The sequence below is a fragment of the Leptopilina heterotoma genome, unplaced genomic scaffold, assembly GCF_015476425.1.
Source record: "Leptopilina heterotoma isolate Lh14 unplaced genomic scaffold, ASM1547642v1 Lhet_396, whole genome shotgun sequence".
Lineage (NCBI taxonomy): Eukaryota > Metazoa > Arthropoda > Insecta > Hymenoptera > Figitidae > Leptopilina > Leptopilina heterotoma.
This window is the reverse complement of record NW_025111061.1, coordinates 227,294-299,382: the sequence shown is the minus strand read 5'-3', so window position 1 is coordinate 299,382 and position 72,089 is coordinate 227,294. Positions and strand designations below refer to the sequence as shown.

The following is a 72,089-nucleotide window of genomic DNA, read 5'->3' as shown; positions in this document are numbered from 1 at the left end:
AACTGGTATTGTGAAATAAATTTTTTCAAAAAAATTTGAAACCGTAAAAGTAGGATTAAAAAAATTCAAAAATTTATCATGAATATTAAAGTGTCAAAAAGGTCAATGTAAAATATGTTCATTTAATAGATATACTAAAATTCAAAAAAGCTTTTTAATTACTTAATTATTTAATTTAAAAAAAAGTTTCTTTTGTTGAAAAAGTGTCAATCTGTTTTTCAAAATTTTTTTATCCGACTTTCACAGTTTCAAATTTTTTTGGAAAAATTTATATCACAATACCATTAATTAATTTAGATTCTACATTGGATAGAGATTGAAACAAGACCAAGAGCGCTAAAAAAAGTTAATTAGTTTTCGAGAAATTAAAAAATTACGAAAAGCATGCAAAATCCAGTATTTTTTCTGTATCTGACAGAATAGTCAACGAAAATTCTTCGATCAGGTGACAGTCTTTTCATAATTTCATTAGTTTTCAGGAAAAAAATACAAAAAATTTTTGTCATTCTTATTTTTTACGTTTTAAGCATTTTTCCACTCATGAAAAAAGGGGCGTCCTGATACTTACGGACGGTAGTGTATTATAATAAATATATTATAAAAAATAACGAAATTTTTTTTAAAAAATAAATTGTATTTGAAATGTAACAAATTGTTTTTAAATGTAATGTTTCTTTTCAGATTTCAAGAATGGACGATGACAGTAACAAAGCGCAGAGTCAGGATCAGAAAAAGAATACTTCAGACGAAAGCAACATAACCTTTAAAGTGCTATGCCGGTCTGGCAGACCGCTATTAAAATTTTCTTTGCTTGTAACTTTTTTTCAAAGTATAATAAGAACTTAAACTTTTTAGTAGCTTCATATTTTATGAAAATCTGTTAGGAGACAACTTTTTCAAAAATTTTTATTATTTAAATTTTGTAATATAAATAAATATTTAAAGTATAGCGGTCTGTGAGACCGGGTTAGCTTTAAGTGAAAGTATATTCCAGTATATTCCCATGAGTTACGTCTGCGCAACTTGACGCGCAGCTAGTTCTACTGACAGTTCTCATAGACTGCATTTATAAAATAAATAAAATAAATAAATGCATAATACAGAAATGACTTTTTTTGTTAAAAAGTAAAAAATATTTATAATAGTTGTCTTTTAAAAATTATAAATGACTAAAAAACTGTCAAAAGGGAATAGCGGTCTGACAGACCGGGGTTAGCACTGAGCGTGATTTTTCAACACTTAGCACTTTAAAGGATAAATTTCGACATATTTTTGTAAGAAAAAAATTAGTCTATTCTGTTTATGATTCGTTTTAATATTTTCATTCTTTTTGATTTCACTTAAGTGAGTGATTTTTTTTATCAATTTTTTTTTAGAAAAAAAATTGTTTGCTTTTTATTATATATATATTATTAATAATATTAAAAAATAATTAAAGCGCAGAGTCAGGATCAGGAAAAGAATACTTCAGACGAAGTAAGAAAAAATCAGTTTATTCTGTTTATTCGTTTTGATATTTTGATTCGTTTTGATTTCACTTAAGTGAGTGATTTTTTTTATCAATTTTTTTTTAGTAAAAAAATTTTTTGCTTTTTATTATTATTAATATTAAAAAATAATTAAAGCGCAGAGTCAGGATCAGGAAAAGAATACTTCAAACGAAGTAAGAAAAAATTAGTTTATTCTGTTTATTCGTTTTGATATTTTGATTTTGATTCGTTTTCATTTCACTTAAGTGAGTGATTTTTTTGTAACAATTTTTTTTAGTAAAAAAACATTCTAATTTTCTTACAAAAATTGTTTGCTTTCTATTATTATTAATAATATTAAAAAATAATTAAAGCGTAGAGTCAGGATCTGGAAAAGAATACTTCAGACGAACTAAGATAAAATTAGTTTATTCTGTTTATTCGTTTTGATATTTTGATTTTGATTCGTTTTGATTTCACTTAAGTGAGTGATTTTTTTAACAATTTTTTTTTAGTAAAAAAACATTCTGATTTTCTTACAAAAATTGTTTGCTTTTTATTATTATTAATAATATTAACAAATAATTAAAGCGCAAAGTCAAGATCAGAAAAAGAATACTTCGGACGAAAGCAATATAAATTTCGACATATTTTTGTAAGATCGACATATTTTTGTAAGAAAATCAGTTTATTCTGTTTATTCGTTTTAATATCTTCATTCGTTTTGATTTTTTCACTTAAGTGAGTGATTTTTTTATCAATTTTTTTTTAGTAACCAAATTGTTTGCTTTTTATTATTATTAATAATATTAAAAAATAATTAAAGCGCAGAGTCAGGATCAGGAAAAGAATACTTCAGACGAAAGCAATATAAATTTCGACATATATTTTTTTGTAAGAAAATCAGTTTATTCTGTTTATTATTCGTTTTAATATTTTCATTCGTTTTGATTTCACTTAAGTGAGTGATTTTTTTTATCAATTTAAAAAAAAAAAAAAATTGTTTGCTTTTTATTATTAATTAATAATATTAAAAAATAATTAAAGCGCAGAGTCAGGATCAGGAAAAGAATACCAAGTATTTTTTTATAATATAAGTTAAAAAGAGAAAAATAATATTATATCCTTTATATTTTTATAATTATTATTAATGTATATTGTAGTATGATTGTAATGTAATAAATATTGTCAACAGTATTATTATTTTTATATAAAACAAAATGTGTATGTAAAAAGAATAAATCTCTTTGTTGAATAAAAAATGATTAATGATCGTACAAAATATACTTATTTTTTTTTTAAATCTTCTTATAAAAATATTAGTAAAATAATATTATATTATTGTAAAAAAAATATATAATTATCTTTATTTACTCTCCCTGCTCACGCAGGGTTCGAGACTCCCTAATACACATCCTCTACTTAAAACTAAAATACATTTTCACTTACAACTAAACTTAATACGCTCTACTTATATCTACTAATCGCAATCCGCCAGTGCACCGGGTTTCCGTTTCCCGTTCCAATTTGCCCTTTTTGGCTTCGTCAAAATTTAAAAACTTTACAAACTACCTTTTATATTTAAGCATTACTGCCTTACCCCAATACAAAAAACCCCTCCCTTTATCGGCCCTAATACATTCTCTCTTCTCTCATTCTTTCTAATCTTTCTATCCATTTTTCCCCTTTCCCATTCTCATCCAAAATCCACTTAATTTTATCCCCCATCCCTCCCTCCACCCCTCCTACTTCAATTTCCCCCATACATTCCTCCAAAACATGCTTCCAATCTTCTACCTGAAACCCACACATCCTACACATTTTCTCTTCATCATCCATCCAATACCTACACTCTTTCACTCCTTCACCCATTCTAAACCTACACAATCTATTCCAACTTTCATACTTTTTCATTTTTCCTAAATACCCCGGCTCCTTCTCTCCCCTCACCATCCTATACCATCTATTATATTTGACTCCACTATCCTGCTCCACCTCTCATTCTCATCCTTTTTCTTCCAACCCTCCATCACCTCCCTCTCATTTCCGCCCCATCTCCTTCCCTCCTCCAACGCATCTCCTCTTTCTCTCTCCCATCTTGGAATATCTTTCCTTCTCATTGCTTTCCCTTTCTTAACCATCCTCAAACACTCTCTCGCGATGTCACTCCCTCTTCCCAGCTCCAACTTCTCCTCCAATCCCATTGCCCTCTTCCTTTGCCTCAATACAACCTTTTCCCTTCCCAATTCCTCCCTTAACATGTATCCCGGACAATTCCTATCTACCCCCATAGTCCATCTTAAAAACCTTTCATGCAAACTTTCAACCTTTCCAATCTCACCCCACCCCCATACTTCCACTCCATAACTAATCACCGCCCATACCAAAGCATCAAACAACCATACACGCTTCTTCCAATCATTCTTAAATCTCCTCTCCCCAATTCCCCATACCTGTCCCATCACCCTTCCCCCTTTTTCTATTCTTCTTTCAATATTTAACTCTTGCTCCCCGTTCCAATTAAACCAATAACCCAGATAACAAAACTCATTCACTTCTTCCACTCTTCTTCCATTTAGCTTCCATTCCACCTCCTCCACCTCCCCTATCCTTCTAAATCTCACCACTTTTGTCTTCTCCACATTCACACATAAATCTTTCTTTCTGACGTATCCTTCAAATTCTTTCATCAACAGTTTCATCCCTCTTTCATTCTCAGCCATCAACACTACATCATCCGCATACGCTAGTACATACACACGTCTTTTTCCCAGAATCACTCCCCCTTTACCTTTTCTTTCCATTTTCTCCTCTAAGTCAGCCATTAACAAATTAAACAAGATTGGACTAAGGGGGCAGCCCTGCCTTAACCCCCTACCCAACCAAAACTCCTCCCCCAACTCTTCCCCAATTTTAACCTTTTCCCTGGTGTCCTCATAAAATTCCTTAATTCTCTCTATAAACCCCTGCCCTATACCCAAATCTCTCAAAGTCTTCCACAAAATCCCCCTGTTAACCGATGGGAAGGCCGCCTTAAAATCAACAAACACCGCCACTAATTTACCTTTCTCCTTTTTAATGCTTCTGTTTACCAAAAAATTTAATGCGTATATATTATCTACCGTCCCCATCCCTTCCCTAAATCCTGTCTGATTATGCGGAATTAACCCCATTCTTTCCACCACTTCTTCCAACCTTTTCCTAACCACCTCCGCATACACCTTATACCCGACAGGCATCAGAGTTACCCCCCTATAATCTTCCACCTTCCCTCCCTCCCCCTTTTTTACAATTGGAACTATTAAGCCCGTTTTCCACTCTTCTGGCCACCCTTCCCCCTCCCACACCAAATTCGCAATTTTCCACATTTCATCCCTCACCACCTCCCCCCCATATTTTAAACATTCCCCTTCCATCCCATCCCCCCCAGCCGCTTTATTTCTTTTAAGTCTGTCTATGGCTTCGCTTATCTCCTCCTTGGTAATTTGTTTCTCATCCCTCCCTATGTCCTTTCTCCTTCCCTCCCCCCTTATTCTACTCCCTACCCCTCCACTTAGACCCTTAAAATAATTCGTCCATGTGCCCATTTCTATCTCTCTGTTCAAACCTCGTCTTCTTTTCCTTTCCCTGTTTATTATATCCCACTCCTTGCCCTCTTTAATTGCCGCTTCCACTTCCTTCATAAATCTTATCCTACCCTCCTCCCTTTTTCCTCTTATTAACTTCCCATGTTCCCTATGAATCCTATTATATTCTTCCTTTCTAATTCTACCCCCCCTCCAGTCCTTTACAGTTTTCCTCAAATTTTCCCTACTTTTGACACAATCTTCATCCCACCAACCCTTTCTGCTCCTCCTCGTTCTGTTCTCTTCTTCCTCTATGCCCCCCTTCACCTCCTCCATCACGCATCTTAATCTCTCAATTCTTTCATTTACCCCTGCTTCTGCTTTAAATCTTTCCTCCATCTCTTGCATCCTGTTTTCAAAATCCACTACGCTTTCCTTTCCCCAGTTTCCCATTCTGACTTTAACCCTTTGTAAAAAAAATATATATATATTGAAATAATTTTTTTTAACTTGCAATTATTTTTAAAAAATAAAATAAAATGTATTTTTTTTAAATATAAAAATATAATTTGCATTTGCATACAATAATTTTTTTTTAATTAAAAAAAAACATTATGAAAGAACAAAATATTTTAAATATTCAATTTTCTTTACTTATTATATAATATATTTTATTACAAAAAAAAATATGTATATGTATATTTGTAATAATAAATAATATATATTAAAAATATAAATTTAAAAAATTACTTCTTTTCAAACTTTTTATTATTATAATAATAATAAATATACATAAATATTTTATAATAAATATTACTTTTTTAATGGAAAAAAAATATAAAAGAACATAAATCAATATTATTTTATATAAATAATATATTCGACGGCCTTCAGCCGTCTCCGATGCTGCTATTCCTTGGATATTTCCTTTTCAAAACTCTACTTCTAATACTATTTGTACTAATTTTGTTGTATATATACTTTTTAAAAGTATAAAGTTAGAATATATATTATATTATTAAATTCAAAATATTTTCTTTCTAATTAAAACAATTTATAATTTAATTATTTTTTATTAGTTTATTTATTTACTCTCCCTACAATAGGTAGGGTTCGAAACTCCCAAGTACATACATAATAATCTTAACCTATATTTACAAAAATCCTTACAACTAAACATTCTCTACATACAACTTAACCTAAAACGCAACTCTCTCCACGCTCTCAACCTATCGCCAGTGCCGGGCTTCCGTTTCCAGTTCCTTCTATGCCCATGCTGGCTTCAACCCAATTCGCCCACCCTTTTTCAAAAACTGCTTTCTCACCTCTCTTACACGCTCCAGTCATCCACTTTTATCCATCCATCCATCCAAGCAAAATCTTCTCACCTCATTCTCAGCATATCCATGTCTATCACACTTTACACACTTCCATCACTCTACCCATATCCTCCCCCACAACATACTTTACCCCATCCACCCAAATACAATCCTTACCCATTCTTACCTGTTTTCCAATCACTCTCTCCGTCCCCGCTCTTTCTCTCAATAACCATATCATTCTTCTCTCTCTCCAACTTCTATCCTCATCTATTCTTATTACACTTCCTTTCAGTCTTCCTATCACCCTTATCACCTCCATTTTCTCTTCCTCACTACTTAACTCCACCAACCATAACTTTGGCAAACCATATTCACCCCTTCCTAACGCTTGTACCATTTTCACCGAGACATTAACCCCCACCCAAGCCAACACTTTTTCCACTGCCCTTTTACCCTCCAACACACCTACATTCATACCTCTGATCACTACATTCTTTTTTCTTTTCTCCTTTTCAACTACATTCACTCGCCTTGTCAAATCCGCCATTTTCCACTTCAACCTATCATGTTCACTTCCCTCAACTTTCTCTGTCCCCTCATTCACTTCCTTTATAAATTTTTTTAATCCATTCATTCTTCTCCACATGTTTTCCTTATCCTTTTTCCACATACTATCCCATTCATTCCACATTTCCTGCAATTTCTCCAACCTCTCTTCAATTTCCACTATCTCTTTGTCCCTTGATTCCCCATCCTCACATATATCCATCAAATTTTCCTTCACTCTCTTCGCTCCTTCATCCATCGCGTCCTTCATCATCCATACTAATTCTAACAAATCCATGCAATCCTCACACGTCATCTTTTTTCCATTCTTTCCTATTCCCCTTTCAAATACCCGCGCCTTTTTCTCATTCTCGCTAACACTACTTGAGTCAAACTCAGCCATTCCAGAAATCTACCTTATCACTCAAATGCTCAAAATTTTTCCACTGTCTCACTCTCCTCTCTCTCACTTCAAGCAACCTAACCTCACAAAACACACTTCTCTTTTTTACCGTTTTTATCACTTATACCTTCACTACTCTATACAAACATACCTTTCCTTTACACTACCGCAAATTACACTACACACTCAGCACTCTACACTACCCACCCTTTTTTAAAACCTTTATATTTCTCAAAAAACTCTTAACTCTTTCCAAGCGCGTGTACACCGAAACGGTACCGGAAACGGAAGCCTAATTATTTTTTATTATTTTAAATTCAAAATATTTTCTTTACAATTAAAGCAATTTATTATTTAATTATTTATTATTTATAAATTAATTATTTTTATTTATAAACTTTTACTTTCTCTTGGATTATTATAAGTAATAATTAGCCAATTATTAATTAATTAATTAATTATTGCAATTTTAATTTTTTTAATAATAAACAATAAAAAAACATACATAGATTATTTATTTTTTTCTTATATAATATATAATTTCAAATAAAGCGCGCGCTATTTTTGTCTGGGCAAATCTGGTGATCTTTTTAACTGAAACCCTACTGAAAAAGAACGACTGTAAATACGAGCGTAAATATGACTGTGAATACGACCCTAAATACGGGCCTTAGAAGGGTAGTGTAATTGAAACAGCAAATACAGCCGTTTTTATGCCCGTATTTAGGGTCGTATTTACGGTCATATGTGAATTCCATTTTTTTAAAAAATATATATATATACACCCACAGCACCGAAACTTTCCTAAAAATTTATTGACTATTTACTTGTAATATTAAGCATATTTAACTGAAATGTTTAGTGAAAATTGTATTTTACACAACTTTTAATAAACATTGCAATTACATATTCCGAACATTGCAAGTAAATATTTAATAAATTTTTGAGGAAAGTTTCGGTGCTGTGGGGGTATATATATATAATGAAACATCATAAATTATTATTAATTTAATATATTAAATATAATACTAAAAATCCCTGTATAAGATCTTGTACAAGAAAATGCACACGATCAGCAGCTGAACTTGTACAAGTTCTGGTAAGAACATGTACAATTTCTTGTACCAGGATTTGGAACAAGTTCTTGTATTAGAACTTGTACAAGAAAATGTACGAGTACTTGTACAAGAAAATAAACTTGTACAAGAAAATGTACAAGATTTTGTACAAGATCTTGTACGGGTTCATGTGCAAGTACTTGTACATTTTCTTTAAACATTATTTTTAAGTTGTAAAAATTAAAAACATTAAAGGCTGCGCAGTAGTTTTTATAAGCTTTTAGAGCTGCGCAATAGTTTTTGGCTTGCCTAAAGTGGAGAGTCTTAATGCTTATAAGTTATTAAAATGCCAATTTAAAAAAAAATTTATTTATTAATTTACTTGATCCAATTTTCTAAAAAAAAATTATTTATAAATATACTTGTGCAAGAACATGAACGTGTTCATGTACATTTTCTTGTACAAGTTTATTTTCTTGTACAAGTACTCGTACATTTTCTTGTACAAGTTCTAATACAAGAACTTGTTCCAAATCCTGGTACAAGAAATTGTACATGTTCTTACCAGAACTTGTACAAGTTTAGCTGCTGAACGTGTGCATTTTCTTGTACAAGATCTTATACAGGGATTTTTAGTAGTGTATTGCAACTAAAATAAATATTATTTGGGGTAAGTATTGAAATACGATTTATTCTTATAATAAATGCATAACAAACAAATATATAAATGTCACTTCATTTTAATCACAAACACACATATACACATGGTACAATTATTTAATACAAATTGTAATTTTTATTATTTTTATTATAAGAAAAAAAATACTTGTACGCACAATAAAAACACTTGTACATTTTTCAACAGCTAAATAAAAACCACAAATGACGCGAATCACATGTAAGTAAGCACTGTTGTAAAAAAGGTTGGGTCTATTGGGATGGGTAGTTGCACGTAACTTGAAATATTAATACTAAATTTGTTTGTTTTTAAAATAGTGATTAAACTTTTTAATTACATTTAATTCATAAATATACTATTATTATTTCTGTTAGTATTATTATTATTATTACATTTATTATTAATATTTAAAGTTACGTGCAACTACCCATCCCTATAGACCCAACCTTTTTTACAACAGTGCTTACTTACATGTGATTCGCGTCATTTGTGGTTTTCATTTAGCTGTTGAAAAATGTACAAGTGTTTTTATTGTGCGTACAAGTATTTTTTCTCTTATAATAAAAATAATAAAAATTACAATTTTTAATAAATAATTGTACCATGTGTATATGTGTGTTTGTGATTAAAATAAAGTGACATTTATATATTTGTTTGTTATGCATTTATTATAAGAATAAACAGTATTTCAATACTTACCTTAAATATTATTTATTTTAGTTGCAATATTATATTTAATATATTAAATTAATAATAATTAATGATGTTTCATAATATATATATATATATATATATATATATATATATATATATATATATATATATATATACCCCCACAGCACCGTAACATTCCTAAAAATTTATTAAATATTTACTTGAAATGTTCGGAATATGTAATTGCAATGTTTATTGAAAGTTGTGTAAAGAACAATTTTCACTAAACATTTCAGTTAAATATGCCGAATATTACAAGTAAATATTCAATAAATTTTTAGGAAAGTTTCGGTGCTGTGGGGGTATATATATATTTTTTTTTAAAAATGGTATTCATCCCAGTAAACGAAAACTAATTGAAATGAATTAAAAAGAATTCACAAAGAGCTTTCGTGAATCCCGCTTTGTGACAAATACGAATTGGAGCCATGATGCAATTTTCCTGAATTCGTGAAACTGTATTGAACTTCCGAACCTTCTATCCGTACCAATTCACTGGACAAGTTTTGAGCCTTTAATTTTTTTCAATTCGTTAGCACGAATTCAATGCATTCCTTGGCCATTTCTTTCGAATGCGAATTCGTTTGGACAAATTGGTACATATTGAATTAAATTCAATTGAATATACAAAGAGCTTGAGTGAATCCCGCTTTGTGACAAATACGAATTGGAGCCTACCAAAAATGTTAATTCGTTTCAATTCATTTGAATTAGTTTTTTTTTACTGGGATATATGACCGTAAATACGACCCTAAATACGGGCATAAATACGGCTGTATTTGCTGTTTCAATTACACTACCTTTCTAAGGCCCGTATTTAGGGTCGTAGTCATATTTACGCTCGTATTTACAGTCGTTCTTTTTCAGTAGGGAAGCCAATCACGTGATTGCTTTAACAGAAATAAGAGACACATGACATAATTATCCTTTATAAATTCGTTATTAAGTACTATTTTAACAACAAAAATTGTACAAAATGATAGTTTTGAACAAATAATAAATAAATGCGTTGTAATGAACACTGATAAATATAATTTTATATGTTTTAAAAGCTGAAAAACCTTTTAAGGATTCGACTTTTTTCGAGATCCATTCGAGATATTTCGATACTTTTTATGCCATGTCTTTTTTAAGAAAGGATAAAAGGTAAAAGGAGCGGGAGAAAAATTGCAAAAGAAACGAGAGTGTAAAAGAACTGAATGCAAAAGATCCGAGAGTCGAGTGTATATGAAATAAAATTTTTTTACAAATTTAAGAGAAAATACAAAATTTATAACTTATATAGATCTTTGAATTGATCTTGATTAGGGGTCATTCACAAACTACGTCACGCTTTTTCGGACTGATTTTTACCCCCTCTTCCTCTTTCGTCACATTTTTTACATACAAAAATTTTTTTTTTACACTTCGTCACACAAATCTTGACACCCCCCCCCCCACCCCTAAGAGTGTGACGTAGTTTGTGAACGACCCCTTACGTCCTTATTTATTAAATATTTAAAATGTTGGAATTTTAAATTTCTCTTTCAGGTTTTGTAGAGGAGACCGAGGTGAGTTGTATCAAATCCGATTTCTCAAAAGCTATGACCTTTTAAAAATTTTGAAAAGCGTGAATTTATTACATTTTTCATTCACTATTTGATGCAAATTTACTTCACCACCTGAGAAAAGTTTTTGAGATGTATTTAATATGTGAGCAAAAAAATTGCTAAAAGTAAGTTTTCGGACGAAATTTTGATACTTTATTATTGCGACACATATTAGATTCTTGTTATCCATCCGTCACACACTTGGCAAAAAATTACGACTTTACACACGTTTAGAGGGAATCCCTCACCACATTGTAAAATAAGCAACATTACAACATAAACAAAGGAATCAACAAAAATTTAGTTTTAACACAAACTTACAAATATGTAGTAAGTTATTCTAAATTATAAAATTAATAAAATTAATTTTCGGTCTCAAAAATTAAAATTAATTACACGAATGCACATATCTTTGAAGGAATTCCACTTGACATGTAAGAATAATGTAACATTAACAAATAAGCAAAAAAATCATTAAACAATTCTTTTAATTATATTTATAATATAATTTTGTCATTAACCAACAGTGGAACAAAAAATATTTTGAAAACTTGATTTTTTTATTTAACATAACCTCACTTTTTCGAGTTTTTTCTGGCTTTGAAGCTTCATAATTAAATATTAATTATGTTTAAACTAAATGTTTTTTAGAAATGTGTTGAGGAGTAAATTGTCGAAAGGTATAGAAACTGATTATATTTTGCAATGAGGAAAACAAAAGTTATTTAAAAATTACTGAAACCGTAGAGGGAATCCCTTCCTAGGTGTGTGACAAAAGGTTATTCTAATATTTACCTTACCAACTGTTGGATATCCTAGTTTTTTCCAAAAATAAATGAAGGTATCAAAACGAGTGTTTTATTCGTTTCTATTAAGAAGATGTCTTTACTAACTAATTCAATTTACTTTACTAACTAAACTAAGCATTAAAAATTAATTTTTTTCATTAAAATCACAAAATTTGCTACTGTTACAACTAACGTCGACATGTGTTACAACTCACCTTGGTACTAGGTGCGTTGTAAAAACGGGAACTGTTTCGGATTTTGCAATTTTTTCGTAGACCCTCACAACTTTTAACATTTTTCATTTTTGTTTCACATACTACCCAAAACTACCTATCCAAAAATACAAAGCTCATAAAAATAGGACAATTTTTGGCTGAGTTATACTGGATAATGTAAAAATCGTTTCAACTCACCTCGGTCTCCCCTAAGAGGATCATCGAAGGTGATTTTGTTAAACAAGAAAATCGTAATTTTTCTAAATCCTTTCTGAAGCAAGTGCTATATAAAGACTATCGCAGTCCAATGCTTGACTGATGGTACGTGTTTCTTATATTTATATTGGCGATTCAAACAGTTCAAGCAGCGCCACTGTTGGAACTAATATATGCAGGACAGCTGGTCTATGTTTCTGTTTGTTTACTTAAACTGTAATGATTTTAATAAAATAATTTATTTAATTGTATAATATACAGTTTATTTATTAAAATAATTATAAAGTTTAAGTAAACAAACAAAAACATAGACCAGCTGTCCTGCATATATTAGTTCCAACAGTGGCGCTGCTTGAACTGTTTGAATCGCCAATAGAAAACCAAATCATTTAATTTCAAATTTTGAAACCAGACAAAAATCTCTTATTTGAAATGGATTTCTAAATTAAATAAACTAAAAATAAAACAGACTTCTAAATCCATTTTTCTGTTTCAGTGTTTCATTTTTCAGTGTTTGATTCTTTTTTTCTGTTTCAGATGCAGCAAGATAGCCGTCTGCAGAAGTGTGTATTTTTAGAGAACAAAATCGTAATAACATCCGTTTTAGAAAGAGAAATTTTTGATTCAGTGAAATATTTTATGAAAGTGAAGATAGGTATAAATAATATTATGCTTTAATCTTATTTTTAGTTTCAGGTGCAGCAGGAGAACCATCAGCAGAAGGGTGTATTCTTTATAGAACAAAATCGTAAGAATTCAGTTTTTGAAAGGAACAGAAAAGATTCTAAATCGGTGTAATATTTTATGAAAGCCAAAATACAAGTAAATAAGTTTTAACCTTTATGGGACTGAGGAAAAAAACACACGGACGAAGGCACCCGGGTACCTATGTTTAATTTGTTGACGATTTCTTATTTATATTATTATTTAACTATAGTGACTAAATTACATAATTATTTTTGTGAGGATGGTTTTAAATAAAAGATAAAATTTAGAATATAACATTATTTGCACAGTTTATTTTCATTTGCTTTAAATACAGGCTTCAATTCCGAATGTTCTCCACAGACTGACTTTACACGGAAAAAATAAGTTCAGCAGATTTTACGAAACTAATTTCGCACTAGCGGATATTTAAGATTCCTTGACGAAGTTTTTCAAAAACCCAGAAACTTTCACTACTTTAAGCAGAACAATTTTCGAGAAACTGCAACCAGTTTTGTAATTTCTAAAACAAGCTTGAATGTAGAAATGTTTCGTATTTTCTGATGAACATTTTATTAGAAAATGGTAAAAATGTTTCCTGCAATCTAAAAACGCGTGGTTTGAGTTTTCACTTCGCTGTCTATCGTGAATTCTCGAACAGAGTTTCGTAAAATTCTATACGGGGTGTACCAAAAGTCGCGTTATAAATAGATATGTTAAAGCTTCTCTCGTCGCGTCGGTATTAACTTGTCTGCTGTATATAGAGATCAATATGTGGAAAGAAAAAGAGAACTGCTTTACCTGCCGGTAACATTTGGATAATTGTTTTTTTTTACGTATTTCACATTTCATTGTTCCAAATTCGTAACATTTTTTATGTGATTTTGTAATCCAAACTTTTAATTATTATTAATTTCTTTTAATTTACATTCCAATAAATTTTATAGTTTATCATAATATTTAATTTAATATTTAATTTTAAAAATTTTTTGGCAATTTATTTATCATTTAAAATTAAGAATAAAATTATTTTTTAAAAATTGAAAACTTTTATAGAGATTTTATAACTAATTATAATTAAAAAATGTTATTTTAAAAACTATAAAATATTTTGTATAACTTTTAAAAAAATGATTTTGTTAAAAATTAATATTCAGTATATTGACATTTCTCACAAGCGCAGTTTTAATCTGCTCAGTTAGTATAATTATAAAGAAACTCAATTCTTTCATCTACAAGTGCGAGTTATATTGTATATGCGTTGCGTCAGAATTCGTTTATATGTATGCGTATTTCCGTTATGTTAGTGTTAGAATAAAATAAGCCAATCAAAGCGAACCATTGCGTTGTAGCCCAATGGGAAATGCCAGTGTAGTGCCGATGTTCACCACTGGTTTAGTACTCAGACGATTGTTCGGCGTATTATAGCCGAGCCTCGACAATTAGTGCTGGCGCAGTACAGAATTTTTGTTTCGCCAAAGCTTGGACAAGCCACGGCGGCAAGTGCTGGCTGAGTATAGAAAAATTGTTCACAACGCTCTTTGCCAACATTGCTTTTTTGACATAAACTTGAAAAAAATTATAAAAAAAGTTTATGAATGTTTATAAATATAAATTTATTCAAAAAATTAATATTTTACTTTTTGGTTGTTCATTTTTTATTCTTATTAAATTTAATAATAACAATTTAACACAATTGTCTAATTTTGTAAATAATAAATTATTTAAACAAATTAAAATTATAAACAAAATTTAAACTTTAATCTCAATAATAATTTGGTTCCTATTAAAATACTATTATACTTCTTACTATGAATAAAAAATTATTAAAAAATTACCACGTAATTTAAGAATTACGTAAAATGTTAAATGCAATAAGTAAAGTAATTTAATTATTAAAAATTTAGTTTAATTTATTTTATTTCAATTTATTATTTCTAACGTATCCCTATTTTTTTCTCATCTTTGACTCAATAATTGTATGTCTGAATGATACTGAGATATTAATACTTTACTGTACACGTGTGTCGTTAGCATAGTGGTTAGAGCGTTAGTCTGTTAGTCCGTAGGTCGTAGGTTCGATTCCCCTCGTCAGCAATTTTGTTTATTTTCATAGGTTTGCGATATTTCTAGATTCCAATCGTTAGGTACTAAAATATGAAAATCTAATGCACACTGACTGTAATTGTTTATTATTTAATTTTTAAATGTTATAAACAATTTTTTTCTACTTCATTTACTATATCTATTGTTAGTCTCCATCTTTAATACAATTTCTTTAAGAAGAGAAATATTTTATGAATAATAACTATTTATTAATATTATTTACCATTTTGTTGTTAAATTATTTATAATTATGAATTTACGACTAATTAATATCAATACGGCATTTATTGCGGCAATATTCTCAGCCAGCACTGGTCCAGTGCTGTGCCAGCGCTGTCTGGCAGCACTGACAGACAGTACTTCGGCAGCGCCAGACGGCGTTATCATCCCAGTGCCATGCCAGTGCTGGCTCTCAGCCTTGCCGCCAGTGCTGCCAGTGCTGGCGCAGTACTACGCCAGTTGTAAATTTCCCATTGGGAGAGTGCAGTCACATATGTCAAACCAATCATCTATCTCCTATAGAAGACGAGAAAAAATGGTCTTGAGAGCTCATTGGTACTTTAAGAAATTCTTTTTTCTGCTTCATTCGTTTTTTTCTCCGTGAATATTTTTTTCCGTGGCGCATGCGCTTCAGGCTAAACATTTTACAAAACTCTTGAATTAGAACGTCCAACCGATCATTTGTGAATTCCACAGAAGTTTTTTTGAAGGAGAGTCCAGAATAGAGTCGAAGTCGGTATGAACGCGCTGATACAACGCGCTCGTCCTATGTATTCCATATGGACGAGCGCGTTAATATCAGCGCGTTCATACCGACTTCGACTCTATTCTGGACTCTCCTTTTTTCGAGAAACGCAGTCATCATATATTACTATTGATTCTGTTTTAACTTATACTAAACTCCTCTCCGTATCCGCTATTCCAAAATTAGTTTCGTAAAATGTACTAAATTAATTTTTTCCGTGTATTTCAGTGTTTTGTCAATACCTTTTTTCAGTGTGAATAAATTTTTTGAACAAAATTATCCTTTTTTTCTTAAAACTTCATTTCCCTTATGAATTTAGCTTTGTTTTAGATAAGAAAATTCATTTCTATTATCTACATTTACTTTAAAAGTGTTACATTAATAAACATGCTTTAAAAGTCACCTCGTATACAAGCATCTATACACTTCTCATTACGGAAAAGGCTCGTATGAGAGATTTCTCATATTTCACATACGAGCTACCGAGCTCGTATACGAACTCCGCGGTCCGTGTATCGAATTTTTTTTACTGGGGTTTTTGAAGTTAAAAATTTTTAACGTCAAAAACTCTCCTAATTAAACTAATTTTGTTTTAAAAAATGTTTAACTTCAAAAACGATCCTTCTACCTCATACAGTATAAATGCAGGCTAATTGTTTATAACATTTTTACAACAATATGTCTTTTTTTAAAAATTAGGTAATATACGTTCTCGTAGTATTTTTTGCGTCGAATCGAATGGCGCTATCAGTTTTTTATGAAAATCAATTTTTCTTCATTTGTTTATAACAAATTGTTTAAAAAAAATTTTTTTTTTAATTTTTAACGTCAAAAATTATTATTAGATCCCATGCCAGGATCCCAATAGTTACTTTTATATCTGCGAAATACGTATCCGTTTTAAAAAAAATTTATTTTTCGCAAAATGGCATCGATTTGAAGGAAAAAGTCCATATTTTTGCCTAAATTTCATTATTTAAAGTTGTCTAGAAAATTCAAATATTAATATTTTGAAAAATCCGTACGTATTTCGCTAGATAATTATATTACAAACAAAATAAAAAAAGAACTAAGAGGATCGATTGAAATTTGTGGCATCCAGATTGTCACCGATTTTAAAAATACAGTTTTGAGAAAAACGCGTTTAAAGTTTTCATTACAATGTAAACATTGGCGCGCGACCCTGCTTGAACAGTTCAAAAATTGTCTTTCTGCTTTAGATATCGATATATAACTAATGACATATCATTTTGGTAACCATAAGGAGTATTTTAATCAAAAAAAATTTTTTTCAATTTTTTGAAAATTTCAAAGTGGTGTAACCCCTTAAGAAAATATATGTTAAAATATAAATTCATAATTTAGAACTAGAAGCATAATTTTGTCTAATAAAATATGTAAAATGGTTGAGATGTAGGGTTGATACAATTTTATTCAAAAAATATTAGTTAGGGGCCGTACACATAATACGTCACGCGATTTTGGACCATTTTTGACCCCTCCCTCCCCCTATGTCACACTTCGTCACAAATCTTGAACCCCCCCTCCCCCTACGTCACGTCACACACGTAAATTTCACTGTAAATTTTATACATTGGACAATATATATTATATCTTACACTCTAAATTATTGAATCGCAGTTAAAAATACCTGATTTAAAAGCAAAAAGTCAGTCACTAATTCAAATAGTAATATTTTTTTTCTGAAAATTAGTTGAAAATAACTGATGTTTCAATACAATTGTTTTTGATTGATTCAATTAGTCACGTTTAACTACCTACATAGCACAAATTGTGTAAAGATTTAAATATCCCACTTCAATAAATGTTTAGCGCGAAACTTTCCTGAAAATTTAATTTTAATCTTTACACAATTTTAAAATAAACTTTGCAAGTAAATTTTTCGAATTATGCAAGCAAATCTTTAATATACAATATTTAGAAAAATTTCGGTGTTTTGTGAATAATTTTTCAGTTATTTTTAACTGATTCAGAAGCAAAAAGTCAGTCACTACTGATTGTCAGTTAAAACCATGATTTTTAACTGATTCAAATTAAGAGAATATATTATTTATCATCATATTATAAATAATATGCCAATAGATGTTAAACAGGTACATAATAGATATTAAATAGTTTAAAGCATTTTTAACTTGTTTTATTTAGAAAAAGTGACATTGTCACATATAATTTCTTATAATCTTTGAATTTAAAAGATTGTGACGTAACACATGAGTTCACCCCCCCTCCCCCATGTCACACTTAGTCACAATTCTCTGACCCCCTCCCTCCCCCTAGACGCGTGACGTATTATGTGTACGGCCCCTTAGTTTGAAATAATTGTTGCCATAATCCTCTATATTATATTAAGTTAATGTACGACCGACCGACCGACCGACCGACCGACTCACACCTCTTTCTATCTGTCTAACATCTATTAGAATACTTCACTCACACACATGTCCAAAAAACATATACCCATGTATGTTACACATATACTCTAAACACATATATGTACATGTCATGTCACGCATGCGCAGTAGTATCCTATCAATGTTAGGCATGCGCAGTAGTGTTCTACGAATGTTAGGCATGCGCAGTAGTGTTCTACCAAAGTTAGGCATGCGCAGTAGTGTTCTATTAAAGTTAGGCATGCGCAGTAGTGTTCTATGAATGTTAGGCATGCGCAGTAGTGTTCTACCAATGTTAGGCATGCGTAGTAGTGTTATACGAATGTTAGACATGCGCAGTAGTGTTCTACGAATGTTAGGCATGCGTAGTAGTGTTATACGAATGTTAGACATGCGCAGTAGTGTTCTACGAATGTTAGGCATGCGCAGTAGTATCCTATCAATGTTAGGCATGCGCAGTGGTATCCTATCAATGTTAGGCATGCGCAGTAGTGTTCTACGAATGTTAGGCATGCGCAGTAGTGTTCTACCAAAGTTAGGCATGCGCAGTAGTGTTCTATTAAAGTTAGGCATGCGCAGTAGTGTTCTACGAATGTTAGGCATGCGCAGTAGTGTTCTATGAATGTTAGGCATGCGCAGTAGTGTTCTACCAATGTTAGGCATGCGTAGTAGTGTTATACGAATGTTAGACATGCGCAGTAGTGTTCTACGAATGTTAGGCATGCGCAGTAGTATCCTATCAATGTTAGGCATGCGCAGTAGTATCCTATCAATGTTATGCATGCGCAGTAGTGTTCTAGCAATATTAGGCATGCGCAGTAGTGTCCTATCAATGTTAGGCATGCGCAGTAGTGTTCTATCAATGTCAGGAATGCACAGTAGTGTTCTATCAATGTTACGCATGCGCAGTAGTGTTCTATAAATATCAAGCATGCGCGCAAATCACCCACACATATACACTAATCACATGTACATGTATGCTCACACATATACATAAATTACATACACATGTATACTGACTCATATGCAGATATAAAATCATACATATACACAAATCACATATATAGATTTAATAAACGATTGATAATATAAGTTGTTGAATTTTTTAATTTTGTGTATTTACTTATTTATTTGTTTGATATAAATTAACAATAATATTTAAATGGATAATCAGTGAAAAATGACTGAGATTTCTGTAAGTGTAATTTTCTGCTGATTTTCAGTAAAATTATTTGTTTGACAGAAATTTACAATAATAATAAAAAACATAATAAAATGACAATCAGTGAAGAATGACTGATATTTTAGTACTTTTTAACTGAATCCAGTATAGCGGACGAAAATGAAAGATTTTGTAAGAGAATACGTAAAAATAACATTTCGTATAATGTACAATGACATTTTTTTAAAATGTCACTTCTTAATTTTTGTCTTATTACACAATGATTTTAAATAAAATAATTTTTATTCTTATAAATATTAATAATTTTTTACATTTTCTAACCACTATAACCCAGTGTACACGTACTGGAACAATTCTGGAACCGTTCCAGAACTGTTCTTTATTTCCATTAACTGTTCTAGAACAGTTCTAGAACGTGCACACTGGGAGGTTTTAATTTTGTAAATGTTCAAACTCTGGTTTAGAAAGAAAAATTTATATTATTATACAACTATATTGTCTAGACTTGCAAAAACCCAAAGTCTAGACAAAGTCGTAACAATATTGTTACAATACATATTGTAACAATATTGGTGACGGTGATGTGCGTAAGAATAGTGCAGTAAAAATTTAAAAAAAACATTTCTCAAAAAAATTAATAAAACAGCATTTTTATATACTTTACGAGATAAAAATTCCTAAAAAAAGTGTTGAAATTATTTGATTGGGGAGCGTTTACAAATGATGTCACGCAATTTTTCGGGATTTTATATACCCCCCTCCCCTCTCACGCAATTTCATGCAATTTCACATGTAAAAATACATTGTGTCACGTTTAGTAGAGACCCTCCACCCTCGCCCAAAAAACGTGACATCATTTATGAACGCTCTCTTGCAAATATCTTGCAAAATATTAAAAATTTTGTAAAACTTTTTGGCACACTTATTTAGGACCCTAAACACTATCAAATTACAAAGTACCCAAGTAGCACGGAATATAACCTTAAGGTACTACTACACTTTAGAAGGCTCTTAAAAGACCAAATTAAAAAAATTTTTTTTTAGGTCTCTTATTATAAATATTTAAAATACTTTTTTGCCTATATTAGTACATATTTGGAGAATAAAAATAATGGTTTGTTTTTAATTTTTATTTAATTTCATAATCTGCAGACAGCATTCAGATTGAAACTCCAAAAAGTTAGTTACACTGTTAGAAATTTTTGTTGGAATTTTCAGAAAAAAGCAACTGAAGTTTTCTGCAGTTACGTTTTACGTAAAACTTTGAAACATTTCATAATTTTCAGAACCATGTGACTGCATAAATCTTTAATCACAAGTCACTGAAAATTTTGTTACAGTTTCGTAATTTTACGAAACACGTAACTGCATAAAACTTCAGTTGCTTATTTTGGAAATTTTGTTACAGTTTCGTAAATTTCTGGAACACGTAACTGCATAAAACTTCAGTTGCTTATTTTGGAAATTTTGTTACAGTTTCGTAAATTTCTGGAACACGTAACTGCAGAAAACTTCAGTTGCTTATTTTCGAAATTATGTTACAATTTCGTAAATTTCTGGAACACGCAATACAATAATACTTCCGTTACATACCTTATTGAAAAATATGTTACAGATTCGAAAAATGCAATTAATTCTTGGAAATTTTATTAAAATTCTTCAAAAGAATTCAATTTTAATAAATTTTGATTAAGTTCCTTATAATAATTAAATTTTATGAAAATTCAATAAATTATATTTATTTTTGTATTTAAATAATTGAGTTCTCGTAGAATTTTTTTATAAAAATTTATTTCAAAATGAATTTAAGTTAAAATTTTTGATAATAATTGAATATTAAAAGCATTACAGCATAAATTTTTAAAAATAATTAAATTTTTGTATCACGTTACAGCTTAAACTTGCTGTTGCTCCTTTCCGAAATTTTTTTTTAGTTTCATAATATTTCATAACATGTCATAGCTTGAATTTTTTTATTTTTCCTAAAAATTTTGCTACCGCTTTTTCCAGTTTTGATTATTAAACAATAATATGTAACTCAAATGTTACATATTGCTTAATAATCAGAACTGAACAAAACTGAAACAATAAATTTTAATGACACTCATCAGTGATAGCGAACATAATTTACATTAAAATACAAAGTACAATTTAATATGTATAACTTCATTATTTCTAAGTTTGTCTCACAATTTTTTCTATCCCACTAGATTTTCAGTAAAAAATTATTTAAACTTAAAAATATTTAATAATAATGTTATTGTTTAAAAATTATTTATTTATGGTTTATAAATAAATTTGATCAAAAAACAACTAGTAAATAATATAAATAATATTTATTTCTTACTTTTTATGCACAAAACTATTTATTCAATCAAATAATATTAATCATTCATTTATTAATAAAGTATCAAAAGTATCACAACTTTGATTGCTCTGAATATCAATAAGCTCATCATAGTTACGGTACTGGTTCCTAGCATGGACATTCCATTTTGCAGGACGATTTTTCTTCAAAAATATCTAATACGTGTAATGGAGCATGAATAAAAATAGATTTTGTACATACTTTTTATATGTGGAAATATGCTTCAACTTTTTAATCCCAAGAATGATCACTTATGAAACTTTAAAAATAATTTATAACACTTTTTTACTTATTTAAATAACTTTATACAATGAAACATTTTCTACGCACAACCACTTTTTCGAAGGGCATTTTCAGTTATGTATTTCCTGCAACAGACCCAAGCGGCGCGAAAGTAATTGTGCGCATCTTAATTCAGCTGTGGTAACTGAAAATTTTGTTATAGTTTCGTAATTTTCAGTTACTCTTTATACTTTTTAAAACTATTCCCAAATTTTCAGTTACATTTCATTAAATTTCCTTAACTAGTTACTGATTTTAGTTTGACTGAAGTTAGAATTCCGTTACTCATAAGGATTTTTACTAAAAATTTTGAATTTTGAGTAACATTTAGAAATCATAAGAAACGTGTAGTAAATTTCAAGTAAATGTAACATATAAATGCTTTCAGTACCATCATTTGGAAAATTTTGTTACATTTGTGTCTGAATTTTATCGGAATATTCAGAACATTTTTAACAGTGTATCCAATTGCGGACAGTTTATCTCGATGGGGGAAATTTCCTATTTAAGAAACATCCCTTACCAATGAAATAAATAAGAATATGCGTCGATTTTACTTTGTAATTAATGTAAGTATGAATGTCAACAATATTCATAATATTGAATAAATAATATTGTCAACTAGTTTAAATTTGATACGGTTATTAGAATTTAATAATAAATAAATAAAAAACATTAATTTTTTCTTAACTTTTTTCAAGTTTAAGACTCTTCATGGTAAATGTGATTATTCTTTTTTTTACGTGTACAAAATAGTGAATTGACCTTGAATGACATGTATAATTAATTATTCTCACAGCAATATTCAATAATTTAATTAACTTAACTGCACTGCATAATAGTTGAGAGTAGTAAGAGTAAGGGCCGAATTCACCAACACCAATTAAAAGTTAATCAATGATTAAATCCTCAATTAACCAATCAGAAGCCTTTAAACTGTCTTTAATCATTGATTAACTTTTAATCGGAAGTTGGTGAAACTTGCTCTAAGTGAAACGGTAAAATAAGTGAACGACCATTAGTGTGAGAGAGAGAGAATAACTTGTGGTTTTCGAGTAGGTATCTACTTTATGTGCACGCGGCGTTCATTTTTCGAAAGAACTGGACTGAGTACTAGTTGTTCAATATTCGCTTCTATTATTGACTTGTGTTTTGTACACTGCCGCGTTCTTTTAACAATTACGTGAGAAAGTAATTTCTCATTCCAATTTTGTATACTCTTATTCCCTCTTAGACTATATAAACAGTCTTGTTTAAGCTGATGAATGGAATAACTTGTGTTGAGTCCCAAAGTGTTTAGCTATGAAACTTCTAATACTATAGTGTGTACCTGTCACATATTATTCTATAAAGGAGTACTACACTGACTGCATAAATCATTTTTTCATTTTTCTCCGTGTAGAAATCTACCACCATTAATGAAAAATGGACTAAAATAAAAAAATAGCAGATGTTTGAATAATTTTTGTCAAAATACACTAGGTTTTTCAGTATTTTTCTAGTCTGCAAAAATGTCTTTTTTTAATTTTTTGACCATTTTCTGGTAAATTCTCACACAGGACATGCTAACAAACAAAACGAGTTATTATTTATTAAAATCGGTTTAGTAGATTCAGAGATAAACTATCCGCAATTTGAGAAAACGTTATTTTGAGAAAAACGCGTTTAAACTTATATGTATCGTTAGAGGCCATCCATAAATTACCTAAAATTCTTTTGCAAATTGAAACACCACCATTTTTTTTATTTCAGACACTGTTACATACATTAGTACCAATGTTTCTACTGGTCGTAACAAAAAGCTGGACCCCACCATCCCCTTAAAGCCTTACTTAATTTGTCAATGACTTTTTACATTAATTGAATATTTTTTGAAAAATTTACTTTTATTTTTTACAATTGGTTTTAAATACTTTAGGAGGTGTTTTCTAAAGCCATAAGGAGTTAAAAAATACAATAAAAAAAATAAAATTTTTTTAAATTCTAATGTGTAGTAGTACCTTAAATTGAAGGGAATAATGCATTTCATATTGGGAATATTCCAGTGGAATGTTCTAAAGATCTTAAAGTAATATTAAAATGTCTGCCGCACAGGAATATTCCAAGATAACATTTAGGGAATGTTCCATGGTAATATCGAAGTAATATTCCAGGATGATGTTGAAGGAATGTTCCACCGTAATATTAATGGAATATTCCAGGGTGATGTTGAGGGAATGTTCCCAGCTAATATTTAATATGTTGAAAATACCATTGAATTCGTTTTTACTAAAAAAAAGAAGATAAAGAGAAAAAAAGTCAAATTTTTTCAAAGTATGAAATTTTGGAATATTTTCAGGGAATATTCCCTTAATATTCATTCAACATTACCTTGGAATACTATATTAATATTACGGTGAAACATTGCCTTAACATCTCAGTATCATTTAGACTTACAATTTTTGAATCAAAGATGAGAAAAAAAAGATACGTTAGAAATACCGTCAACTGGGGCTATTTTGTGCATCCGGGGGCTATTTTGTGCACGCGAGTTTTTTAATGAAAAAAATTATTAAAATGAATTATTTTAATCTGCTATTTTGTGAAATGAAAGTTTTATTACATGACAATAGAGAGCACTAAATGTTATTATTTAATTCTTTGGCAATTAAGAGAAAAAAATTCCTAAAAACGGAAAATTTGTGTCAAAAATTTTGAAAGTTCGGAAAAATTATACCAGATCTTCTAGAGTTTTTATGTATCTCATAAACTGAGTTAGATATTTGTTTTCAATTGTGTTGTGATGATACATACGTAATGCGCTAACTTTTTATTCATTATTTTAAGAGAAAAGTGGAAAAAACTGAAAAACCAGGATTCCATGGGGCTATTTTGTGCACTTAAAAAAATAAAATATTTTTCATAAATATTTTATTTAGTAAGTAAAGAAGATTCTGTTTATCATTTTTATACATTTTTGTCTTACTTTTCTGTCAAAAAACTGTAAATACGTTAATTAAAATCATTAAAACGATTAAAAGCTCTACCGGTGCACAACGCAACCTCAAAAAATGAACATTAATTAATATTTATAAGTTTTTAAAATTAGTTTTAAAACTATTTTCTCGTTTCTCTTAAAATAACTTGAAAATCATATTAGATATTAAATTCTTATCTATTTAACCTTAAAAATATTTATTTCAAGTTATTTAAAAATATCATTCAAAACCATTAAAAAAGCTCCTATTGAAATGATGTTTTAAAGTTATTTATAAGTGTTTAAACGATCATTTTATAATTATATTAGTATATTATTATAAAATATATATTAAAAAAGAAGAAAATGTTATTTAATATCTGCGTAATATACAATTTAAAGAAAGATTGTTAACTTTTAGTAAATCCAGATTTTAGCAAAATTTTAGTGCTTTATTTTACATTTTTTGTACAATATATCTACAAAAAAAATTTTACTAGGTCATTCTTTTTTTAATTTACTCTCAAATATATACACAAAAGATTTCATAAAGCAGAAACGATTAAAAAAATTGTTTACGCAACATTATAGAAAAACAAAGTTCGATGCACAAAATAGCCCCATCCCGGGAGTTATTGTGTGCACGACTTTCAATGACTATAACTAAGACAAAAAAATTTTTTTCTTTGCAAAATTTATAGGAAACCTTCAGAAGGATGTCCACAACATACATCAAAAGTTGATTTTCTTTATTCTCTTAATTCTGAATTTAAATAAATCTTTAAATAAAAAAAAGCTATTTGGTGCACAAAATAGTCCCGGTTGACGGTAATAAAAAACTAAATTTTTAATAATAGAATTAAATAACTTTACTTATTGCATTTAACATTTTACAAGTGGTAATTTTTAATAATTTTTTATTCATAGTTAGAAGTATAATAGTATTTTAATAAGAACCAAATTATTGTTGACATTAAAGTTTAAATTTTGTTTATAATTTTAATTTGTTTAAATAATTTATTATTTATAAAATTAGACAATTATGTTAAATTATTATTAAATTAAATAAAAATAAAAAATGAATAACTGAAAAGTAAAATATTAATTTTATTCAATAAATTTATGTTTATAAACATTCATAAACATTTTTTATAATTTTTTTCAAGTTTATGTCAAAAAAGCAATGTTGGCAAAGAGCGTCGTGAACAATTTTTCTATACTCAGTCAGCATTTGCTGCCGTGAAAATCTAATAATAATATGCATTATTGAATCCAATAATTTTCATAATTGATTTAAAGCAATATTTATTAGATCAAATTATTCCATTTAATTGACTTAAGTAATTTGTATTTGGTTCAAATAACTATTTATTTGATACCATAAATTAAAATATTTATGTCCAGTAAATATTTACTTAGTTCAAAGAAATAAAAATAAATAAGTAAAAACAAATGAGTTTAAATACAACCGAACGAGCGTTAGCGAGTGAGGTACATGTCGCTAGTTTTAAATATAATTTTGTTAAATTATTAAATAGTATTTACAGTTTGTATAGATGTACATTTCAGTCGATGAAATATGCTTTTGAATCAATAGCACGTGCTTTTTTTATTACCAAAGATGTATTCGAATACGTTCAAAAACAGACGCTATAGAATTTGCCATGCTATAAAATTGACAGTACGTGCAGTAAAATTGTAGTCATACTTATTTAAATTAAAGATGTTAGGTATTGTTTTGTTGAAATGATTTGTTAATATGAAAACATATTTCTACTATTTAATAGCATTTGCATTTCATATAAAAATATTATGTCTTAAACTTAAAAAAATAATTTATTTAACAATGATAAAAATAAAGATTAAAGAAGATTTATAAAATAAGGTAATTAGGTTATTGAACATTTTTTTCACTGAATATTTGCTATGCTTACTTAAAAAATTAATTTTTTCTCTCACAAGCGGTGATAATTTCATCAGGTTTGTATATAAGGAAGTTCAAACAACATATTCATTTAAATGTATTATGATTGTATGTATGCATCCCTACTAAAAATAAAATCAGGAATGGTCAGACAAATGGTCAGGCCGCCTGACCACTTTAATCCAGTTTTCTTACGATTCTGGATGGATCTCGTCAGAAATCTATCACAACTGATCAGGAGGAAGTTTAAAGTGGTCACAAGTTTGCTACTATCCCCTCCTCTTTGTTGACCCCGCCCATAATTGGTGACTATTTGAGACCATTTGTATCTCATTTTTGACCATATTTTTAAGCCACTTCTGTTTTATTTATTTAAACAATATGCAAAAAGTTGCAACAAATTAATTTTAAAAAATATATTTTATTAATTAATATCAGTTTGTTTACATACGGAACAACTTGAAACTATTTCCCGGAATTAAATTAAAATTTGGACCCTACGGGGATCGAACCCCGACGCATGACCTAACCTAGTGCCTAAACTAACTGCCCTAACGACTGCGACTACCGAACCGACTTACATATTTCTGGATTCAACTGTCTATATAAAGAGCAACTGTAAAATAGTAAAATTCAATTACCAATATTACCAATAAATCAGAATAAACTGTTAAATAATTTTTATTAATTAATTATATTTCAATTTAGTCATAATAGGTTATGTGAATTAATAAAAATTAACATTATTAATTGAATCAATAATAAATTAAGTCTTAACTTTACAATTTGGAATGTTTCATAAACTATAATACGAATACAGATTAATAATAATTATTATTATATCTGCATTTAAAATAAATTTAGTATTTAATATTAATTTAATTTAACATTATAATTTATAATAATAATGAATTATTAATGCAATATTGAAATTTTTATAAATTTTAAATTTAAATTATTAATAATCATTATAGTAAGAAATTATTCTATTAATGATTAATAATAATTTAAATATAACTGTATTTCAATTATAATGCAAATACTTCTCATAATAAGTACTGACTGGTATAGTAAATTACTAATATTATGAAACAAAATTTATTATTAATTAACTATATTAAATAATTACAAGTAAATATACATATATTAAATTAATATATTATAAATATACATTACATAAATATATTAAATAATTTTAAAAGAATGGTCCGAATGTTTTGATTTATTTACCTACTTTTGCTGTATAATTAATTCAATAATTATACCAATTTGAAAAATGAGAACTTTTGTTAAGTTAAAAGAACAATTTTTATAATAGAATAATGTATTCTGAAATGTAAAAAATAAATTTGAAAGATTTGTATATATAAATTTTCATGAGACTTTACCAAAATTAGAAAGATGTACCAAAATTTTTATAGGTTATGTGTTCACACATTTCAGAAATAGTCAAGAATTTCAGAAATGGTCAGGAATTTCAGAAATGGTCACAGCTTCGAAAATGGTGGGAGTAAAGTGGGAGGAGCTTGGAAAGTATTTGGTTAGGAATGGTGAGAAACGTTCGAAAATGTCAGAAGTGGTGAGACTGTTCAGGAATGTTCAGAAATTCTGACCATTCATGACGATTCCTGATTTTATTTTTAGTAGGGATGTGTAATGTTAAATAGTGTGTTAAGTTTATATTGTGATAAATCATGAGTGTATCTTGAAATAAGATTCAGATGTATAAGAGAGCAAAGATATGTTTATTTCTTCAAATATTTTTTTTTATAAAAGCAACAGTTTTGATCATTAAAACTATAGCATCATGCTATAAATTCTTGTTCATGTACTTTAAAATTGATAGCAGGGTAAGAATTCCTGAAGTGGGCCCCTATTTTTCATTGGGTCGGTGGATTTTTCTCATTCTTATATGTTTCGATAGCCTATGATGGCATAATAAAAACTTGTAAATAGTTTTTCGAAATTCGAATATTTGCCAAAGTTATTCAAGGTCAAAGTTATTTGTAGCGTTTTAGTAAATAGCTAATTACTCGCGATCGGATGAACCGATTTTAATAAAAATTGGAGGAGAGTTTACCTAAAGAATTGTACTTTAGATAAATGATCAAAATTTTAATTAAAAAATATAATTTGTTTAAATAAATTAACTTTTCAATTTTTGGGGTTAAAAAAAAATTTGTTCTCCATCTTTTTTTTGGATTTTTTTTTAATAATCAAATAGAGAATACTTTTAAGATTTTATTTCAACAATAAAAAAGTGGGATTCTCTATCACTTTAGAAAATATAATATTTTTAGTTACAAAATTTTTTGAAAAGTTAAAGAAATTTGAAGCAAAACAAATGAATGAACTAAACTTGGTTGGTTAAAATTGTCGAGTTTAGTTCATTCATTTGTTTTGCTTCAAATTTCTTTAACTTTTCAAAAAAATTTGTAACTAAAATATTATATTTTCTAAAGTGATAGAGAATCCCACTTTTTTATTGTTAAAATAAAATCTTAAAAGTATTCTCTATTTGATTATTAAAAAAAAATCCAAAAAAAAGATGGAGAACAAATTTTTTTTTTAACCCCAAAAATTGAAAAGTTAATTTATTTAAACAAATTTTATTTTTTAATTAAAATTTTGATCATTTATCTAAAGTACAATTCTTTAGGTAAACTCTTCTCCAATTTTTATTAAAATCGGTTCATCCAATCGCGAGTAATTAGCTATTTACTAAAACGCTACAAATTACTTTGACCTTGAATAACTTTGGTAAATATTCGAATTTCGGAAAACTATTTACAGGTTTTTATTATACCATCATAGGCTATCGAAACATATAAGAATGAGAAAAATCCACCGACCCAATGAAAAATAGGGGCCCACTTCAGGAATTCTTACCCAGCATGCGCTATTGATTCAAAATAAGGTAGAAATCAAATCACTAGTACACTATTAAATTTATAACAGATTTAATTATATCTAAAAATGGATATCTTGATATTATAGTAGGTATTTTTAGTTAATACTATAACTTCTGTAATAATATTATATAAAATTAATTTTAATCTATAGTGCAATAATCAATAGCACATGTTATTGAATCAACAGTATTTGTATTCGAACGATATTGAATATGCCGTTTAATGCGACAAACAAATATGTCATTAATTCAATAACATTTTTTTCTCAGTGCAAGTACTACAAAATTACAAACTTTAAGAAAAAGCGGTGATCCACCATTTGCTTTTCGTATGGCCCTTTTCGTAACTGCCCAGTAAACGAAAACTAATTGAAATGAATTAAAAAGAATTCACAAAGAGCTTTCGTGAATCCCGCTTTGTGACAAATACGAATTGGAGCCTACCAAAAATGTTAATTCGTTTCAATTCATTTGAATTAGTTTTTTTTTACTGGGTGCCCTGTACCGAGACGATAGTTTCTTGACTTCTTGTTTACAAAAGCATTCAGCCACGAAAACAAATTTTTTATCTGTTTTACTAAAAAAAAACTGTTTACGACGATTGTCTTGTGATTTTTTCACTTTTTTAGGAGGTGTTTATTATGTAAATAATAACAGTTCATTAACTATATAAAATTATTTATAACTGGCAAGGGTTACAGAAGAAGGAAAGCATATGTTTTTTTCTTTGTTGAATCGTAAATTGTAGTAAATAATCGTTTTATTCAATTTCGTATAGGTGCGGGCAAAACCAACCAACCAACCTAATAATATATTTCATGAACACTTTAAATTAAAATAAATTATCAATATTATATTATAAACTTAAAACTGTTTCTGTGATTGAAGTAATTAAAATTGTAATATCGAAAAAAATTTAATTTGTTTATATTTTCAAATTTGAATACAATTTCAAAAGCTTCATATGTATATAGACAGGAATATTTGATGGTATACACTGACTGCAGCAGCGCCTCGGTAGCGAGATGACGCAACTTTGTATATCTGACAATTGCATTGCAGCTGGCCCCCCTGGTTTTTTGGTTAAAACAGAAAGTGACAGTTACGCATTACCTACCGAAATGTTGTTACCTACTGAATGTTAGCGGACAAACAGCACACTACAGAGAGCAATCGAGGAACCTACAATTTCACGTAAAGGCCAACGCAGAATGAATACGGATACAGGAACAGGACATTGCTTTGGCCCTATGTTGCTACTTTAATTTTATATATGAAGCTGCATATATGTACCTGTACCGCAACGATTTTAAAAATGAACACGAAAAAATAGAGACGATACTTAAGCACGTAATATAATATTACACTGCAATAATATAGTAATATTGTGGTAATATTTGAATGTAATATTAAAGTAATTTTAACGTAATATTTCATGGTAAACTGAGATATATTTTTTTCAAAAAATGTTCAATTGGTTTTCATTGCTATTTTCCCTTGCTTACTTAAAAAAAATTCTCAAAAGTAGTATTACAAATGTTCATTGTAATATTACTGTGATATCAAGGTATAGGCTCACCACCTTTTCCAGACGTTTCAGCCGGCCGTCTATGCATTACCGAAGGGAGGGGGGTGTCAATACATGGGAAACAAGCTTTGTTTCAGCCGGCAAAAACCGGCCAAGGTGGCAGCCATGGAGTATAGTAATATTACCTGCTGCTTGGTATGTTGCATATATGTTATTTATTGTTAACTGAGTCATTTTTTAATATTGAATAGTATTGGAATAATTTTTTATTCAATAATAGTTCGGTAAAAACTGTTGATAAAATTAACTATAACAAAATTGAAGTATAAAACAATTTTTAAATAATGTCCTTATTTTAGCTGACTAACCTCTCTTGCAGTTGCGATAGTGTTTTAATCAATTATAATTGATGTACACTCTGATTAACTATCAACATTACATTATATTTAAAAGAAAATTATTAGCATGCACTTAGGAAACCTTATAAAAACACTATTATTGAATGTTAACAAAGAGAAACATTATAGTAAACATAACATCATTGCTGCGGACTGTGGATTCTTTGAAATTTTCGTTAGTGATACAATAGAAGTTTTATCATTCTATCTCGTTTTATTTTTTGCCAAAATCTAACATTATCTCTTTCTAGTAATATGGCGCACGCGCAAATTCATGTTACGTATCAGCTGTTCTTTTCCTTCTTTATTTTTCTTTATTTAATTTCCTTAATTTTAACTAATATTATTTTAAAGCGTAAATTTTAAATATCACCTTATATTTAATATATAAAATTATATTTCCTGCATTTACTCGTTTTTGAGATAATAATTCCAAAAAGAAATTGTACTTTTAAATTAAATTTCCCGCGACAGCCATTTTAATTTCTTGGTTTATAAACGAAAGGGAAACGGAAGTACGTCAGTCACTGGACAAGAAACGGAGAATTGTATCTTTTCTTGGTTAGGTTCTGTGGCAGGCACGTTGTCGGAAAGGTAAGCTCCCTTGTTATTTTCTTATTTTTACATGTCAATTTCGTTTTTAAGCACTAAATAGTGATAAAATTTAGTGGAATTTTGTTACTTTTGGTTATTAAATTGATTACAATTTTCGGAAACAAAGGAAAGTTATAAACAATTGCAAAGCAGTTTGCAATACATTTCTCTGTCAGGCACATGCAAAACGTCTTAAAACGAAATTTACAAGTTAATTATTTCCGTAACATAATTTTTTACAATCAAGAAATATTTTTCTGGAATTTCTTAAACAGTGTTAGTTGTTTAAATTAAAATTGTATTTGATTTAAAAAAGAAAAGCGTATTTTTAGAGAAAGTTTTAATTTTTCGAAGATGGTGCGTATTAAATGTTTGTATGTCACAAAGTAATTTTCAATTTTCCTCCAAATAGATAAGCCACAATGCAGATCTTTGTTAAAACTCTTACTGGTAAGACCATAACCCTTGAGGTTGAGGCTTCAGATACTATTGAAAATGTGAAGGCCAAGATTCAAGATAAAGAGGGTATTCCTCCAGATCAGCAGCGACTTATTTTCGCTGGTAAACAACTTGAAGATGGAAGAACTCTTTCCGATTACAATATTCAAAAAGGTAAGAAATTTAATTTCAATTTATTTTAAAAATTTGTAAATTTAACGAAAATCTATTTTAAAGTTGTACTAAATTAACTAACTTGAAAAAATACCTTAACAATAGAAATTAATAAATATTAAATAATAAATCAATAAATTTAATTCATAGAATCAACTCTTCACTTGGTGCTTCGTCTTCGTGGTGGTGTAATTGAGCCAACTCTCAGGATTTTGGCACAAAAATACAACTGCGATAAAATGATTTGCAGAAAATGTTACGCACGTCTTCATCCACGTGCCACAAATTGCCGAAAAAAGAAATGTGGACACACCAATAACATTCGTCCCAAAAAGAAGCTAAAGTAAACGCGGATTCTTTTTCTTTCATCAGGTCATGAAAAATGTATATTTATTCTTTTTTTTCATACATTACAAAAAGTAACCAAGACCTGTATGTTTTTACACTTTCGATTTAAATAAATTCTAAATCGAGATTAATTATGAATTTTTTCTTAACCACATTTTAAAAGTAAATTACTCATAGAACTGTTACTTTCGTTTGATAAAAAATATCTTTCATTAAAAAAATTATATTTTCAGAAATAATTTTCTTAAAACAATTTTGTTTTCAACTTTTATTAAAACTAAAAGTATTTCACACAAAAGAATCTTTGAAAGTAACTTACAACTATTTACATATTTACAAACTCAGGATTGCCACCGACAAAAATTTTATTCTTTTTCCCTGTTCCCTGTTAAAAAAAAATTCGAGAGGTGTTCAGTTATAAAAAATAATTTTTTATTTAAAAACCTTAAAAGTTTTCTACCTATTTTAAAAATAAAATTACTGCCGCTAATTCTCCTTGATTTAAAACAATAAAATTCTTTAAAAATTATAGTAACTCTTTCGAAATTAAATTATTTTATATGCAATTTGAACCCTTTAATGTTGCTTTTTAAACTAAAAACAAATACATTTGATTGTTACTCTATGTAAAAATCAATTATTTACCAACTATTGCATTAAAATTTTTTGAAAAAACCAGTTTTTAAAAATTTTTAATAATTTGAATTATTGTTTCCTCATAGAGAAAGGATTTTCAATTCAATTTAATAAAATTCAATTATATTAATTTTATAATTCTTTAATAAAATGTTTTAAAAAATTGCAAGAATCACAGTTAGTTCTTTTTTTTACCTCTCTTTTTCTTTCAAAAATTTACAAAAATGGTAATTTTTTGTAAGTTAAACACTTTTAGATATTTTTAAAAAAATGTCTACATTTTGAAAACTTTGGGAAAATTTTTGTTTTTTAAAATTTAAAACTCTTTTTATATTATTTTTTTAAAAGTTTTTAAACAGAATTTTTTTATACAAGGCAACAAATATAAAATAACTTTTACTACTTACAAAGAAAAACCCGAACTGTTTAAAAATTTTACTAGTAAATTTTACTTTTCCCACAGTTAATTTATAGATTATTTACAGAGTAAATTTTACTACTTCTGCGGTAAAATTTTATAAAAAAATGGTTTTTTGCAAATAGTAATTTATAAATAATAAATTTTAAAACTAAATTGACTTATTTTGGAGGAAATTTTACTAATTTTGACTGAAAGTTTCTTTAGATATATATAGTAAAATGTGTAGAATTTTGAAATAAAAGAAGCGTTACAGTAATTAATTACTTATTGTTTAATAATAATTAATTAATTTGAAAAATACCTTTTTTTTAATCAGAATCTCCTTTTAAAAATGATAATCCCTTTTTTTACTTAGGATATTACATAAAAAAGTTACTGCGAGAAGAAATTGAATTAAAATTTCTATTAGTTTCAGAGTTTTAAATAAAATTATCAAGACTTGAACCAGTGAAAGTATTTAAAAATGCGGACTTTAGGGACCAAACATGAAAAATTACGCATCAATTACTGACAAAAATATAACCAGTCAGAGTCAGATAAGACTAATAAGAGAACATTTTACTTAAAACTATAAATTCAATTTTTCATAACTATAAAACATGAAGATATCGATAATCGATTTCTTTGTTTTATAATAATTAATGATGACCGAGTGATAAAATCATTGTCAATTCAATTATTATTTTCAAGAATTTTTGACTAAAATTCTTCTTTAAATCGATTATTTTTAATAGCTTTCATGTATTGTAAACAAATCGATTTGTTTACAATATTCAATTTTACGAAATTACAATTATTCGTAAATTCTTCAATTATAATTATCTGTGAACGCGTCTGAGAAAAGTGACCTTATGACCAAAAAAATTGATTTTTAGATTTAGACGGTTTCTTACACTTTAAGGTCCTTCAAATGTAATCCAATTAGTCCCGAGTAAAAAAAAATTTTTTACTTCGAAAAAATTTTTCAATGAAAATATATTTTTTTATGACGAAAATGATTATAGGTATTTTTGCTTAAAATCAGTAATTTTAATGAAAAACTATAAACACATTTTAATCAAAAAATTGAGTTTGGTCATAAGGTCCCTTTTCTTAGACGCGGTCACATATGTTAGAAAATAAAAACTTATTAATATTATAAAAAAATTCAATTAAACTTTTTCAAAAAAAATTAATTTAGGCTTCACAGTCTGTGCCCTATTTCCCTAAAAGTCCCCTTTTTTTAATTTTGGCCCCTAAACGTACCCTATTTTGAAAATTTCCCCTATTTTTCTCTTTTATCTTTTAATGATGAATTCACACTAAATTTAACAATCTGCCGTTGAAACTTTCAATTGGAAACTTTCGTTTTGGTGAAGTCAAGTCTCAATTATGTTTAGAAGTTGGTTGTATTTGTGTGTATTTTAAATTCTTATAATCTGCACAAACTTGTTATGACATACATTACAGTACCAGCTAAAATTTTGTTCGGTAAGTATAAGTTTTGAAAGATGATAAAATTTTGAAAATAATAAGACTTTACAGAAGTCATTTGGCCAGTACTTTATTCAGATATTTTTAAAAAATCGTCATTTTCAATGTTTTACAAAAATTTAAATAACTTCTAAAATAATGAACGCTTTTTAATGATCTTAAGCTTATTTTAAAGGTCATTTTATGCAGAATAAGAATTACTTATAGGCATTAACCTGTAATTTTTTTCTTAGAATAAGCAGGTCGTCAAAGTTAGACAAAGAAATTCAAAAAATTTGAAAGAATTTTTTTGTACTAAAAACTATTCTAAAGTAGTTATTTATGATACAAGTGCGTCAAATCGTTGATTATACGAGTGTGACGTTTGCAGCTCGAGCCGATGGCGAGTGCTGCAATTCACACAAGTGAATGGAATGCTGCAATTCACAAGCCATACGAAATTTTTTGCAACACTAAAACAACTAAACTTGCAGCAATATTGCCAACATTACTGTAACTTTAGGTGTAGTGGGGAACTGTTAAATGAAGTTTTCTAGAAGCTAAAATAAAAAGATGTGATTGTAAATTGTTAATTAAAAGCATTATTTCATTGTTTCTCATCAAACAGTCACAAGAATGCGTAAAGTAACCTTTTTACGCACTGAAAATCACTTTACACACTGGAAATCACTTTACACACCTCTATAAAAAGTAGAACTTTACACACAGTTCTCAGTGTGTAAACTTCAATTTTACAGGTTAGTGTTGCAAAAAATATATAAAACATGATATGGTGGAGATTTTTCAAAAAAATTTAATAAAAAAAATTTGTTTAAAAATTTTTTTTGCAACACTAACTTCTAAAGTTAAATTTTACACACCGAAAAGTATGTGTAAAGAACCTCTTTATAAAACGGTGTGTAAAGTGATTCACTTTACGCACTGATATGTATGTTTTAATGGTTGTGCATGTATACATAGTATATATACTATGTATGTATGTATATGTTTTTTTATGTTTTATGTTTCATTTTCTTATACATTCGTATATATAAAAAAATAAAATAAAATATATATACAGTGGAACCTCGATTATCCGAACCTCTGTTATCCGAACTTCTGTTATCCGAACTTTGTTTTGGCCTCCCAAATCTTTCAAAGCAAAATAACGAAATTTATGCTAAAAAAATCTTTAAAAAATTCTGAATTCTCTGTTTTATTAATATATTATTATAAATTTATATATATATTTACATATATATATACTTATGTATGTTTAAAAAAAATGTAAATATAGTTCAACTATCCAATTTTTTTACTTTAATTATGAAAAAAATGAAAATCTCTATTATCCGAACCAGGCCTTGTCTAGGTTAGTTCGGATAATCGAGGTTCCACTGTATTATATAAATACAAATGAACAACTACAATCCCCCCATAGTTACTACACTTGTATAGAAATGTTGTCCTTATATTATCAATATTTTTGCAAAATTCGGTGAGGGTGGAAGGTGAGAGTTGCAAAAAATGTTGTATGACACTCGTGCGTAAAGCTGATTATACAAGTGTGACATTTGTATAATCACTCACTTTACGCTCTTGTATCATAAATAACTATTGTCTAACTTATTCAAAGTCCTGCTTATTCAAAGAAAAAAAATTATAGGTTAATGCCTGTAAGTAATTCTTATTCTGTAGAAAATGGCCTTTAAAATAAGCTTTAGATCATAAGAAAGGGTTCATTATTTCAGAAGTTATTCAAATTTTTGTAAAATATTGAAAATTACGATTTTTTAAAAATATCTAAATAAAATACTGACCAAATGACTTCTGTAAAGTCTTATTCTTTTCAAAATTTTATCATTTTTCAAAACGTATACCGAAAAAAATTTTAGTTTTCATAAATTTTGGGTTAAAATATTTTGGCCGGGTACTGTATTTATAAAAGACTAAATTATTTTTAAAAATGTAATAATTGGTGAAATTTAATTATTATGATTGTGTAGATGTTCTTTAAGATGTAAATGGATTAAAAACTTGTTTTTTGTTTATTTAATTCATGTGTTAAAAAAGAATCTTAGTTTAATAATTAAACTGAAAACAAAATTTTATGAAAATTAAAATTAAGAAAATAAATTTTTGTAAAAATAAATATTTTGAATTTATATTTGAAACTTAAAGACTTGTTAAATGTAAATTAACTTTTACCGTTGTACTCCTTATTGTACTGTACAATTTCTTGAAGCAGAATTTAAAAATTGTACTAAAGTTTGTGTTCTTATAAATAAATTATATTTTTATCTTTATTTAAACAATTTTTGTAGTCCCCTAAAAGTCCCCTATTTTTTAATTTTTAGTCCACTATTTCCCCTAAAATACTTTTTAGGGGCACTGTGAAGCTTGTTAATTTCAAAATTCAATTATTTCTAAATATTCACGCAATATTGATTTTAATATTCAATTATTATCTAAAATTTTAACTAAAATTCATTTTTAAATTAATTTTTATACGAAATTTGAATCTTTCTTAAAATTCATTTTCCATAAGGAATTTTATCAACATTTTTAAAATAATTGAATTCTTTCGACGAATTTTAATAAAATTTTTAAGAGTTTTTCGAGAAATTTGATTAAAATTGTATTAAAAATAATTGGAATTCTGCGATGAGTTTTATTATTTGTGAAAATAATTGAATCCCCAAGAAGAATTTTATTATTTTTGAACAATATTCAATTTTAGCGAAGAATATTATTACTCTTGAAAATAATTGAATTTCTGCAATAATTTGTAACTTTTCAAAAATAAAATTTTTTTTGCGTTTTTAACTAAAATTCTTCTATAAAATGCATTATTTTTAATAATTTTTGATAAAGATCTTTAAGAATTTTCAAATTTATATGTTTACAATTCAATTTTACAAAATTTCAATTATTCGTAAATTCTTCAGTATTAAATACATTTATTTGGAAATAGAAACTTTAAATAATTTCAAAAAAACCACAATTAAACTTTCTCAACAAAATTAATTCCACACAATTGTTAATTAAAAGTATTAAAATTCAGATTATTATTATTTTAATTTGAAACCTTTACAAAATTCAATTATTTCTAAAAATTCACGCTTTAATGATTTTAATATTCAATTATAATATAGTATATAAAATTTTAACTGAAATCTATTTTTAAATTAATTTTTATTAGAAAATTCAACTAGAATTCAATTATTTAATTATACAAAAAACAACTTATTGAATAATTGCATGTTTTTTAAAATTGAATTCTCATAAAGAATTTTATGATTGACAAAAATAATTGAATCCGTGTAAAAATTTTATTATTTATGAAAATAATTGAATGATTGCGAAGAAATTAAAAAAAAGAATTTGTAAATATGTAATTGAATTCGTGTGAAATTTTTATTATTTTATGAAAGTAATTAAAGGTTTGCGTAGAATTTTATTAAATTTTTTTAAAATAATTGAATTCTTTCTTTCTTTTGAAATTTTGAAGAGAATTTAAAAAAATTTTTAAACATAATTATAATAATTGAATTTCTGCAATCATTTGTAATTTCTCTAAAATTCTCCAAATTATATCGTACAATTTACGAACTTTTCGTCTTTTCTCAATCAAATTACTGACTTTTACGGACTTCATCAAATTTACGGACCTTTTGCGGAATTTACGGACCTAGTTCGAGCCCTGAATTATTTAGAACATAAATTATTTTTCGTTTCTTGAAAATAATTAAAATTTTCGAAAACTTTAGTTTAAAACTTTTTGATATTTAATTACGAAAATTGCAACTATTTTTATTTAAAATCTTCTCTAAAATAATTATAATAATTAACTTGAAGAAAGCTATTTCCTAAAATGCAAATACTTACTGAAAAAAACTTTAAAATGTTTCTTGAAAAAACAAAAACCAGAATTTTTTACAAATTCTCGATTTGATACTTTTTTTTGTAATTTTGATAAAATTCCTAAAAATTTCTCTGATTCTCCTGACTTCTTTGACCCATGGCAACCCTTGAAATTACAATAATATTTACAAACAGTGTAAGATTTTCTCTTGATTAAAATTGATATAATATGATTTGAAAAAGATGAATCAGCAGGAAATATTTCCTAAAAGTAGTTGCTGTTGATGGGCATATTTCTCATAGAGTGTCATATCATTTGGTCTCGGCACTGAACCACCAACTTTTCCTCTTTTAACATACTGTTCATAAATACTGACACTCGTGTCGGTGACTTTTGGCAATTCAGTTTTAACAGGCAGATGATTTGGAAATGTCGCTTGCTGCACTAATTTCGAGCGTATTATTGAATGATCCATAGGTCGCGTTGCATTTCTTCCAATCACAACGTATCTTTTATAAAGAAAGATATCATTTCTCTTTGGATTCTCTGGCTGTGTACCATACACCTCTTTCATTGATGGAAATAAGCATTCAAATGAAATCATATCTGAACTGTGTTTAGAAATGCTCAAAGACGAATCGAGCATTTGATGACTTTCATCATCGTCTGAACTTGTATCGATACTTGAACTGCAAACAAAAAATTTTTCCACGAGTTTGATTTTTATTCTTTGATTTAGATTTTTATAGTAAGAGAATATTTTTACCTAGCACTGGATGCAGTACTTCCGGTGCTGCTCTGACCAGTTAACGATGGATTTTTCATATTTATATTTTTGTTTCCAGTTTCCTCTCGTCTTCTACCGGGACGTACACGAACTGCAAACGGACTGAAATTTGTCGTGAAATTCGGCATGAAATCACGAACCGAATGACTCACTTTGTAGGCATAAACTTCCGCAAGTACTGACAGTTCATGGGGACTGAAATTAAGAGTAAAGTGCAATTTCAATTAACTCCTTCGTTAGTTGTTAACTTGATTAAGGATTTAAAAAATTTTATTTTCTTCGCCCAAAACTAAATTTTGGTAAATTATTCTATTATTTTTACCGATAATAATCGTAGTAAATGTCGATCATTTCCTCTTGGGAGTGTTGAACTTGAATAATTTCGGAACATGTTTTCGTCATTTCTTCCAATGCGTAAGGTAGACACTTGAGTACATTTCTGTCACACCATTGTGTCAGTAATCTTGTTTTTCTCACATATTTGCAAGCTGGCTTATGATGAAAATAATAATCGGTCAGCAATTCCCAAATTGGTGTTTTACCTTCCTCCGGAATGAATAAACCTATAAAAATAATTGTATCCTTAATTTGCCTACTTTCAATTTAAATATTCCTCGATAATTCATATTAAAAAAGCAGTAAAAAAGTGAGTATCGAAAATTTGACGACTCAATTTATTTCTAAATTAAATTACATTCAAAAATAGAATAGTTTTTGTTAAATAAATATTTAAGTACCTATTTATCTTTCCACAGTAATTAAATTATTTTAAAGGTTTTCAATGTAAAGCCTTTTTGAAATTTTAACTATACATATATGTATTCCTAAAAATTACAACCGTAATTCCTCCAAAATTCAATCATTTTTTTGTTGAAATTTTTAAATAAAATTATTCAAAACTTTAATTATTTTATTTAAAAATAAATATTTTTAATATTATTACAGTTTTACAACAATTAAAATTTTCAAAGACTTCAATTTAAAAATCTTCTTAAAATTTAATTATTTCTAAAAATTTACACTATAACGCTTCTAATTAATATTCAATTATTATTAGGCTCACCACCTTTTCCAGACGTTTCAGCCGGCCGTCTATGCATTACCGAAGGGAGGGGGGTGTCAATACATGGGAAACAAGCTTTGTTTCAGCCGGCAAAAACCGGCCAAGGTGGCAGCCCTAAATTATTATCTAAAATTTAACTGAAATTGAATTTTAATATAATTCTTATTAAAAAGTTCTACGAGAATTCAATTATTTAAATACAAAAATAAATAATTGAATATTTTTTCTTTAAAATTCTTATAAGGAACTTAATCAAAATTTTTCAAAATAATTGAATTCTTTAAAAAAATTGTAATAAAATTTCCAAGAGAAATTGCTTTTTTCGAAGACATTATTTAAAATTCTATTAAATTAATTAAATAATTGAATTCCTGTAAAAATTTTATTATATTAATTTGTTAAAATACAAATTCAATTGTTTTTAAAAAATTTAAGTTCGTACGAGGAATTTAATTAAAATTGTACTGAAAATAATGCAATTCATCTAAAGAGTTTATCACAATTTTTAAAAATAAGTGAATTCTATCAACAAATTTTGTTAAACTTTTCAAAAATAATTAAATTTTATCAAGAAAATTTATTCAAATTCCATTGAAAATTTTTGAAATTAATTAAATTTCTATAAAGAATTTCCTTAAAATTTTCTAAAACAATTAAATTCTTTCAAGAAATTTAATTAAAAATGTAATGAAAGTAATTATTAAGGAGGTTGTTTACAGGTATGCAGACCTTCAGAAAAAAAATTAAATTGACATTAAATAATTTTTTAATATTATTGTTATTCGTATCTTCTGGAAGAACAAATATCAATTTTCAAGAAAAAAATTTGAAACTTACAAAAATTGTTTATTTAGTCATTTTGCATATGATCAAAGTTTTCTTCATATTAAAAGGTTAAACTGTTTCAAAATGATGGCTTATTTTCTTCAGAAAATGATGATTCTCTATAACTTGACCGCTCAGATTTATAAACAAATAGACCGTTTGAAAAATATGCTTATTTGTTTTAAAAAAAATTTTTTAATCACTTTTTTTAAACAAATAAGCATATTTTCAAAACGGTCTATTTGTTTATAAATCTGAGCTGTCAAGTTATAGAGAATCATTTTCTCAAGAAAATAAGCCATCATTAACTTAAATCGAATCAGTTTTGAAAAAGTTTAACCTTTTAATATGAAGAAAACTTCACGGAGAACATTTCTTTCGTAATGATTACAATAGTCTATATTACAGCTCGGATATGTGACCACTTTTTGTAATGATTACGAAAACTATGTAATTTATTAAGAATTTAGTAGGAGCGATTACTATAGTTACTTTAATGAATCCAAACACTGTATTAATCGTGTTGAAATTTATTTTTTGGAATCATTAATAGTTTAGATGTACAGGTTCAGAAAGGGTACTGTAGGCATTCACGCAGAGACTTGTTATAATTACAATAGTCTACGTTAAAAGCAAATCTTGGATTCTGTTCACATTTGCAGCGGTCTAAGGGAATCAGTGATACAGATTGTAGTAGCCTTTACAACAGGACTATTGTAAAATAAGGTGACCGCGGCTGCCTTGCCTTCTTATTTTACTATAGTTCTTCGTAAAGACTACTATTGCTATATTTCTGATTACAAATGACTGTTGTAAAGTAAAAAAGGGAATTTTCAACTAAAATAATTTTTTTTATGATTTATGACTTGCGTAAAGTACGTAAGTTACCTAATTAGTGCAATTTACAATAATTCGTCCATTACGTAACTTAAGTTATTTATGTAAGTGCAACTTACGTTATTTACGTAATTTATATTTTTACGTAGCATACATTATTTACGCAACATATATTTTACGTAACTTACGTAAGTTAACTTATTTATTTATGAGGCATTCCATTTCAAAACGACCCCCTTCGTAAACAATTGCCAATGTAAGACAATTTTCAAATGAATATTTCTTCCATTCTGTAGAACCAAATTACTTTTTATATTAGTGATTTTGAAAGTAGAATTTCTGAATTTTCTAAAAATAAAAAAATATATTTTTTTAATAATTTAATTTAAATAGAAAATTGAGTTTAAAAGTTAAACTTTGAAAAATCTCAAAACACGTTACCTCCGATTTTAATAAAATTCATATCAAACGAAAGCTCGAATATTCTACTTTTTATTTATCAAGCGATAATAATGGACATTTCAGTGGATTTTGAGAAAATAATTAAATTTTACAAACATTTCGAAGGTTATATTGAGAGAACTATTTATTAAGTATAGGGCGGCATTTGTTTTTCTCAATTTATGCATAATAACCTTCTAAATGTTTGTAAAATTTAATTAATTAATTAAAATTTACTGAAATGTCCATTATTATCGCTTGATAAATAAAAAGTAGAATATTCAAGCTTTCGTTTGATATGAATTTTATTAAAATCGGAGGTAACGTGTTTTGAGATTTTTCAAAGTTTAACTTTTAAACTCAATTTTCTATTTAAATTAAATTATTAAAAAAATATATATTTTTATTATCAGAAAGTACAGAAATTCTACTTTCAAAATCACTAATATAAAAAGTAGTTTGGTTCTACAGAATGGAAGAAATATTCATTTAAAAATTGTCTTTCATTGTGAATTGTTTACGAAGGGGGTCGTTTTGAAATGGAAGGCCTCTTATATAACTTACTTTTGTTATTTACGTAACTTGCGTAAGTTATGTAACTTACGTAAGTTGTGTAAATTATATAACAATTTATACAGGCAAGAAATCTTTTACCTTCGGTGCGTGTGTTAGAAAAAAAAATTTTCACTATGGAAATGTAATAAAAAATAGACCTTACAATATTAAAGACTAACAATGAACAATAATTGTATTAATTATTGAGAACGAAGTGATTTTTTTACATTTAAAGGGTATAAGTCTTTCTCGCAAGCGGTGAACTTTCATAGCAGTTAGTATATAAGGAAGTTTAAGTCATGTATAAATATGTGTAAATAGCGATCATTATTATGTTATGCGTTTAGTTTTTAAGTTAGATTTATGGTTTACTTAGGGTTTAGTGAAATTGTCTAGTTTAATAATATAATTAATCTTGAAGTGGGTAGTCTTGAAAGAGTGAAATTAATGTGCAGTACATGATTAGAAGTCATGAATTACAAAAAATTTTTATTTTAGTTGAAAATTTTCTTTTTTAACTTTACAACAGTCATTTGTAATCAGAAATATAGCAATAGTAGTCTTTACGAAGAACTATAGTAAAATAAGAAGGCAAGGCAGCCGCGGTCACCTTATTTTACAATAGTTCTGTTGTAAAGACTACTACAGACTGTATCACTGATTCCCTTAGATTGCTGCAAATGTGGATAGAATCCAAGATTTCCTTTTAACGTAGACTATTGTAATCAGTCACATAGACTTTGTGCTAACTCATATTTAGTTCGTATCTATTTCAAATAAATTTTTAATGAGTACGTTCGACTTACAGAATTGTTACAACGAAGCTACTTTAGGCATTACGAAAAGTGGTCACATATCCGAGCAAGTACTGTTCGACTATTGCAATCATTAACAGAAAATTTTTCTCCGTGTTTGATCATATGCAAAATGACTAAATAAACAATTTTTGTAAGTTTATTGATATTTGTTCTTCCAGAAGATACGAATAACAATAATATTAAAAAATTCTTTAATGTCAATTCAATCTTTTTCTGAAGGTCTCCATACCTGTAAACAACCTCCTTAAATTCTAATATGGAAATTATAACAAAATTTTTGAAAATAATTTACTTCTTGTGAAGAATTTTATTAAAATTTTTAAGAATAATTGCATTTTTTAATGAATTAATTTTAAATTGTATTAAAAATAATTGAAATCCTGCGATGAATTTTATTAGTTATGAAAATAATTTAATTTTTGCAATTAATTTTATTAAAACTTTTTGAAAATAATTTGATTTCTAAGAAGAATATTTTATTATTTATAAAAATAATTATATCCTTGCGAATAACTTACAATGGGAAATAGCCATTAGTCTACCATTGGTGCATTAATGGCCCAATATTGGGAGCCATTGGTTTTCTCTAGGTTTATTATTGGCACCCAATAATAGACCACTAATGGTAAAATCGTGGGATGTCCACGCCGATGCCAATAATTGGCAAACCATTATTGGCACATTATTGGCTGCCATTAAAAAACCAATAATAAAAAAAAATTTTTATTAAATTTTATTAAATAATAAATTTATTTATTTAATAATTATTTTATTTATCTAAAAATTATTTATTTACCTCACATTCATCAGTGCAAACATATAGGAGAGGACGGGTAGAATAAAATTCCACAAATATTCGTGAGAATGCTGCCTCCTTATATATACTTTTCAAGTTTCATGTTAGTTGCGAGAGAGTTTGAAATAACACCTCCTACGGAGCGTTGAGCGAACTACGTACTTACCCGCGCTGCAGAAATTATCATGAGGTAAGTATGTAGTTCGCTCAACGCCCCATAGGAGGTGTTGCGTGAAACTCTCTCGCAACTAACACATATTTGTGGAATTTTATTCTGCCCGTCCTCTCCTATTTTTGCACTGATGGATGTGAGCCTCACATCCATTATAATAAATAATAATAATAATAATAATAATAATAAATAAAATAATTATTAAATAAATAAATTTATTATTTAATAAAATTTAGTGTTGCCGCGATACGAGACGAGGCGATAATTTTAACTGTCTCGTCTTGTCTCGTTATTATAGGGCAATTTATCGTCTCGTCTCGTGTTTCGAAAATATTACATATTATCGTCTTGTCTCGTCTCGAGTGTCGAGAATGCTACACATTATCGTCTCGTCTCGAGCGTCGAGAATGCTACACATTCTAGTTTTCTCTCGTCTTTTTCAGCTTTCTTTATAGAAGTATAGTATTGTAAAAAATTTGACGTGTTAATTTTTTTTAATGTTAATATTTATCTTAGATATACATATATGTCTGTAAAATTTTGTTCGCACATTACGAAAAAATGACTTGACGATTAAGGTGAGACTTGGTAGTCTCTCAGGTATTATAGTCTGGTTTAAAATTTTAGCTATATTGGAATAAAAAATGTTAAGCTGAATAATAGTTACAATTTATTTTCAAATAATCAAAAATGCAAATTTTTTTATTTTTTGCATTAAAAAAATGTTTTTGTCTCCAATAACTGATTACTTGTTTTGTTTATTAGTAAATAAATTTTATTTGCTTCAAATTCTGAATTCATTGGTTCAAAAATAATTTATTTCAGTAAAATAAAAATTATTTCATTCAAGTTCAAGTGAATACTTTCTTATTTGATTCAAATCAAATAATTTTTAAAAAGATAAATATAAAAGTTGCTAACTTTTTTAGCTAAATATAGAACCCATTTTCAGAATAATATTTAAAAATAAGCAAAGAAACTGAATTTATGATCCAAACCCAAATTTTTTTTTCATAATTTTTTTAAATTTATTTTTCCGTTAAATATTGCTAAATTAAAAAAAACACTGAAAAATGAATTAAATTTCAACTTTTAGTTAAAAAAGAATTTATTTACTAAATATTATGTATAAAAAAAATATAATTTATATAAAATATTTATAATTTCTTATATTTTGTTTAAAAAGACTATTAAATGCAACGTAAACAATAAAAGATTTTAGTATATACATATATCTATCATATTTTATATATATATGTTAACCGTAACTATATATTTTCAGAATAAAACTTTGCAATTTAAAAAAAATTCTCATCGAGAATTCTCGTCTCTCGTGACACCTCTCTCGTCTTGTATCGTTTTAGCGATAATTAAAAAAATACTGTCTCGTCTCGAGTCAAAGTTCTCTCGTCTCGTCACGCCTCTCGCCATTATCGCGGCAACACTAATAAAATTTAATAAAAAATTTTTTTTTTATTATTGGTTTTTTAATGGCAGCCAATAATGTGCCAATAATGGTTGCCAATTATTGGCATCGGCGTGGACATCCCACGATTTTACCATTAGTGGTCCATTATTGGGTGCCAATAATGGGACAATACTGGAATGTTGGCTCCCAATATTGGGTCATTAATGCGCCAATGGTCTTTTTCCCATTGGGATTTATTAAAATTTTTTTTGAATAATATTTGATTTTTATCGAAAAACTTTATGAAAATTGTGTTTTAATTAATTGAATTCTTGTAAAAAATTTATTATTTATAAAAATAATTGAATGTTTCCAAAGAATTTTATAATTTTTTTTTTAAATAATTGAATTCTTTTAGGAAATTTTTTATTAAAAATAATAGATAGGGGAGAGTTGTCAGGGTTGGGCAGTGGTTAGGTTTGAGACACCGCGTTTATTTCGTTTGACCACACTAGCGCCATCTATCTTTTTACGTAAATTCTTGCTACTAATGTCAGCCATCTTTTCATATGAGTCGTAGTTAAGTATACACGAACGTATACTTGTGTATTGTGCGAGTCAGTGCTATACGCTCAGCAAAAACTTTTGTGTAGTGTCAAAAGAAGATAACTAAATGTAGAAGAAATATGCCAAAAACAAAATAAGTTTACAAAAATTGTTCATTAAGATGATATGTGAAAATGTGTAAAGTAATTTGGTGTTTGTGTTACGCGTTTATGTTCTGAGCGATATGACGCAAAACGACGCGTGAGTCAGAGTTGAGCCATGAGGGAAATTTTGCAATTACAAAGCGTACTTGCAACAGAAATTCATTTTTTTCACTTAAAGAGGTGTTAAAAACTTCATTTCCATTGGAAAGAGAGGGAAAAAAATTTTTGCTAACCTTTTTTCAATTTTGGATTTCGTTTATGAGGAATAAAATATCTAAAGTTATATGAAAATGTATAATATGGGATTTTACTTTAATTTCATGGTTCCCTTCCTCAGGGGCCATCCACATATTACGTCACACTTTAAGGGAGAGGGGGGTTCAAACAATTTGTGACACCCTGCAGAGAAAATGGCGCTAATGTATGTAATAGAGTGTGACATGGAGGAGGGTCAAAAATGTCCAAAAATAGTGTGACATATGTGGATGGCCCCTCATTTCCAAGTGTCATTCTATCATTTGAAGGTCATTTTTAATCATTTACCTAAATATTTCATAGATTTTCTACAGTGGCTTAACTCTGACAACCATGTTCAACCCTGCCAACTTTTTTTTTAAATTGCTTATAACTCAAAAACTTTTGGTCAAATTTTTTTTACAATGTTCAGCAAAAACATTGCGTTTGAGTAAATCTTTCCAACAATATGCGCAAAATCGCGAAATTTGTTCTACAGGGGAAGTTATGAAGAAAAGTCAAAACAATGCCCAACCCTGACAACTCTCCCCTATTAAAAATAATTGAATTTCAAAATTATTTGAAAATCACTGAATCGTTTGAAAGAATTTTATTTAAAATGGTTGAATTGTTTCTAAAAGAATTTGATTAAAATTTTTGAAAATAATTTTTTTATTCCAACTATCATCGAATTTGAAGTAGCGCAAATTTTCAAACATAGAAAAAAGTAGCTTTTGCGTCATAAAACTAAAATAAAGTTTCGAAATAGTATAGCAAATTTATTTTAAATTGTATTAAAAATAAGAATTAAAATTAAATTCAATAAAATAAATTAAATATTTGAATTCCTGAGCAAATTTTATTTTTTATGAAAGTAATAATACAAAAATTAATAAAAATTAAAATTTATAAAATTACAAATTCAACTGTTTTGAAAAAAATTTAGTTCATTGGAGGAATTTAATTAAAATTGTACTGAAAATAATTCAATTCATCTGAAGAGTTTATCACAATTTTTAAAAAATAAATGAATTCTAATAACAAATTTTGTTAAACTTTTAAAAAATAATTAAATTTCATCAAGAAATTTTATTCAAATTGCATTGTAAATAATTGAATTTTCTCGAAGAATTTTATAACTTATAGAAGTAACTGAAATCTGCGATGAATTTTATTAAAATATTATTTTAAGTAATTATTGAATTCTTTCAAGAATTTTGTTAAAATTTTAAAAATTAATTGCATTTTTCAAGGAATTTATTAAAAATTGTATTAAAAATAATTTAAATCCAACGTTGAGTTTTATTAATATTATAAAAATAATTAATTTTTGAAACGAATTTTACTTAAATTTTTTGAAAATAATTGAATTCTCACGAAGAATTTGATAAAAATCTTTTTAAATAATTGATTTTTTTGAAAATCGTGTTTTAAAAAATTGTATTTAATTTCGAAAATTTTTTGAAAATAACTGAATCATTTGAGAGAATTTTATTTTATATTTTGTTAGATGAATATCTGAGTTTATTGGTCATAATATTATCGTATGAATTTTATTTCCTTCTAAATTATTATTAATTGAAATTAGCACTTTTTTGGAAACGTTATTATTCAAAACTATTACATATTAGATATTACTACTTACCAGACACGTAGGGGAGAGTAGGCTACATTGAACCAGCGTCAACAGTGAACCACTTCAATTTTCTGAGAAATGACTGAGTGAAATTTTTTCTTATTCAATATACATATATGTTAGTTTTACCGAAGCAGACTATGTTCAAAAATTTCCGGCACGTAGGTTTATTATTTACAAAGAAAAACTAAAAAAAACTGTTTTTCACGTACAAAACAAAAAAATTGGTGGAATTATAATGACGTTTTTTTATTGAAATAGGAAGTTTTAAAAATTAGTAAACTTGTGATTTATTTCGCTTAGGGTGTCAACTTCAATATTCCGAAGTGATAAAGAATTTTAAACCTTACATAAATTTATTATAAATAATTGTTGTTGTAAATGTCATGTGTATACAGTGAGTGCGACATCATTGAACCACCCGAAAAAGCAAAGAATTTTCAATTTTAAGAGTTGTAAAGTTGTCTGCTCTACTAATTAGTAAGAAAAATACTGGAAGACATGCTTTCATCACAATTGTGAACGAGATAAATTTAAACTGTCACTTTTGCTACCTAACCTGACATCGAAATATATTAATCTCCTATATTAACAAATAATAACTATTTAACAACAATTTTATATTTTTTTGAGTGGAAAATAAGATTTTTTACAATGTGTAAGTGGAAATATTATTTTCGAAGTAAATTGTAGTGTTTTATTAGAGGTGGTTCAATGTAGACACACATCCTTCAAAATAAGAAAAGCGTAGCTGGTTAGAAAAAAATTAAATTTCATTATTTAATCATAATAATTTGTGTTTGTAACGTGTGTATTAACTAGAGGAGTACTTCAGTTTTATTGACATACAAAAACCTGATCAAAATTTGTAAAATTTAATTAGTTCTTGGACTTTATAAAAAATCTGGTTCAATGTAGCCTACTCTCCCCTAAATCAATTTATTCTTATTGTAGATTTGATATAATTATTTATTCTATTGAAAGATACTTATAAGGGTTAATACCACTTTACACACTTGAAAATGAAGCTATTTTCTAGAATTTTTTTATGATTCTTATGGATTATATTGATCTGCATCTTTTTTAGTTCAATAAATGGGGCATTCCACGCCAAATCGGAAATTATTTTGCTTTTGCATCTCAAATTTTTTTTAAACATTTTTTTTCTTTTAGTACTCTTTGAAATGAGCTACCTTGATTCTTTTCAAATTTTTTCATAAAGCGGTTCAGGAGATACAGATTTTTGAAAAATGACATTTTTTACGTAAATTTTTTTTTAAATGCTTATAACTCGGTCAAAAATTGATCAAATTGGACGTTTTTATAATGAAAAGTTTTGTTTTCACGCGTAGTTTTTAATAAAAATATTTTTTTTTAATTTTAAAATAATTTACGATAAGATTTAAAAATTTTTTAAATAAAATTTCATTTTTAACAATGTATGTATCGATCAATTTTTTTCAAAATTTTTTGTAAGAAACTAGCATTAAATTAACAACTTTAAAGCCTTGTCCGATCGTGGGCAAACGATGGGATCTATTTATTTTAAAATTTTTAATTTTTACATACGCAGTGGTGGCCAAATGGCTCACTTGCCATTTGACAAAATCACACAAAATTTTCACAGAAAATGTGTTTTCAGACTAAGTCTCTACAAACTTAACCTTCTTTCTGCGTGTAAAACTGAGATTGGACATTGTTAAAAATGAAATTTTATTTAAAAACTTATCGTAAATTATTTTAAAATTAAAAAAAAAATATTTTTATTAAAAACTACGCGTGAAAACAAAACTTTTCATTATAAAAACGTCCAATTTGATCAATTTTTGACCGAGTTATAAGCATTTAAAAAAAAAATTTACGTAAAAAATGTCATTTTTCAAAAATCTGTATCTCCTGAACCGCTTTATGAAAAAATTTGAAAAGAATCAAGGTAGCTCATTTCAAAGAGTACTAAAAGAAAAAAAATGTTTAAAAAAAATTTGAGATGCAAAAGCAAAATAATTTCCGATTTGGTGTGGAATGCCCCAAATACAATCTTTAACTTTATAAAAAACCTTATTTTATTTAAAAAAATATTATTTGATTATTTAAAATTTAACAATGCTTTTAAACCTGCTAAAAGTACCGAAGCCAGCTGCGTAATTGATTTCTCCGGTTAGAAAAATCGGAAACATAAAATTCAAGTTGATTTATGTTCAGTAGGACTGTGTTTATCACCCGAACTAGAATTTTTAATTTTTATGCTAAAATAACAAAATGGCGGGAATTTAAACAAAGATTTTCAAAAATTAAGGTTTTTTTGGCAGTTTTTCAGTTAAAAAAAATAGTAAAAATTAATATTTTAAAATAATTCTAGTTCTGCGATACCCACACATGTGACGAAGATTTTCGTAAAAAATTTTGAGAATTGGTCCAGTAGTTTCCGAGAAAAACATTACGCAGCATGCAAAAAAGTGGTTTTCAGAAAAACGCATTTAAACTCCTACCTGACTGGAACTATCCCTTTCGGTCGAGCGCTCGGCGAGTTCTTCTTCCCATCCGCTCATTTACATAGCCCGTGTACGTGCTCAAATAGCACTGCAAAAAATATATTTTGAGTGCTGGGATCTTTCTAAAAATTTTACACCACATTTTTGATATGTTTTACTTTCGAAATCCGTAATAAAAAAAAATTTGATTTTTTGAAATTGACAAAGTGGTATGAACCCTTAAATTGAATTTAAAAATTTTGTATTAAAAAATTTTCTGAATTTTCTACGCTTGCAACTTTTTTCTGGAAGCTTTAATAAATTTGGGGTGTTGCACATATTTTAGTATTTATACAATAAATATGTGCAAAAATCCAAATTTTTTTAAGCTTCCCGAAAAAAGTTACAAGTTTCGATAAATTTTGAAAAATTTTTTTACGAAAAAATTAATATAAATAGAATAATTAGGTATATAATAATAAAAAATTTATGTTTCTGGTATGTAATAATATCAATTATTTTGATACTTTTAATAAATAATAATGAGAAAGGAAATGAAATTTACACGATAATATTATGACCAATAAACTCTGATATTTATCTAGTTTTGCATATATTAAACTAGATTTTTTAAAAATATGCTAGCAACCACTCTCAGAAGATTTTTAGTGGATTGATGACCCTCTTTCATATTGCAGGGCTCGAACTAGGTCCGTAAATCCCGTAAATTTGCTTGAAGTTCATAAAAGTCCATTTTCTTAAGAAAAAGGTCCGTAAAGTCCGTAATTTGATTGAGAAAAGACGAAAAGTTCGTAAATTCTACGATATAATTTGGAGAATTTTAGAGAAATTACAAATGATTACAGAAATTCAATTATTTTCAAAAGTAATAAAATTTTGCGCTGAAATCTTCATTTTTCATACTTGTAACTAACAATTCTGAGCAATTAGTTATTTTGAAAAAGTTTAATTGCGGAACTTTATTCAAATTCGTCGAAAGAATTCAATTATTTAAAATTTTTTTGACAATATTCCTTATGGAAAATGAATTTTAAGAAACATTAAAATTGTTCAATAAATTATTTATTTTTGTATGTAAATAATTGAGGAGCTTGAATATTTAGAAATAATTGAATTTTGAAATTAATTTTTTTGAAAAAGTTTAATTGAATTTTTTTTATATTATTTTAAGTTTTTATTTTCTAATATATATTTAATTGAAGAATTTACGAATAATTGTAATTTCGTAAAATTGAATTGTAAAAAAATTAATTTGAAAATTATCAAAGATCTTTATCAAAAATTATTTATAAAAGAATTTTAGTTAAAAATTCTTGAAAATAATAATTAAATTGATAATGATTTTATCACTCGGTCATAATTAATTATTATAAAACATGAAGAAATCGATAAGTCCGAGTCTCCGACTCGGAGTTATCGATATCTTCATGTTTTATAGTTAAAGAAAAATTGAATTTATAGTTTTAAGTTAAATGTTCTCTTATTTGACTCTGACTGGTTATATTTTTGTCAGTAATTGGTCCGTAAAGTCCGCATTTTTAAATACTTTCACTGGTTCGAGCTCTGTAATATTGTCCCGTCAATTTTTTCCAAGAGAAATTTTTGTGTTCTTGCGTAATGACTTCTTTACTTTTAAAATTTAAAGTTTTAAAAATATTAGGTACCTAAAAATAAATTAATCGTGTGCTGCTTTTCTTGATCACTGAAAGTATTACTGTAATACCTGCTCAAAGTTTGCATAATATCATTTCCTTGACTAGTCCATGGAGCAGTTTTACTAAAAGTAGAAATTTTGTTTTAGAATTTTTCATTTTTGCATTCTTGTGTACTAAATTACTTACCGATAAGTCTTGATTCGATGAACCAATTGTGAACCGCCGTATTGCAGTGCTAAAGTATCGCCATGATCCTCGTAGAGTTCCTCTAGCATTCTCACACAATCGGAATCGAATTCCAATTTTGGTGTTTGTAAGATTCCTAAAGCACACAATTGATAGCCAAGGGCACATTTTCCGATTGCAAATTGTGCTGTATTCGTTCTATCCAAACAATCGACGCAATTAGTTCTTATTATTCCTGTCTGCAGTGCTCCACCCCATGCAAAGCAATCTCTAACTTTATCATTTAAACTCGTCGATTCTTTCGAATTATCATAATTTCCTTGTGTCATTTTCACATGATCATAATTTAAATGAGTAACAAATGGCTGTTTACTACTCCAATCATTTGATAATTTTGTATCATTCAATACAGATGAGCACATTGATGTTGATTCCGTTTTGTGCATTTTTTTTGGATTATTGGCAAAATTACGAATATTTCGTTGATTATAAAATGTTTTGTGCGATTGGAATATACCAGTTTTTAAAACAGCATTATTTGCAATGTTTGCCAGACGACCCATCACGTTGGCCTCTTTCCTAAAAATTTGAAAATCGAATGTATTATTATACATTTTTAATCATTTTTAAAATTTAACAATTGATTTTTATACCCTTTATTTTTTCTCGCCATATCGAAACTAATATATTGAATATGATGTTCCGGTGATAGGAATTGATTGAGATATTTCACAGCCGTACTTAATTCTTCACTCAAAGTGCTCTCGTGTTTCTTCTTTTCCCGCTTTTTAACAAGATTCAGTATGATAATCGGCGATCCATAACGTTTCAATAGTTGATTAAAATGTGCACCTGAAAAATAGGGAAATGAAAATTTTCCTTTGTAAATTTTTATTGTTGATTTAACATACCAGCAGTTTCAGCAAATGGATCGGCTAAATCACAAGTTATTGTTGGTTTTGGAACCATTTTACTGACGTCTTGACTCCAATGACTTGGTACAGATCCACGCATTTGAACAAAAGAACTAAATCTTCCATTACTTAGACAACTGACACATGAATCGTGAACTATTTGCTCGGTCTCTACTTCATTAGCCACATCTCCCTTGAAAAAAGTAATGTTTCATTTTATGAAAATCTATCTTCTTTTATTCTTTAAGAAGATTAAAAAAAGGATTTTTTCATTTTCCTTTTAAAATTATTACATCAAAATTTGACCCTCGCTTTAAGAATCTCGTGCCTGCGTATTTATTACTTCTTCTTGCGATTATTGTTATGTACAATGATCTACCAAAAACACTGACATTAGACTGACCGATAAATCCATGAATCACGTATAAAATCCAATCTCTATGTAATTCTCTTTCAACTGGTGAGAGTAAATGCGAATTCCATACAAAACGTCGATGTGGATTACTTCTAACTCCATAATCGATATATCTTTCTCCATAACTTCAGAAAAGAAGAAGAAAGAAAAACAGAAAGTTCCATTAATTTTATTATCGAGATTCAATATGGGAAAAGACATTTAAAGTGAAAGCACCTTTGGGTTAAAATCAGACTTCGTACTCATCTATACTAAAATCAGCCTTCGCATTCGATAATTAATTTTAAAAAAATAGCTATCGAAAAATTAAACTTGACTCAATTTTTTTATAATATCTTAATTACACTCAAAAATAGAATAATTTTTTATAATAAATATTTAAATACCTGTTTATTTCGTCTACAGGAATTAAAATATTTCAAAATGATTTCAACCCAGTAAAAAAAAAGTATTGGAAGAGAGCGAATAGCATTGGCGGTGAGTTTCTGCCAATACGTTTTCGCGTGAAAACCGTATTGGGGGCATTCTGCCAATCCTGCTTTTTCACCGTCAATCCCGTCCTCTTGAATCTTTCGCTTTTACGTTTATTGACTCGATTTGGCATTTTAATCAAAAAGACTAATTGATTTAATGTGTAAAAATGCTGATAACGAACAGGAAATATAAAATTTTGTTAAAATGTAAATAAATGAAATGTGACAAACTGTTGGTCTATTACCATATGATTTAGGGTATTTTCTAGATAAGCGCTGTGACTTATACTCACAGGGCCCCTAGTGCGAACGTCGAAAGCTCACTAAATCATGTGGTAATAGATCAACAGTACATACTCAAGTCGAGTCAATGAACGTGAAATCGAAAGATTCAAGAGGACAGTATTGACGGTGAAAAAGCAGGATTGGAAGAATGCCCCCAATACGGTTTTCACGCGAAAACGTATTGGCAGAAACTCACCGCCAATGCTATTCGCTCTCTTCCAATACTTTTTTTTTACTGGGAATCTAACGCATTTTTAAAATTTAACTATTTCTAAAAATTACAAAAGTAATTCTTTCAAAATTGAATCATTGTTTTGTTGAAATTTATAAATAAAATTATTCAAAACTTTAATCATTTTATTTTATTCAATTCTAAATCAATTCTTATTAGAAAGAGCTACGAAAATTCAATTATTTAAATACAAAAATTAATAATTTATTGAATAATTTAATATTTCTTAAATTTGAATTCTTATAAAGAACTTTATCAACATTCTTTAAAATAATTGAATTTTTACGAAGAAATGCATTAAAATTTTTGATAATAATTAAATTCATTCAAGAAATGAAAATTGTGTTGTAAATAATTGAATTTCTTTGAAAATTATATATTATTTTATATGAAAATAATTGAATTCTTTCAAAGAATTTTATTAAAAATTTTAAGATTAGTTGCATTTTTCGCAGAATTTATTTAAAATTATATAATAAAATTGTTTATATTGTGGCCTTGGGTCCAAAAGATTTAAAATAGTTGTTAAAAATCAGCAATTATTACTTTATTTCATCGAATGCATTTTCACTGTGAACACAGCTCATCAGGACTACAGAAAAAATATAAAAAAGTTGTGTAAATAGAAAATACGAATTCAAGAGCAACATTGTGTGTGGATTAGACTTACCACATTGTTCAATGATACAAATTTATAAAAATTTTAAAAATTTAAATTAGAAAAGTTTTTTTAAGGCCAACATAACCTCAAAGTCGAGACCTGTCAAAAAATGGAATAAAATTTGTTTAGATTTAATATTTGGAAAGATTTGCCTATCTTTACAAGCGTATAGAAAAACCTTCGCTTATTCTTAAGTTTTTCCAAAAGAAAATTATTTTTTATCCATTTCTTAACAAGTAGTATAACGTAGAGTAACATCATGGTTTCTACAACAACTTGAGAGCTGACAAAGGCCTCCAGATGACTTTACTTGTTAAGAAATGGATAAAAAATAATTTTCTTTTGGAAAAACTTAAGAATAAGCGAAGGTTTTTCTATACTTGTAAAGATAGGCAAATCTTTCCAAATATTAAATCCAAACAAATTTTATTCCATTTTTTGACAGGTCTCGACTTTGAGGTTATGTTGGCCTTAAAAAAACTTTTCTAATTTAAATTTTTAAAATTTTTATAAATTTGTATCATTGAACAATGTGGTAAGTCTAATCCACACACAATATTGCTCTTGAATTCGTATTTTCTATTTACACAACTTTTTTATATTTTTTCTGTAGTCCTGATGAGCTGTGTTCACAGTGAAAATGCATTCGATGAAATAAAGTAATAATTGCTGATTTTTAACAACTTTTTTAAATCTTTTGGACCCAAGGCCACAATATAAACAATTTTATAAAATTAAGGTCCTGAAAACACTCTACGTTTTAAAATTGTATTAAAAATAATTGAAAACCTGCGATGAGTTTTAAAATTTATAAAAATAATTGGATTCTTGCAACGATTATTATTAAAATTTTAAAAAATAATTGAATTCCCGCGATGAATTTTATTATTTATGAAATTAATTGAATTTTTGCAAAGAATTTTATTCAAATTTTTAAAAAATTAATGAATTCCTGAAAATAATTGTATTATTTTTAAAAATAATTGAATTCTTGGGAAGTTTATTAATTTTTTTTAAATAATTGAATTCTTGATAAATTATTCTGGCGAATAATTTTATTATCCGTGAAGATAATTGAATTTTTCTGAAGAATTTCATTAAAAACTACTTTTTGGTATTTCTTTTAAAATTAATTATAGAGAACGAAACCTGGTTAAAGTGGTTCAAGCACAGTGAGTACACGGAAAAAAAATTTTCAGGAAAGGCTCCCGAACTGCACGTGAACGGTGGATTTGAGAAAAAGTTGAGATCTATTCCTGCAATGTACTAAAGAAATTCCCGAACTTTTCAGAAATCTCCCGTGAACAGCAGGAGCCATTCTCGAAGTTCACGGCAGATTTCTGAAAAGTTTGGGAATTTCTTTAGTACATTGCAGGAGTAGACCTCAACTTTTTCTCAAATCCACTGTTCAGGTACAGTTCGGGAACCTTTCCTAAAAAATTTTTTCCGTGTATACTTACCCATTTTTTTGCCAACTCTTTCTGCAACTCCACATATTGTAGAAATCATCGAAACTTTCAATGTTGTCGTCATTCTTTTTGTTGTCGATTTTCTCATCAGGAATGTCGAGTTTAATATGCTTTGGTGGTGCCATATTTGATTGTAAAGTGTGAGTTAAATCGTAGGAATAGCTGAAGTAAAAATTACTACTGAGATCGATGCTCTGAAACATTTTCACGTAACGTTGCTCATCGGGATGAAATATTCGTACAGAATCATTTGGTATGTATATCATGGAAGTATCCTCGATTTTGTAAATAGTATGATGTCCAATTACACCAACTTTACGACGTTTAGTGACCAAAATTATATAATAGCCCTCCAAGAATCGAACAAAACCTTAAGAAATAGTAAACATGTATTTTCCTTAAAGGGATGTAAAAGTCAATGCGATTTTTTTATTGAAGCTCTGTGTAAAAAATGCATCGACTTTGACATCCCCCTAAATATCATCAAAAATCTATATATTCTTAGATTCAAATTAAAATACTCAAACACATGCTTTTAGTTTATATACAATAAAAAAAAGAAATTCCAAAAAGAAAATTATTTTGCATTCTTTCATGCATATAATTACATCCATAGAAATTACAATATTGAAAAAGCAAACAAATAAACCTTACCAAGAAGGCCAAAAGCTGATACTAGTCTCGGAAAAATATCCTTCTTCCAATTAAATTTCCAGCTGAATTTAGTTTGGGTTGGTTTGTGCTTTTGTTTTTGTTGCTTAGGCTCCTCAATGTTTTTCTCCGAGGAATTTTTTTCATTACTTTTGCCTTCGTTTTAGTAAATATTTATAAAGTAAAACAAATAATATTGTGTAATTTTTTAAATTTCTTTAATGAATTTTAAACAAAAATATACGAAAAAACCGAGCATTATTTTTGCTTTGAAATTTCAAAGAGGAGCCTAAGAAAATGACAATGAAATATCAAATAATTAAAATATTTAAATTCAATCTATAAAAAATATAAATTACATGCATTTAATTTACTCTTCATGCACTAAACATTAAAATCATGCGTTAATATTGTGAATTTTTTTTAATAATACCAATTACAGATAAATTTGTGTTTAATTATTTAAAATTTGAGTTATAAAATATAAAATGCTGATTAAATAATTCAGCATGCAAACATTCCACTTGCAAAAAATTGTCTATAAAACCAAAAGCCTTTACTGTCAAAAAAGACGTCACTATTTAAAAAACGGTAAAAACTTCTAAGTGCACTATATGTAGATTAGGTGGAAAATTATTGAATATATATTTTAAATAAAGAAGGGAAATTTCATCTTTATGCGATCAAATTGATAAAATATTTATATCCGTTCAATAATTTTCTATGAGAAAATTTATTTATTTTTTGTTCTTTTACCAACAATTCCAAATGCTGAAACAACTCGAGCAACACCTCCAGTGCTTCCTCGTTTTTCACGATTTCGATTACCCATATCTATCATATTCACTAAGTCTCTAATTTCTTCTTGTGTATATTCTATTTTGTCATCGGTGACAATTAATTCCCTTGGCTCAAGACGATCAATTTTAAGGACCCGAAATCTTGTCAATAAATTATTAGATCCCATCAAATAAAAACGCTTAAAAAGAAAATTTATTGTAAGTATTTTCATTATTAGAAGAATAATTAATATTGACAGAATATTCAAAACATATAAATAAATAAAATAACATAAATTAACTTACAGACTTTGTTTCATAAAGAGCAATTTTTTGAATTGACGAAATTATAGGATGAAAAATTATATTTTGCCTTTCTGCTCCAATTTTTGATTCCATGTTGATTATAGATGTAATATATTATAGTATATTTGAAAAATAATATCTATATTTAGTTAGTTTTTCTATCTTCTTCTTCTTCTTCTTATGACTTTTGTATACAAAGTATACAAGGTGTCTTCTTCTTCTTCTTTGTTTTTTATGGCTTCGAGTTAATCAGGTCAATTCTTGATAAGTAAAATACTGGCGTAGTTGTATATATTGAAAATTTTTAATTGAAATATTGTGTTGGTTGATGCACTTTGAGTAGACTGTACAACCCGTTTGTATGATGGTTTCAACAGTTTCAGCCATGATCCAAGTAACAAGGTCTCGCCAAAGTCGGGCTCAATTTTAACTCGGTTCGCGCACCATAAAAAAGCCGACCAATCATAGCGATTACCTGAAGCGACGACCATATTGAAGCGCTAAATTTTGAATCAAATACAGAAACAAATTTAAAGAACATAAAGAATAATAAATTAAAAGTAAAATAATTCTTTATTAAATATTAATATTTTTTATTAAATACTTATTATTAACTTGATACATAACATTCACATATATTGGTTGCTTGGAATCTTGAAAATCAAATTACTATTTATTGCAATATTTATTATTATTATTAATAACTTTATATTTATTAATATTAACAATAATTAAAAATAATAATTATTATTAAAAATAAAATAACATTCATAATAATTTATTAATATTAATTACTATTTATTGTAATATTTATTATTATTATTATCAATAATTTTATACGTATTAATATTAATAATAACAATTAATAATATTTATTATTAAAAATAAAAATATATTAATAACAATAACAATCTTATTTTCTGGATTTGAAACACATTTAAAAATACGCGGCTAGACTTTCAATATGGTCGTCACTTCGTCCGCATTCTGATTGGTGCTTGGTTCCACGTTTTTTTTGCCTGCGCGTGGCGAGACCTTGTTACTTGGATCATGGTTTCAGCTCTTGTATATAGTCGGTGTTACGTGCGGAGTTACGTTATTTACGCGCAGGCGTAAGATCCGCGATTTGATTTGATGTTCAATCTTGGTTTAATCCTTTGAAAAGGAAGGCGGAAATATTCAAATAAAACAAGTTAATTTTCGTTAAAACGGAGGGAAAAACCTCACGAATAAGAAGGATCAATTAATAATTAATAATATTAATTAATCATTAATCCAACTGAATTCGCGAGTAAACCCAATATATTTATTAAAGTCAAAAACATTACACAAGTCGAAGTTATTCTTAAACTATTTTTGGGACTACTCTGAAGTACATTACGAAAGAACTCCAAAGTAGAACTGAATTCGTGAGGGAGCATTTATCCCTTGGTCCATGGGATCTTTGCGCATGCCCTGTTATAGAGTTTGTAAAGTCTATGAAGTTTTTAGAATCACAACACTAACACTGCACTGCACTAATACACGTATAAACATACTCTATGTATTGAAAACATGTATCACAACCACCCCAGTCCGACTCCTATGTATTTTGAAGGAAAAATATGTCAGCTTAGTGGTTTGCGTTTTCATGTGCCAAAAAGTAACACGTGATGGCGCTGTTCTCAACACTCGCTCAAAATTCACTAAAGCAATAGAAAAATATCATAGAAACGAATAAATTATTTGTTTTTATAATGAAATCTTGTTGTTAGTGATGTTAAAAATACACGATAAGAAATAATATTGTATTTTTAACTCATAAAAGATGATAGAACAATTGAATAATTAGTATGAAAATACATAAATGTGTTGTACAATAAACTGATGACTTTTCGTTTAAATCGTTTAAATTATCAGATAAACTGATTTATAATAAAAGTTAAAGGAAAGTCATAGAAAAAAAGTATATTTAAAATAAAGAAAACAAATTTAGAAAATATAAATAGCATTAACCCTCCGTCACACACATGAGAAAATATTCCGACCTTACACACGTTCAGAGGGAATCGCTCACCACATTGTAAAATAAGCAACATTACAACATAAACAAAGGAATCAACAAAAATTTAGTTTTAACACAAACTTACAAATATGTAGTAAATTATTCTAAATTATAAAATTAATCAAATTAATTTTCGGTCTCAAAAATAAAAATTAATTACATGAATGCACATCTTCAAAGAAATTCCACTCGACATGTAAAAATAATGTAACATTAACAAATAAGCAAAAAAATCATTAAACAATTTATTTTAATTATATTTATAATATAATTTTGTCATCAACCAACAGTGGAACAAAAAATGTTTTTAAAACTTGATTTTTTTATTTAACATAACCTCACTTTTTCGAGTTTCTTCTGGCTTTGAAGCTTCATAATTAAATATTAATTATGTTTAAACTAAATGTTTTTTTTGGAATGTGTTAAGGAGTAAATTGTCGAAAGGTATAGAAACTGATTTTATTTTGCAATGAGGAAAACAAAAGTTATTTAAAAAATACTGAAACCGTAGAGGGAATCCCTCCCTAGGTGTGTGACGGAGGGTTAACTTTAATCCATTTTTTTTATTTATTATTTGAGATGAAATTTTACTCAAGACAAAAACAAACATGAACGTATACAATGAATAAAAAATATAATATTAAATAAAAATTTAAAAGTTTTAAACTTTTTTTAAAATTTTTAAACTAAGGCAAGCTTTGCCGGCTACTTATTAAAAACATTTACACTTTTTAAACAATATGCTCTTTTTACAACATTAAAATAGTTTTTAATGTTAATACTTTTTTTACTTTCACATTTTTTTTTTATAAAATTTAGTTGAGATTTCTAACCGATTTCAACACAACAAATACAATAATGAATGAGGTAACGAATATTGCTGACGAGTAGTGAGTACTGCGCCATCTCGAGGAACTTTTTTGCACATTAAAGTGCAAACCACTAAGCTGACTACTTTCTGGGAAAGACGGACAGGGGTGACACAGGAGAACCAACTCGCCTGCTTGTTCATAGAGTGCAGTGGTCCCGATTTTAACGTACGACAGGGTGTACTACCCCAAGGCGCACTAGTCTTCTGCACATCCCAACACATGCATAACTGTATAAACTCTATCTGTGTATCTTTAGATAATGTGTGTTTGTTTTGTTTACAATTTTCTTGGTTATGTGCAAGTTCTGTGACAGTTGATTTTGAAAATATGTAGAGTTTATATCTTTAGAAATATTTGTGCTTCATTTCATCTTCATTAGTTTTTATAATTTATAAATCCCTTTTAAAATTTAAGTTAAGTTAGTTTAGTTGGAAAAATTCCTCTTTTGGAGGTTATGGTTAACCTCAAATACAATGCTATAACAGAAATAAATATAATTGCAGCAATAATAAATATATAATAAATTATATATTATAATAGGAGCGATAATAATTTATAATATAACATGCCCTTTTTTTATTGTAAGATAAAAAATGGTTATGAAAATCCCATTACAACTTTTATTATTTAAATTAGCACTCTTCATCAAGACGAATCATAATTAAAAACACTAGTGTTAAATACACTTCTTACTTTTTTTTAGAAATTTTTGTATTAAAAATATTAAGTTCACTTAATATTTACACTTATTATTCAATATGAAGGAGATAATAAAAACTTGCAGCTGTTACAGCTGTCAGATGGAATATATATATATAAAATATACACAGTTATGCATGTGTTGGGATGTGCAGAACACTAGTGCGCCTCGGGGTAGTACGCCCAGTCGTACGTTAAAATCGGGACCATCGGAAATACTCGAGTTGTTCCTCCTGTATATAGTCTTCTTGGTGACGCGACACGAGAAAAGGGACCTATCGCCGCAAAAGAGAATTTTACAGGGAGAGCGTTTAAAGCGACGCCATGCGCAGAAAACCCGTGTATTTACGCGTACATGCTTAACTTTCGGGCTTTATATTATTAAAACTATTTAAGTATTTCAACTTTTGATTTTTTCACGTGAAAGAGCAAAGAATAATCTGTCGAATAGCACCATAATCTCAAAATCGATTTTTTTAACGATACCCAGTAAACGAAAACTAATTGAAATGAATTAAAAAGAATTCACAAAGAGCTTTCGTGAATCCCGCTTTGTGACAAATACGAATTGGAGCCATGATGCAATTTTCCTGAATTCGTGAAACTGTATTGAACTTCCGAACCTTCTATCCGTACCAATTCACTGGACAAGTTTTGAGCCTTTAATTTTTTTTCAATTCGTTAGCACGAATTCAATGCATTCCTTGGCCATTTCTTTCGAATGCGAATTCGTTTGGACAAATTGGTACATATTGAATTAAATTCAATTGAATATACAAAGAGCTTGAGTGAATCCCGCTTTGTGACAAATACGAATTGGAGCCTACCAAAAATGTTAATTCGTTTCAATTCATTTGAATTAGTTTTTTTTTACTGGGTAGGTCCTTTTTCTCGTGTCGCGTCACATATACAGGAGAACCAACTCGCCTGCTTGTACATAGAAGTTGAAGGCCTAAGCACAATAGTTTCGCGAAAGTCGTTCGCGAACACAAAGCATGAGTTAAAAAATAACAGAGATATATTTGTGTCTTTTTCTATCTCATGCATCTCGTTCGCGAACGACTTTCGCGAACCTATTGTGCGTTGGACTTTAACGAATTTCAGCTAGCCTAAAGTCGGTTCTACAATGAGCACGGTTGTTCGTGTTCGCTGTCGTGAACACTGTAAAAAAATCTGGTGTAAAATAACACGAAACTTGTAATTTCACACATCAAAATTATAGGTTGTACGTAGTAAATTTATTTCGTTCCAAAAGTAGTTTTACTATTTTTAATAATTTTACATTATACGACTATGTAATTTAATAGTTTTGTGTAAATTTACTACGTCCGACGTAGGAAAATTTGATCACTATGTCCGACGTGGTATTTTTACATTGCGTGTATTTCTACACTTTGACGTAATATTACGTCGCACGATCTGTACAATTACATGGCGAATGTAATTTTCTTATTCCTTTAAGATTTTCAAAAAATTTTCAAGTTTTTATAAATAACTCTAAAAAAGTGTATATAATGTACATTTATAGAAAGTATATGCTAATTTATAAGTAAATAATAATATAACAAAAAGTTTTGGGCTATATTTCATAAATACAAAAAGTTACGACTGAAAATATTATTTCAAAAAATATTTGCAGGTTATGTAGATTACAGTCGGCGTGTAAAAATACCACGTCGGACATAGTGACCAAACTTTCCAACGTCGGACATAGTAAATTTACAGCAGATTTTTTTACAGTGAACGTGTACGCGTTCCATATAGTTTAGCGTGGAGCACGTACACGTTCACGATAGCGAACACGAACAACCGTGCTCATTGTAGAACCGACTTAAAGGCCTAAGCACAATAGGTTCGCGAAAGTCGTTCGCGAACGCAAAGCATGAGTTAGAAAAGGACAGAGATATATTTGTGTCCTTGTCTATCTCATGCGTCTCGTTCGCGAACGACTTTCGCGAACCTATTGTGCGTTGAACTTTATTGGAGACTCCAAGAGCAGTCGCAGTGTTGTCAAGTTAAGGCCAACGCAGAATAGATCTGTAACCGGAACCGCAATCGTAAGCGTAACCGTAAGAATGAGTTAAAGAAGGATAGGTATATTGTTTATCCTTCTCTAACTCATTCTTACGCTTACGGTTACGATTGCGGTTCCGGTTACAGATCTATTCTGCGTTGGCCTTTAGTGGTTTTTCCACTAAATTTAGTGAGATTTTGGCCCTTTAGTGGCAATTTTAAGGCCAACGCAGAATAGATCTGTAACCGGAACCGCAATCGTAAGCGTAACCGTAAGAATGAGTTAAAGAAGGATAGGTATATTGTTTATCCTTCTCTAACTCATTCTTACGCTTACGGTTACAGATCTATTCTGCGTTGGCCTTTAGTGGGAGGATTATTTTAGTAGAAAAATTAGTATATTTTTTTTGTTTAGTGGATTTTTTAGTATTTTTTACCTAAAAGTAATTTTATATTTTCTCACTCATAATCTAGTTACAAAACGCACTTTAAGCATGTTTTTATAATATTCAAATCATAAATAAATTTTACTTAAAATTAATAAATGTTTGAAATTTTTTAAAAATATCTTTAACTATAGTAGTAAATTGTTATATGTGTAACGTCCTGTAACGATGACGTCACTTTTAAAATATTTCGAATTTCTATATTTTATACAAAAACATATTTTTTCAGAAAAATATCTAAACTGAGAGAAGATAGTTGTAAGGGTGCGATCCCATGTGAGCAGAATACGTCGACCGAAAGCAGAAAATTATGAGAGTGAAAAGAACAACAATATCTACCTATCTCTTTTGCACTCATGATTTTCTGCTTTCGGTCGACGTATTCTGCTCACATGGGATCGCACCCTAAGCCTAAAAATCAATCCTTTTCTTAAAAAAGAGAGTTCGAGTTGAAATCGAAATATCGAAGAACTCGAAAGGTGGAACCACACGGACACGGACACACACAAGCAAGCCTGTCACAACACAACACATACATTTTTATTCACAAACACAAAACACATATATAAGTGATAACAATATTTAATATATAATCATAATTGACATGACATCATGATTGTTAACTATTAGAAGTTTTAATTTATTTAAAAAAATATATATAATACATTTTTAGAAACACAAAATAGGTTAGCTGTCAAATTGTGTGTATATATATATTAAAGCTAGGTCGGGGCCGACCACCCCGGTCGTTTGGAGCTGTCATGGATACTAAAAGAAACCTAACCTAATTGTTGAATATGATAATAATTTTTAATTAATTATGATGAATAGTAATTAAGTATGAGAATTATCCTTTCTTAAAAAAGACATGGCATAAGAACACCACACAAACAAAAAGAATTTCTGTTGTTTTGGTAGCTTAAAATTATATTAAAACAAAAAAAACATATTTATTATATACGCGTTTATACAAGGAAAAAAAAAGTTCACGAATCTCTCGTGAACTAGTATATCACTTTTGGATGGGACACAAAATTTCAAAATTTTCATTCACTTTTGATTAGAAATGGCGAACGTCAACGAAAAACTGAAACAAAATTAATGAATTTTTGATGAACTGTTAATGAAGAGTAGTTCGTCAAAAGTAGAGGTACAAGTTCAGTGGTGCCAGACGGCGGACGCAAACGGCCCCCACTCTCGCGGCAAACTTACTCCTTCCATTACACTGTAAAAAAGACCAATGTTGAATTACAATCGGGTCGTTAATTTTAAATTTTCCAGTTTGTAATTTTACTACGGTACACGTAATAATTTAACACCCATATAGTATTTTCACAATTAAAAAGTAAAATTATTACGCTTATCGTTGTAAATGTGTCACGCGTTAGTAAATGTACATCCCGAATGTTTAATCATTTCGTGATACATTGGAAACTTTTCGCTTCACGTATAACGTTGTATGTTAGCAACCCAACCGTAAAAATATTTTCGTGTGTTAAGTAACTTACAGCTGATAGTTTTACCGACAGTATGTAGAATTATGTAGCTGTCTGTAAGTATACATTCGAATATGATATTTTTTGCCCGAATGTTTTTCTACACTGCGTGACGATGAAGTGGCATATAAGAAACTATGCGCATAGGCAAACGTTAATATTTTAATTTTAATTTATTAAAATTTCGACAATTTTAAGAATTTAAAGATTAAAGGAAATTTGTAAAGGTAAGTTCAAATTCTTAACATTTTTCATTTCTTAAATTTGAAAGATTTCTTTTTAATTTTTCATATATATCAAAGTTAATAAGGTAATGTCTTTTAACCTAAAAAGAGACACGTTTTTAATGATTTTTTATACTTAAAAAATTTTATTCAACTGTGTGAATTTTCTGTATGAAAATAATTTTCAAACATAAAAAATTTTTTCAGAATATCTTCATGGACTCTATTGCTTAAGCAGCTCGTATTTTTTTAAAATTAAAGTGGAAAAAGTATTTGTTTTTCCTGTTCTGTTGGAGAATTCGTTAACTTTGTACAAATGACAAAAAAGCTACAAATGTGATTTGTATATTATAAATATTTAATATATTTATTTATTTCTTACGTTTTTCCTTTATTTCCTTTTTATAATTTAACCTTTATGTAATACAAAATAAATATAAAAAAAAGAATAATTTTAAAATGCAGCGAAATTATTATGTAAAATTACCGACGAGTGGTCGATTTACAATTTGATGCGAAATCACATAAGAGAGGTTATGTTACGAACGGTAAGTAAGTTAACATTCGGGCTGTAATAGTACTACGTCATACGTGAAGCGAAAAGTTTCCAACGTTACACGTTGTAAATTTACATTGGGCTTTTTTACAGTGTATGTTCCATATGACCACACACACTATCATACGCCTGGCTTTTGCTATCGTCGGTGAGCCTCTTTTTCGTTTTTCTCTGATTTCGCTGATTTCTACAGAAATCCGGCGCGAAATTTGAAAATCATGCTTCTCTCAGAAGTATTGTTTCTAAGTTTATTATTAAAAACTCAATATTTACCATGCAATAAATTCATAATTTATTATCAATTACATAATTGAGTATTAAATTGTTCACATATTACTGAATATTTTTTTAGTAATTATAATGTTTTTCATTCTTAACTAATCTTTGTTGATTATTTTTAAAATTTATAATTAATTAAAACAATAAAAATATAATCTATCTAAATTTGAATAAGTTAAAAATATCTATTTTGATAGTAAAAATTCAGTCAATGCTTCAAATAGTAATATTTTACTAATGAAATAGTTAATGGTATATAATTAATTATTAGTTAAATTCACTTTTCAGGTTATGTAAAAATAACTGCTATTCTTGGTAACAAATTCAATTTAATTAATTAATTAATTTAATTGAATTTTGAATTTTCATTAATTTATTTACTAATAATTAGTTATTTTTGCTAATTTCTGAACCAAAAAGTCATAGTTACGATTTTACTAATAATACAGGTTATATAATTTGAGATAATAATATATTTTACAATTTAAACCAACATTTAACGAAATAAATTTGTATGTTTAGTTAATAGTTAGTAACATATATAATTGTTTATTGTATTGAAAATACACCCGAGGCGCGGCTCTCTCCGTTTTTGCAATAATTTTGCCGAAACTTTCGCCAAAAATCCAACTTTTGTAATTTCGTTTTTCAATATTTATTTAAAAAATTACTTGCAATTTTCGAGAATATTCTTTATCATCATGAATTCCCCTAACTTTCATGATAAATCTGAACTAAATATCTCTAATTATTTAGGAGTGAGTTAAGGGGCGATTTTTCCCGGATGCCCGAAAAAAAATTTTTGAATTCAAGTTTTGAAAAATATATATCTTCGATTTGAAATTTTTTTTTGTTAATATTGTCAATAAAGTAAAGAATACTTTCTATACTTTACACCATTGTTTAAACATTTTTTTTTAATTTTCAATTGAATGTATATAGAAAAAATTAGAAATTTCTAATTTAAATTTAAATTTAAATTTCTAATTTCTAGAAATTTCTAACCCAAATCAAACTTATTAAAAAATCGAATTTATATTTTTTTCAAAATTTGAATTGAAAAAAAAATGCTTTTTTTTATTTTAATTTTTTTAAAGTACTTTTTATTATGAGTATTTTCCGAATAAAATTATCTTAATCGGTTAACAAGAAAAAAAGTTATGTGCCTTTCTTAAAAACCGACCAAAATTTTGAGTAAGAGGTAACTCAAAAAATGTTGAAAAAACTTTTATACACTTTTTCCATGTATAAAAAAAACAAATTCTGAAATATTATTTTGTAATATAAATTAATATTTTATTCATTGCAATTTAATAAAACATTTAATAAATGTACAAAAAAACATTATAAAATGCTTAATGTAAAAGTAATTTTTTAGTTTATGTAAATAAAAAAATACGTAAATTTTTTTAATAGTGTGCCTTGTTGTTCTTTAAATTAACGTAATTTTATTTCGCTATACGTTTTTAAATTCTTTCTACACAGCAATTGAGGAAAAATTTAATTTTTCTTTTTAATTAATTTAAATTAATGCAATAAAAGCTAAAAGACAGTTATAAAAAGGAACTTCTAAATTTTCAGTTTATATTTGATAAACAAAAATAATATATAATATTTTGTTTTTAATAATTTTTTTTAATATTAGTTCAAATGTATTTTCAATACAATAAACAATTATATATATTACTAACTATTAACTAAACATACAAATTAATTTCGTTAAATGTTGGTTTAAGTTGTAAAATATATTATTATTTCAAATTATATAACCTGTATTATTAGTAAAATCGTAGCTATGACTTTTTGGTTCAGAAATTAGCAAAAATAACTAATTATTAGTGAATAAATAACTACAAAAAAATACACTGTAAGAAATCCATATTGAATATTCCATGTAATATGTGTAAAACTTTAATAGGAACGACGTATGAAAATAACAGAATTAATGAAATTTAAATGGTCAGTCCATGTAACTTTCAAGCATTTATTGAATTTTCATACGAGTGTCGATTGACATAAAATTACAACGGAACCACGTATGAATTTTCATATTCTTCTTGGAATTTTCAATGGACAACCATAAATGAAATTTCACTCGGTAGTCTGTGGAAATTTACCGGGAGTGTTGAAAGTTCAACATATTTGTTTAATTTTATTTCACTTAAAAATTTTATTTCGAAAAAAGATATTATTCTATTTTAAACATAGATATTATTAACTTTATTATAAAAAAGTATTCATTTTTATAACTTAAACACTTTCCAACAATTATGTAAAAAAATCAATAGATATATTATAAATGTGCAAGAAAAAAAATGAATAAAATAAATTTTAAGGTTATGTTGAGCACATAGTTTTCTGTTGAATTTCCATGTCAAATGGGAATTTTATAATCAAAAATGTAAAATTCATCCGAGGGTCCGTTGTAATTTTATGTCAATCGGTGTACGATTGAAATTTCAATAAGGATTTTTTACAGTGTAGGCAAGTTTCATTAATTGAATTTGTTACCAAGAATAGCAGTTATTTTTACATAACCTGAAAAGTGAATTTAACTAATAATTAATTATATACCATTAACTATTTCATTAGTAAAATATTACTATTTGAAGCAATGACTGAATTTTTACTATCAAAATAGATATTTTTA

The 72,089-nt window shown here is 27.8% G+C and overlaps 3 protein-coding genes and 1 long non-coding RNA gene across 5 annotated transcripts in view; 3 read left to right on the top strand and 1 right to left on the bottom strand.

Annotated features, from left to right (window-relative positions):
* The window catches only part of LOC122506094, a 5,797-nt gene extending 4,532 nt beyond the window's left edge, over window positions 1-1,265 (top strand). Inside the window, exon 4 of the mRNA XM_043618088.1 lies at window positions 682-1,265. Coding sequence (XP_043474023.1) covers window positions 682-846 — 165 coding nt within the window. The 3' untranslated portion in view covers window positions 847-1,265. The remainder of the gene's footprint in view (window positions 1-681) is intronic.
* A 30,595-nt stretch (window positions 1,266-31,860) lies between these two features.
* On the top strand, window positions 31,861-33,767 carry LOC122506096 (ubiquitin-60S ribosomal protein L40). Of its 2 annotated transcripts, XM_043618090.1 has the most exons (4): window positions 31,861-31,879; window positions 32,588-32,676; window positions 33,089-33,288; window positions 33,439-33,767. In XM_043618090.1, the coding sequence occupies exons 3-4, from the start codon at window positions 33,099-33,101 to the stop codon at window positions 33,633-33,635; spliced, it is 387 nt and encodes a 128-aa protein (XP_043474025.1). In that variant the 5' UTR covers window positions 31,861-31,879; window positions 32,588-32,676; window positions 33,089-33,098; the 3' UTR covers window positions 33,636-33,767. The 2 variants fall into 2 exon arrangements, with proteins under 2 accessions (XP_043474025.1, XP_043474026.1); XM_043618091.1 differs by lacking the exon at window positions 31,861-31,879 and having other exon boundaries at window positions 32,570-32,676.
* Window positions 33,768-39,889: 6,122 nt separating this feature from the next.
* On the bottom strand, window positions 39,890-61,437 carry LOC122506090 (polyphosphoinositide phosphatase). The gene is made up of 11 exons (XM_043618084.1): window positions 60,811-61,437; window positions 60,482-60,704; window positions 59,066-59,444; window positions 55,833-56,079; window positions 55,537-55,732; window positions 55,279-55,477; window positions 54,626-55,204; window positions 54,449-54,561; window positions 41,120-41,360; window positions 40,777-40,992; window positions 39,890-40,699 (listed from the first exon to the last, which is right to left on the bottom strand). The coding sequence occupies exons 1-11, from the start codon at window positions 60,901-60,903 to the stop codon at window positions 40,258-40,260; spliced, it is 2,928 nt and encodes a 975-aa protein (XP_043474019.1). The 5' UTR covers window positions 60,904-61,437; the 3' UTR covers window positions 39,890-40,257.
* A 6,493-nt stretch (window positions 61,438-67,930) lies between these two features.
* On the top strand, window positions 67,931-68,985 carry LOC122506091. The gene is made up of 2 exons (XR_006301971.1): window positions 67,931-68,607; window positions 68,812-68,985. It is a non-coding gene; the product is annotated as an uncharacterized LOC122506091 (long non-coding RNA).
* Window positions 68,986-72,089: the final 3,104 nt, after the last annotated feature.

What these genes read in the sequence shown, in the direction of transcription:
- LOC122506096 (XM_043618090.1), top strand. Translation starts at nt 33,099, where the DNA reads ATGCAGATCTTTGTTAAAACTCTTACTGGTAAGACCATAACCCTTGAG. An exon ending in CGATTACAATATTCAAAAAG is followed by an intron (nt 33,289 to 33,438) that starts GTAAGAAATTTA and finishes TTTAATTCATAG; the next exon opens with AATCAACTCTTCACTTGGTG.
- LOC122506090 (XM_043618084.1), bottom strand. Translation starts at nt 60,903, where the DNA reads ATGGAATCAAAAATTGGAGCAGAAAGGCAAAATATAATTTTTCATCCT. An exon ending in TCCATTTGCTGAAACTGCTG is followed by an intron (nt 55,478 to 55,536) that starts GTATGTTAAATC and finishes CCTATTTTTCAG; the next exon opens with GTGCACATTTTAATCAACTA. An exon ending in ATGGCGAGAAAAAATAAAGG is followed by an intron (nt 55,205 to 55,278) that starts GTATAAAAATCA and finishes TCAAATTTTTAG; the next exon opens with GAAAGAGGCCAACGTGATGG.